The 72,089-nt window shown below is 36.0% G+C and overlaps 2 protein-coding genes and 5 pseudogenes across 2 annotated transcripts; 5 read left to right on the forward strand and 2 right to left on the reverse strand.

Annotated features, from left to right (window-relative positions):
- The first annotated feature begins 7,427 nt into the window (after window positions 1-7,427).
- Window positions 7,428-8,374, forward strand: LOC139040770 (olfactory receptor 5D13-like; annotated as a pseudogene).
- Window positions 8,375-9,489: 1,115 nt separating this feature from the next.
- Window positions 9,490-11,296, reverse strand: LOC139040451 (serine/arginine-rich splicing factor 10 pseudogene; annotated as a pseudogene).
- Window positions 11,297-19,101: 7,805 nt separating this feature from the next.
- LOC139040844 (olfactory receptor 5D14-like) lies at window positions 19,102-20,098 on the forward strand (annotated as a pseudogene).
- A 5,757-nt stretch (window positions 20,099-25,855) lies between these two features.
- On the forward strand, window positions 25,856-26,794 carry LOC139040845 (olfactory receptor 5D18-like). The gene has a single exon (XM_070488578.1). It carries the CDS (start codon window positions 25,856-25,858, stop codon window positions 26,792-26,794), a length of 939 nt encoding a protein of 312 aa, XP_070344679.1.
- Window positions 26,795-35,237: 8,443 nt separating this feature from the next.
- On the forward strand, window positions 35,238-36,173 carry LOC139040846 (olfactory receptor 5L1-like; annotated as a pseudogene).
- Window positions 36,174-44,141: 7,968 nt separating this feature from the next.
- Window positions 44,142-45,107, forward strand: LOC139040847 (olfactory receptor 5AP2-like; annotated as a pseudogene).
- A 7,566-nt stretch (window positions 45,108-52,673) lies between these two features.
- Window positions 52,674-54,090, reverse strand: LOC139040768 (olfactory receptor 5W2-like). The gene has a single exon (XM_070487758.1). It carries the CDS (start codon window positions 53,993-53,995, stop codon window positions 53,063-53,065), a length of 933 nt encoding a protein of 310 aa, XP_070343859.1. The 5' UTR covers window positions 53,996-54,090; the 3' UTR covers window positions 52,674-53,062.
- Between the last annotated feature and the right edge of the window lie 17,999 nt (window positions 54,091-72,089).

Consider the following 72,089-nt stretch of genomic DNA (forward strand, 5'->3'; position numbering starts at 1 on the left):
AAATAATACTGAATACTAAAGAAAAGTTCAATTTATTTCTAACAAAACTTATATCCATTACTTATTGATAAAAAGACTGAGAGTAATAAAGTATACTTTTGAATCATCCATTCTCAATGATAAACTTTTGCCCCCTATCAATTTTCTTTATATCAGTAAATGCCATCCATATCTACTCAGTTGCTTAAATAAGCAAAGGAGAAGGCATTATTTATTTTGATTTATTATTCTGCAGCCTCTCTCAAATATGTCAGTCAGTTATGTTATTTCTGGCTCTAAAATGAAACACCGTCTTCATGTCTCTGCTTCCTGTGTCCCCATTGTCATTAAGTGGGTTTTTAGCAGTTAGTATCAAATTAATATATTTCTCATATTTTTTTAACCTTATATAAGGCATGAATCTCAGATCATCCATAGTGATATTTTAAAACTATAGAATCAATGTATTTTACTCCCCAACCTAGTATTGTGCAATAGTTTTTATTACATTTATGATTATACTCTAACTCTTTGCAAAATCTAGCATCTGCTTAATTCTCTGACTTGTTCATTTTAAATTTAAAACATACCAAAACATATTTTTTAAACAAACATCCATGTAACTCTCAAGTAGATCAATACATAGGACAATCACTGGCCCTTTCCTCCTACTCTCAGCAAGAGTCAAAAGGATGATTTTTAACAAAATGATGCAATTACTTGTCTATATAGATTCAATATCTAACTATGCCTCTCAAAAAATATAAATTCGTATTCCTTTTTTGCAACTTTATTTAAAGGAAATCATGCATTATTTATCTCAAATATCTGACTTATATAGATGAATATTACATTTTACAAAGTATTCATGTTACATATATTTATACCTTATTCCATTTGTTTCTATTACATATTTTATATTATAAATATTTCAGAATTTTTCTTTATTCCAGTCTACTATGATGGACATTTGGGAAATTTCAATTTGGGGGCATGTGTACCATTACACTGCACATAAGTATTTATTTGATTGAGATTTATACCCAGAAGTATTATGCATTTATTTGGTTCTTAATTTTTCAAAGTGATTTTTATCAATTTAGACTCCTAAAAGCAATGTTTGAAAGCTCTAAAGTTATAATTCACCTCTTTGCCAGTGTTCAGTATTATTAGATGTTATGGTTTTTACCCATTTATTTGATTTAGAATATTTCATTTGTAGTTTTAATTTGGATATTTATGATTATTGAAGTTAGGCACATTTCAATATGTTCATGTATTTTTTTTTTTTTTTGAGGAGTACTAGTCTTGAGCTAACATCTGCCAATCCTCCTCTTTTCGCTGAGGAAGACTGGCCCTGAGCTAACATCCGTGCCCATCTTCCTCTACTTTATATATGGGACGCCTACTACAGCATGGCGTGCCAAGCAGTGCCATGTCTGTACCCGGGATTCAAACTGGCAAACCCGGGGCGCTGAAGCATGAATGTGCACACTTAACTGCTGCGCCACTGGGTCAGCCCTTTTCTTTTTCTTTTTAAAGTGGATTCTTAGGGCATTTACCAATCTTCATTTAAGTTATTATGTGATAGTTCTAATTTATTCAAAAATTTATTTTATATTATGAATATTATCTCCTTGGCCGTTACGTATCTTGAAAGCTTTTTTGCATTTTGGCTTTACTTTTCACTCAATGTCCTCAAATAAAGAGCAAGCTTGAATTTTAACTTAGTCAACTCTATTACTTTTGTAATGTTTTTGTAATTGTTGAAGATATTTATCTACCCTTGAGGTCAAGAAGACATTTGTCTATATAATATTCAAGAATGTTTGTTCTTCTTCATATTTTGCTGTATGAGTCACCTAAAATTCGTTTTTTGTGGATGATATGAGGTTTGGGTCTTTGACAGATTGTTTACTTTTTCAGCATTATTCGTTCTCTCTTTATCTTTGTCATGCTTCTCTGTAGGCAGAAGGAGAACAATTCCCATGTGGCTTGCTTGGGACAATGCAAAGTGAACGAGTGTGTCATAAGTTATCTCATAGAAAAAGCTTGACATGTCCCTACATGGTTTGAATCTTCCTTCCTTGAGCTTATGCATTAAACTTGGAAAACAGCCTACCACAAAGCGAGAGTGTTCCTTCAGCCTGGTCCTGGAATGAGAAAACAAGGGAATTGAGTCAAACTTAACCAAACACAGCATCTCAGAGCTGTAATCAATCACCAACATTCATGATACTACTTAATTTCTAACCAGATGAATATATCATTGTCACATGCTGTTTACTGAAAAAAAAAATCCCTTCCTGCCTTGTTGCCATTTAATACCAATCTTGTCATAAATGAAGTGTCCATATGTGTGCTTATCAGTATAATTATCAGCTGTTGTCACAATAACTCTTGAAAAACGCATCAAAAATCAATGGCTTAAAAGTACGATTATTTATTTTCAAAGATCAGGAGGTCATCTGAGGTGGTTCTGCCCTGGACTTTGAGGCTAGGAATGTTTTGCTTCACATCACAGTTCCGTGAGTGTGGATTGCTCTGCATGTCTTTTATCATCTTTAGACTATTTGGATATTTGCATTATGGAAATGTCAGAAAAGCAGTAGACCAGGTGAAAATATTCAAGGTTTCTTAAAGCCTAAGTTAAGCACTGCCAATTTTTTTTCTGCTAACAGACCATTAAACATGTCACAGGACTGGATTCATAATCCAAAGGTGAAGAAATACACCCCATCAATAACAAAGTATGTAGAATTTATGGATGCAAGGAGATGGTGAATAAGTGAACCCAATTATTCAATCTACTTCAGGCAGCTTCTTATCTCTCTATTGTATTCTATTGAAGCATTTTCCATTACTACATATTCTTAATTATTATAGTTTGCAATAAATCTTGATATCCATTAGAGAAATTGTTTCATCTTTTACTTCTTCATGAGTGGATATTGATCGTCCTTGGCCCTTTACGTTTTCATACAAACTTCAGGATTTATTTTGTTCATTTACTACATACTTTTGAAGCCTGAGCCCCTCATGGGCTGTAAAAATTATGTTTATTCTTTAGATCCACACTATAAAGCATTCTTACCTGTAGCTATGCCTTCTCTGCTACATTAGTCTATACTCCATCCACTTTATACATTTCCGAAATTATGGGAAAATCATATCAGTTGGTGTTTATTTTACCATTGTCTTTATTAGAGTGACTTTGTTATTTGATTTATTCCTTCATTATGATTACTCTTTTTGATCGAGTTTATGATGGAGGGGAGAGGTAACAAAGATATATAGATTTTAATATATTGAATAAAAAGTCCGCTCTTTCTTTACCACTTCATAGATGGATGGAGGATAGATAAATATACGTATATATCTATTTATTGATAAAAACATGTAAAATTTAAAAATGGACAAAATAAAAACAAAAATATTAACATTATTATCTTTGTTGTTGGCTTATCAATTATTTTTTATTTTTCACTGTAATATCTTCTCAGTATTGAAAAGGTAACATATAGAACGGGAGAAAACATTTGCAAACTATGTATCTGGTAAAAGATTAATATCCAATACATATGTAAGAAACTTATGCAACACAGTAGCAAAAAAAACCTAATAAGCCAATTAAAAAGTGGACTAAGGACTTCGTTTAGATATTTCTTTGGAGAAGATGTGCTAATGGCTAATAGGTATATGAAAAAATTGTGCGATGCCACACCAATCCTCAGGGGATTGCAAATCAAAATCACAACGAGATATCATCGCACAAGTGTCAGGATGGCTGCTATCAAAAAACAAAAGACCAGTGTTGTCTAGGATATGGAAAATTCAGAACCTTTGTGCGTTGTCGCTGGGAATGCTAAATGGTGCGGCTGCTATGGAAAACAGCATGGAGGTTCTTCACAAAATTAAAAATTGAACCAGTATATGATCCACTAATCCTGCTTTAGAATATTTATGCAAAAGAATTGAAATCAAGATTTCAAAAAGGTATTAGCATTCCAATGTTCCTTGCAGAACTATTCACAATAGTCAAGATGTGGAAACAACCTAAATGTCCATGGATATATAAATGGATAAAGAAAATGTGGTATACACATACAATAGAATAAAGTTTAGCTTTAAAAAAGAAGGAAATTCTACAACATGTGACCACATTGATGAACCTTAACGACCTTATCCTAAGTGAAATAGGCCAGTCACAGAAAGACAAACTTCATGACTCCACTTACATGAGGTATCTAAAATAATCAAATACACACAATCAAAGAGTGAAATGATAGTGGCCAGGGGCTCGGAGAGGGAGAAATGGAGAATTACAAATCAATGGGCATAAAATTTCAGTTAAGCAAGATGAATAAGTTGTAGAGATCTGCTGTAAAAATTGTGTCTGTAGTCAACAATACTGCATTGTACACTTAAAAATCTCTTAAGAGGCTAGGACTCATGTTAGTGTTCTTACCACAATAAAGTAAAATTTTAAAAAGAAACATTAGTACATTATGATCACTAAAATCCAAACTTTATTTGTATTCCATGAGTTTTTTCCATTGCCCTTATTCTTTCCTGGGACCCTATCCAGGCTACCACATTGTATTTAGTTGTCCTGTCTCCCCAGCCTCCTCCAGTATTTGACAATTTTTCACTCTTCTCTTGACTTTGACAGTCCTAAGGTGTGCTGGCTAGTAAGCCTGTAGAATACTTCCAAATATGGGTTTACCTGATGATTTTCTCACATTAAACTGAGATTATGGATTGTGTGGGAAGAATATCACACAGGTCAGATCTTTCTCATCACATCATACCACAGGAGGTAAATGATATCCACATTGTATCATTGGTGATGGTCATATTCGTCCTTTGCTTAAGGTAGCATTGGCCAAGCTTCTCCACTCTAAACTTCAATGTGGAATTTGAAAGGTAGTTGAGTTAATAACAGCTAATTCTGGATTGTCCCTTTTTTTCTCAGTTAAAACTCAAACCATTTACATTTTTTTAATCAATTTGTATTATTTCAATAATTTAATATCTACAAGCAATTAATGGGATAGATGTGAAGACGTAATTATCCCTAATGATTTAGAAGAAAATGCATCTACCATAATGACGCAAGAGACAGTGTTTCTACTAACTGTATGATTCATGGCCCACCGAGGATTACTTCAGTTATAATTTTCTATAGTTTATAACTCCACTGTCATAGAGACATACATAAGTGGCAGAGTTTGTACTATGATTTCAGCTTTTTCTGTGTATTCTCTGAGATTTCCTATGTCTTGAAAGTACAATGCCATTTTACTGGCATACTCATTAAAATATACTGCCACTTTTGTTACGAACTTCAAGCCTGTTGCTATCTTACAGAATATTTGATTACTGAGAAGAAAAATGCCTGAGGTTCATTAATGATCAAAAGATATCAAGATCTCTGGTTTCAGGTCAGTTCATTTCTCTTTTGGTATCTTTCCCTTTAGGTGGAAAATATGGAGCTACAGCTCATGTAGATTATTCCAAAAATTATAAATGACTCTTCTTATGCTCAGATACTCATTTTTTGGTGAGGAAGATTGGCCCTGAGCTAACATCTGTTGCCAATCTTCTTCTTTTTGCTTGAGGAAGTTTGTCGCTGACCTAACATGTGTGTCAATCTTCCTCTATTTAGTATGTGAGATGCTGCCGCAGCCTTGCTTAATAAGTGACATTTAGGTCTCCACCCAGGATCCAAACCCACAAACCTTGGGCTGCTGAAGCAGAGTGCACAAACTTAACCACTATGCCACTGGGCTGGCCCCATGGTCAGAGACATTTTAATTGTCACTAACAGGGCAATGAAGTGTTTCTGATAATTAAATTTTGTATCACAGAAACTGGCAGCAGTGAGCAATAGTGAAGTCACAGAAAATTTATGGGATATAGGTTGATTTTTGAAATGTTATAGGCCTAGTTTCAATTTGAGCACAAACCTAATCCTAATCTATTGATTTTCACCAAAATTATTTGAAATTGCTAGAGTTCGAGGACCAAGTCTTTTCCTGAGTATCTTTTTGTTATTGACCTAGGAAGTTTGCCAATAAGCCAGAGCAGGAATAGTAATCTCTTTAATATGCAAGGATTTTCCTAATACATTCAAATGTTGAAGGAGACTTACTTATTAAAATAGACTGAACAATAATGGATATTTACAGTGTATCCGACAAGTCCCATTTGCTACTGGAAAAAAGATGCTGATGATAGATGCTTTATATCCGGGGTTGCTTGTAGCACATGTAAAAGTAGGTGATCATGGAGCTAAGTCTGGAGGCTGACACTTGCTCCAGACAAAGCTAAGAGGATGGGACAGATCATTCATCTAATTCCACTGCAGCCTCATGTCTATATCTTGGGGCCCTTCATTTTATGGTCTCACTGCTCTCACTTCCTTATCGTCTCCAAGTTTGCCTCCTCATAAGAGAGGGCTTACCTCTCAGAGGGGTTAAGAAAATGTGTTATTTTCATTGGATTGTAGAACATATTTTGTATCGAACTATTGTTGGTGAATATAAGACACTTCTCAAAAAATATATATACAGTTTATATATTTAAATATATGCGTATAATTTTTAAAACATATATCAAAATAGATGACCTAAAAGCACATTAATAAATAGTTAATGAAAATATAATTAAATAACTTTAATAAAATAATAAATGTTATGCAAAATGTCAATAAAAGAGCCACAAAATTACCCCAGGAGGCAGTGTACCATTGATGGAGGTTTTGATGGAGGCCACATAATCATTTCATGGATGAAATTATCTTCAATTCTCAAGCATCATGTGGAAGGCACAAACAGGATGCATTTTAAGATTTATTCCAACTCCTAAATTCTATGGGTATTTCATTCTGTATTATGTCTAGAAAATGTCAAACACATAAAAATAATTAATACTAAGATTTATGTGGCACCACTTGCAATACCAAGTGATCTCCTTGATCCTTAGTGTGATTCTTAGAACCATAACAAGGTGCTCTGTGCTTCTGTTCTGCCTCTCTAAGTTTTGGGTTTTTTAATAATTTCTTTCATGCTCTAAATTTATATTTCAATTCTATATTAATAATACTAACAAGAGCTGAATTTTAAACAATAGGATTATTACTATGCATTTTCTATAACAATGATTCTCATAATTTAGCATGCATCAAAATCCAAAATCACCTCGAGGGGTGGTTAAATCACAAACTGTGGTCCCCCCCTCAGGAAGTTGGTGATGCGGCTAGAGAATTTGCACCCCTAACAAATTGTCAGGTGTTCTTGCTGCTGGTTGGGAACTATACTTTGAGAATCACTGTTCTGTACAAACTTCACAGACAAATAGGAAGCCTCTTTCTTCTCTCTGTTTCTTCCTGTATTCAGTTGTATTTTTAGGAATGACTTTTGATTCTTTACTCAACAGGAATCGTGATGTTATCCAAAGGAAATCAAAGTATCATACCTACTTTTATTCTCCTGGGCTTTTCAGAATATCCAGAACTCCAGATTCCACTCTTCCTGGTTTTCTTGTCTACCTACACAGTCACTGTTGTGGGGAATTTAGGCATGATAATAATCATCAAGATCAATCCAAAACTCCACACGATCATGTACTTTTTTCTTAGTCACTGTCCTTTGTAGATTTCTGTTATTCTACCATAGTTACACCTAAACTGTTGGAGAACTTGATTGCAGAAGACAGAACCATCCCTTTCTCTGGTTGCATTCTACAATTTTGTTTTGCTTGCATATTTGCTGTAACAGAAACTTTCATGTTAGCAGCGATGGCCTATGATCCTTTTGTGGCAGTTTGTAACCCCTTACTCTATACCACTATTATGTCCCAGAAGCTTTGTGTGCTTCTGGTGGCTGGGTCTTACTCATGGGGTATAGTGTGTGCCCTGACACTCACATATTTTCTTCTTGCATTATCCTATTGTGAGTCTAGCATCATAAATAATTTTATCTGTGACTACTCAGTAATTGTTTCTGTCTCCTGCTCAGATCCCCATATCAGCCAGATGCTGTGTTTTATTATTGCCATATTTAATGAGGGGAGCAGCCTGATGATTATTCTGCTGTCCTATATACTCATTTTTATCACTGTTATGAGGATGCCTTCTGCAAGTGGGCGCCAGAAAACTTTCTCCACCTGTGCCTCCCATCTGACAGCCATCACCATCTTCCATGGAACCATTCTTTTCCTTTACTGTATCCCTAATCCTAAAACTTCTTGGCTCATAGTTAAAGTGGCTTCTGTGTTTTACACAGTGGTGATTCCTATGCTGAATCCTTTGATCTACAGCCTTAGGAACAAAGATGTGAAAGACACATTCAGAAAATTAGTGGTCACAAAATTGCTTTGTCATTCAATATAATATTGTTAGATTCATTATTTTATTTCTGAAAAATTTGATTTGCTATGCTACAGATTGTTCAACTCTTATACTGCAATTGATAATTCCAACTATTTATTCAACAAGCTATTAGTTAATATATCTGTGGCAGCACATTTTATGAGTATGAATTTTTGCATTCATTAATTATTAGTGAAATAGCTCTAAACCATGTGCAAACCAAAATTTTAGAAAATAAAATTTGTGGACTATATTTTGTAATATTTATAAAATATTTTTCAATGCTTTATCATATAGTGTAATTATATATGTGTGTTTCCTAAGTACAACTAATTCTCAGTTCATCAAGTATGTGCAGATCTAGAATAGTTCCTTTGAATTGTAATCAGGAAGCTCATACTTCAGAGATGGCTTTAATAAATGCTTAAGCTCACTGTATCTTGTACAGTAACCAATCGCTTGTTTTTTATCGTATGGAATGGCAGAAGCTCACTTTTATTCATGAAAATTATAGCTTGCTGAATAGTAAGTAAAATTAAATATTGCTCTATGTTCCCTAAATTCATACTTTATTCCAAAAAAAAAAGTAATAAAGGCAGTAGGATATTAGAGTAATAGAGTCCCAAAAAGGGCTCAAGCATATGTGGTCATCTAAATTTCCATTATAATCAGTGCCAATATAGTTCAATGGAGAGATGATTTTCAGCAAATAGTGCTGAGATAATTGGATATCCATATGGATAAATGAGCCTTAACTTTTACCGCACATCATACACAACTATTAACTTGAATTAGAGGAACTGGATCATAGTCCTAAACATAAAAATCAAACTACAAAATTTTAGTACAAAACAGAACAATATTCTGGAGTTTGTGGCAGGAATTTTTTTAGATGAAACACAGAAAGGATGGACCATCCAAAAATTGATAAGGGCCTGCCCCTGTGGCCGAGTGGTTACAGTTCCATGTACGCCGCTTAGGCAGCCTGGGTTTGCTGGTTCAGATCCCAGTCATGGACCTACTCCACTTACCAGTCACGCTGTGGAGCTGTCCCACATACAGAAAAAGAGGAAGATTGGCACAGATGCCAGCTCAGGGCTAATCTTCTTCAAGAAAATTATTATTTTTTTTTGTGATGCTATAAAAGTTATTTATTCACTATACACAGAACATGTCCCTATAAAATGTACATGTAAATCACTAAAAAGTATAACTTGGTGAACATTTTCTCAATTACAGAACACACTAAATCAACTGGGATAACAGCTATCTGCCTCAAAATAGTCTAATTATAGCACCCAGAGTCTCCTTTATATCTAACGCAAAGTTAAATACTTATTTTGGGGATTATTTCCTAATATGTGTTTGAGGAGGCAGAGTTAACAATTTAATATAACTCTAGTATATTACAGCCACTGCACAATAAATCAGTTTATTACAGATTAAAACAAATCATTTTTTCATTATTTGTATTAATGGGATGCAAACAGAAATACTGGATACTTTTAAATGGCAGATAACCACAAAATTACTTATCTTTGATAGTATATTGGGTTTTATAATTACATTAGGATATGAATGGTGTAAAATATTGTTACGAATAATACACCTCAAACAAAACAATGAGGCCATACTGTAATGATTCACTGGATTGTGCTCAGTAGACGTTTATTGAATAAGTGAATTTTATCTATTTTTCTCCCCAATCACCCAGTACATTTTTTTGCCCACACTAAGGGCTCAGTAAATGTTTGCTGAATATACTGACTAGGAAAGAGGTGAGACGAAATGGACCCTCTTAGCTGGCTGTCAAATATTGTAATTGGAATTTACCTGGGAAAGAGTGTTTAAGGAAGATGTAAACTGCACATGGCACACAAGTAAATAAACTCAGATGCCAACAAAGCAAACCGTTAAGCAGAAAACACTGGCACTGGAATAAACAAAGGCAAGATTTGCCAATAGCGAAAATGCAACTGACTTTAAGAGAGAACCAAGAAAAAGTTTATAGTGGACCATACCTTTTCTCACTCAATTCCATTTGAGACAGACCAATACAGGCACTGTAAGAGACTATGGCTCTCTTCCTTGATATTCAGACATCCTAGTTTTCAATAATTTATTATGGACCTGTTACCCAAGAATCAATATAAACCTATTCAGATTTAGGGATTAGTTTCCACAAGTACAAAGTTGAATTTCCTTTGATTTGTCCTAAAATGCTTACTTTCAAACTTGAAGGGACTTCAATTATTCCATGTAGTTTCGATAACATTCTTTTATCTTTTCAGACCAGAGTCAAAATATTCGTACAGTATTCATACTGCAGCACCTTCCACCCACCCTTTGGTCGCTTGAACTGCCCTTCTTTGGTTCTTTATCTGCTTTCTCAGATCTTTCTTGAAGTGTAGTAAGCAGAACTGTACTGGGTATTCCAGCTGCAGTTTGGTCTATCATTGTCGGAATGGCTTCTGCTACGCCGTGGTCTTCCAGTCGGTCTACTGTTTCTCGGACTATAAGATCTTCTGTAGTTGTAATCAAAGGACCGACTTCTTGATCTCCTTCTTTCATAACTTCGGCTTCTAGAACGTCTGTATCTGTCATAATCATCATAGCGTGAAGAACTGTACACATTCCTTCCTTCCTTGGCTTTCATCTGATTTGGAGTCTTCCGATCACCCTGTACAAACTGTATTTCAATCTGGCGTCCGCAAATCCATTTTCTGTCCAAATTATGTAAAGCATCTTCAGCATCACGAACATCCTCAAATTTAACATAAGCAAATCCTCTTGGACGGCGAGTGTAGAAATCAAGTGGCACATACACATCAACTATAGGACTATAACGACCAAATTCGCGCCGTAAATCTTCGGACCTCGTGTCGTCGGCCACGTTCCTTACGAACAGAGATGTGTTGGGGGGGGGCGCAGGTAGCGGGACATGACGGCGGCGGGGGTCTCGACCGGGGCGCTAACGGGCTCCGTAAACTGTCTGCGGCTCGGGCGGCGGATCCTCAGACAGACAGCCTGAGAGCTCCGCTACGGCAACCGCCTCTTCTCGCGAGCAAGAAAATTTTTTTTTAAATGATAAAAGAAACTTCATTAATGTTAAAAACTCATGGTAAAAGTTTCCTAATGGTGAAAGACACCATTAAGAAAATGAAAATGTAAGCCACAGACTGTTGGTAAATATTTGCAGTATATGTGTTTGACAGAAAATTTGTCTGTAGAACACATGAAAAACTGTTTATACTCAAAACAAGAAGACAAACAATCTCCTTAAAGAATCAGTGAAATATTTTAGCACTTGACAAAACGAGATATACAAATCATCTATAAACACATAAAAAGATACTAAACATCATTAGTCATCAATGAAGTTCTTTTTAAAACCACAGTAAGACACCATTGCATACTAGCTAAATCGCTAAAATGAATACGACTGAAATACCAAATACTGGTGAAAATGTGGAGCAAGCAGAATGCTCATACATTTCAGATGGTAGTAAAAGGTAAAATGACTTTGAAAACAGTTTAGCTATATTTTATGAAGTTGTACAAACATTTCCTATACAACTCAACAATTCCTTTCCTAGATGTTCACCCATGAGAAATGAAATCCAATATTTTAACTTAGGAGAAAATTGTTCTTCTGGCATATGCAGTAATATAGGAAAGAGAAAAGTGTAAGGAGAGTGATGCGTGTGGGTATTTTTGTCCTTGTATGAGCTTTTTGGACTTTGTTCCTTTAAAAAGTGATTGTCCTAAGGGCTGGCCTGGTGGAGCAGTGGTTAAGTTCACACATTCTGCTTTGGCAGCCCGGGGTTCGCTGGTTTGGATCTTGGGTGCGGACACGGCACCACTTGGCACGCCATACTGTGGGAGGTGTCCCACATATAAAGTGGAGGAAGATGGGCATGGATGTTAGCTCAGGGCCAGTCTTCCTCAAAAAAAACTGAAACAAACCAACAAACAAAAAAAAACAAAAAGTGATTTTCCTAGAAGAGGTGGATTCTCATCCATGAAGAGCTGTTTCCATAGACCTATCAAGGATAAATAGGAAATGACAGAAGTGATATGGAAAGATCTTGTCTCTTAACATAGAGAAGTATTTATATATACACACAAGCTTATATAAACTTACACATAGCTAAATAAATTATAGTACAATATACATATACTTGTTAATGCATGCAGATATTCTCCTGCATTGTGACTGATGACATTCTCATAATATTTATGTTACTAAGCCTTTGAGAATTGTAGTAATGAGGTATAATTGTCCTCTTATGTAATTGTCCCTTTGAGATTCAAGGTGAGAATTCAGTTTGTCCATAAAAAAATGGATTTCAAATTGCTGTTAATTCTGAGAAAAACAGACCCTGTATATGTGAGTCATTGTCTGGTCAGGAAAAGAAAACAGCTATTCTTGGTTTTTAAAAGAGAGAAATTAGAACAGTGACTTGTCTTAAATGTACTGGAAGGATTGCTGGGATAAAAAGGAGGAAATAGGTCTTCCAGAGATTAGTAAAGAAGCCATTAAAATCAGCAGGCTAGAGGAAAACGTTTTCTCATGACTCAGCCATCCTATGGTCTTCTGTGGTCCTTGACTTGGCTGGGGTTTTGATTGAGACCTGACAGATGTGTGTCTCCCTCAGATCTGAAAGGTTGTTAATGATTGAGCTCTACCCTCTGAAGTTTGAGTTTAACGCGCTCTCCTGCTACCCCATGCAGCTTAATAGCTAGACGAATATCGTGAGGGAGAGATGGTCAAGCTTTTTCGGAAGGTCTTGATTCTCTATTTAGATTTTTTTTTTCCTAAGCACCATGACATTTCTGTAGGACATTTGATTCTGCCTTTCTGGTTCAGATTCCCAACCCCCCATGCTTCCTAGAATAAAGCAAATGCCCTGGTGGAAAAACTGGTCATGTCTTTTTGGTTTCTTTAGTTTTCAATTTATCAATAAATTCTTGTGTGTCCACAAAGCACTGCTGGATTCTTTGTTTTCTCAGTAATGTCCCTCTTCAAGTGCCAAACCTGAAACTCAGCCTGTTCCCAGAATCAGACAATGTGTACAGTGAAGGAAACAGCTGGTGACTGCCAGCTCACCAAGGAAGGCCTCTTTCCACTCTGAAATTTTAATAATCTAGTCCTAATTGCTTCTATTTTTCTCTGTAAAAAATAATTTTTGCAATTAATTTTTTAAACAAAGTTATTTCATGGAATTGTTGGTCTGCAGTGATCTTCCCTAACCTACCTGAAGCAGAAGACCATGACAGACTCTCCAATGAACAATGGAAGGCAGAAGACAACGAGTGAAGGAAATAACTGTAGAACTATGATCCTGTGCCTAAGAATTATTCTTTAAAGATATAGAGGGAACAAAGTATTTTCAGACAAAACAAAGTTAAAGGAATATCTTCAGTACATTTACAATAAAAAAAAAAATCTTAAGAAGACTTCTTCATGCAGAAGGAAACCAGATGGATCTTGGAGAATGACTGTAGACTACGGAAAACTCAACCAAATAGTAGCCCTTGAAGAGATGCATGTGGCTTATGGAATATAGTATTCTATCATTTATTTGGAAAGTGTATTATTTTAGTTTACTTTTTAATTAAAAAAAATAAACAATTCACATTTCCATGGGATGGATAAAAGTATTTCTTTAAAGTTTTTCTTAGGGCCATGTTAACTCTACAGCTGTCTGTCATGGTATAGTTTGAAGAAATCTCTACCACCGGAACAAGCCACAGAACAGCACACCAGTATATTACATTGATAGCATCATACTAACCAACAAGATAAACAAGAGGGGGCTAACATGCTGAAGGCTTTAGTAAGAAACAAAGGAAAGTTGAGATTCAGGGAACTGCCACTTGGATGATGTGTTTAGTCTTACAGTAATCAGAAACATTCCAGGGTACCCTCTCCAAAATAAAAGACAAGTTATTGCATCTTCTGTCCCCTACCAGAAGTGAGAAAGCACAGCTCTTAGAAGACGTCTTTGAAGATTTTAGAGGCAACACATTCCTCTAAATACTGCTCTGACTCTTATACTGAGCTTGATAAACAACCCTGAAGGTAATTGATTACCACTTCCTGGTGTATATAATGTTGTATAATCTCCTCCCTTTGTGTGCAGGTGAGGCCTGTGACTTGCTTCTAAGTAATACAATACGTCAAAGGTAATGGGATGTCACTCCCTTGGTTAAGTGATGTTATATAGCAAGATGAAGAATTGTGCACTTGTAATTAAATTCCAAAATCTGTTCATTTTTAGGTAATCAAATGGCAGTTTATCCTGGGTGGGCTTGGTTTAACTAGTGAAAGCCACTAAAAGAAAGACAGGGCCCTCCCTGAAGTTTTTTCCCTGTTGAGCTTCTTATCAAAGCACAACTCTGACTGACACCTGAATTGCAACCTGATGACACACTGGAGAGTCCAGAAACCTAGTTAAGTGGTGCCTGGACTGCTGCCTTGTAGAAACTGTGATATAAAAATGTGCATTCGTTTAAGGCACTCGGTAGGTGGTAATTTATTATGGAGCATAGAAAACTCATATAGCAGGTGACACAGAAGGTTGCTAGCTTTGAGTGACTCTGGGTCAGAAATTGGCTCTAGACCTGGTCCAGGGTGCAGAGGTCAGTGATAGGAAGCAGATGCAGCGTGAAACTCATGCCACTCACAGTGTAGTAATACAGATCCATCAGTTTCTGGAGCAAAGCCATGTTATCTACAAAAAATAATTTTGTGCCTTGTGATAATTAGCCACTGTTGTGTTAAGGGTTTCTGCTAGAGTCTGGAAAGGGTTAATCATGTTGTCTGGGACCAGGGAATGCATAAGTGGATCTAATTGGGTGATATCTGGGCATGGTGGGACGAATAGGTTGTTTGACACCCAGTGATTTTAGAGAGTTAAATGTGCTTCTAAAATACATTTGTCATTTTTAAGATGGTATAGATTAATTCTGTTAATATAAGCTTGGAAAAGTCGACTACCCATATTTGGAATAAATGCAAATTAGTTCCAAGGAAGCGAATCAATGTTTCCAAGGAAAATAGTGATCATTTTATGTTAAATGAAAAAGACAGAATCCAAGTTATGTTGTTTATACATTTCAGGACACATATATTATGCAAAGAAAAAGACAGACAAATGAAACAGCAAATATTAACAGTGGTTCTCTCTGAATGGTTGTATTTTAGCTGATTCATCTTTACCTTTGCTGTTTACTGTAATCACCATGCTTTCTAAGTCAATTTGTATATTGCCTACAATTAATATTTTAGAAGAAATTCTTGAGGTGGCCTTGATGAAGTATTGTCTCCAGCAATTTAGAAGAAATTACCTTCTTGTAAAATCCAAGATAGGAGCACATTCAATCTAATTTCTAAGTTTGTGATATAAAAAGAAATAGTTCAGCAAAGATTCTCCAGGGTCTAAATCCCTGAGGTCATGGAGGCATACATAAACCCAACAGTTTGCTCCTAGGAGTCAGATTTAGCTTCCAAATCTCTCTCTCTCTCTCTCTCTCTCTCTCTCTCTACCTCTCTGCCTTTTTCTGAGTTTTTCTGGATTTTAAGAAATATATTCACATCACATTAAATACAATTTATTGTAGACTCCTGCTATATTTACAAACTTCTTAATATTTTCAATAACGTTTGAATTCTGAGTGGGAACCTTCTCGGTGACTATTAACACTAGGAACAGGATCTTCAGGTGAGTTGGTTTCAGGTTGGGTGACCCGTCTTGTGTTATCTTGCACTTACATGGGGGACATTGAAGTCCTGCAACTTTTGAGGCAGGGAAGACTGTTAGTCTAAATGCCATAACGTCTCCTGAGTCCATCTTCCTAAAGTCTCATATCAATGAGTTTTGATCTCTTCCCCCTTCCCTGTGGTATCATCCTGATTTTTGCTTTGAGGATATTCACCACGTGCCTAGCATAGCACAGTCACACTGAAAGTTTTTAAAGGAACAGTGTTAAATCTGAGAATGTCCTTAACATCTCAAAATCTTGTAGAAAGGAGATAAAATAATATGTGTAAAGTAATGGTGAACATAATAGATCATGAAATTTTGATTTCCTGAGTAATGTCTGTAGGTATACCAAGAAAGTGGAAAATATTGCTGGAGTGAAGAGAAAGTTTCTTCACAATAGTGATTTTCATTTAAAGCTTTAGATATTGTAACTGCTGCATCAGTATACTAGAAAAGGAGGATGCTCCTGATAAAAGAAGAGAAAAATCAAATAAGCCAAGGAATAAATGAGCAAGTGTTGCTCATTATAAGCTGAGAATACGGGCATGGTTGAAGAAGCTTGAGCACTAGGGAACAGCTAGTGTGAGGGTTTAGGTGAAACTTAGCAGAGACATTTAGAATTAGCTGATATGCAGAAGCCAAAGTTTTCAGAACCAATGACTGTCATAATAACCACAGAAATCAAGAGAAGAAGCTGATGTTCTCACAGGGCAAGCTAGCAGCACTGCAGGGAAGGTGGCTGTTCCTCAGCTACCGTAATCCACCGGAGTGTGATTGCAGCTTGCTAAATATCCCACAGGCACCAGCCTGAGATGAGAAAAGGAGGACAAGAGAGTCATATAATAATGAGAAAGCAATGGAAAAAAGACAATTTATTGAAGGACAGTAAGGGGTGAATTAAGACAAACAGGGCCAAGAGGAGATCCAGGAAAGAGCTGAGATACCCTTTAATGTCCCAGACTGTACCCACTTCTTCATTACTGCCCACTTTGGCCTTTGATCTATTTCTTAGATTTTTTTTTCAGATTTTTAAAATTTTTTTCCTTTTTCTCCCAAAGCCCCCCAGTACATAGTTAGATATTCTTAGTTGTGGGTCCTTCTAGTTGTGGCATGTGGGACGCTGCCTCAGCGTGGCTTGATGAGCAGTGCCATGTCTGCGCCCAGGATTCGAACTGACGAAACACTGGGCCGCCTGCAGTGGAGTGTGCGAATTTAACCACTCGGCCACGGGGTCGGCCCCTATTTCTTAGATATTTAAAATAATATAAGGGTTTAAAAATAATACCAATTATTCATAGCACTAAGAATTAAAAAGGGTGAGGGTGGAGAAAACTACATCTCCCAGACTCTACAATTGTCAGACTCTATGCTAAGTATATTAACATCGTTTCCTATTTTAAAACTTACACACCAATGAAATATGTATTATCATGTCATTATTGCTGATAAAAATGTTGAGACTCAGAAAATACAATTAATTCACCAAAGATAACACAGTAAATGACAAAGCCTGGAATTGAATTTAAATCTATGGTTCCAAGCCATGCTTCTTTCATTATCCTGGTCTGTCATTAGCTCTTTGTCACTTTCCTGCCCGTTCTCTTTTCTACATGTAGGAAATACATTTTCGTGTGTGTCAAAAATAGCATTTAGCTGTGAAGGAGATAATAGTTTCTTTGTACATTGACTTGATCAGACAAAACTAAAATGGTGTCTTCATCTATGGGAGTAGTTCTTACAGCATCTTATTAACCTGAACATTTCAGAAAGGTGCTTGTTATTGATACGTTATTATTATAAACTTATCTTTTAAAACATTATTAAATGATTAAAGATACATCTGTGGTTATGAACTACTGTAGAATACAGATGCTTTTGTTTTCTCAAAGTAACATCTATAAATATAACAAAGATTTCATGACTCAAAATAAGATAATCACATACGTAGCTTTAATCAAAACCAATGTTTATATCACCAGAAATTTGGAGGGTGACTATGTAACCATTGACGTTTAGCACATTATCTAGCAAGAATATAGAAAACATGTTAGAGAATATGGAAGGCTGTAGAAAATATAGAAGGATTGAGCAAACCACATTATAAGTTGCTCTCCATATCAGATATTTTAAGTATTTAGTGTTATAATATGCCTAGTAAAGCTAACAGATTAAAATGTAATAATAGAAAATTAAAAGATAATAATCAAGGAATCTAGATGAGTATATTGAGAGCATCAGTGACACTAAGTGAGATAACACTTTAGTAGGAAAGAAAACACAGGAGAGAGGGAATAGCATGTCATAAATGCAACTTGCTCATTTCACCAGGTCACTACAGAGTTTTTAGAACCTTAGGGCAATTACTGTAGCATCAGCGTAAATCAATGGAAAGCCTGAAGATATACAGGGCTATATTTCCTTCAATGTCCATATATTTTTTCAAAACTTGAAAATTCTTTTGGTGACTCATAAATGCTGCCTTTCCTATGATCCTCAATTTGAATATCGTAACTCTAGAAGTATGATCACTTCTAATGCTTTACTACTCCTGATCCTTCCTTTATAAATTTTAGTGCTTAAATTATATTCATTGTTATATTAGCGCTATTTCAAAAAAAACACAGGTCCTCAGAACGATGGAACTGTGAAAGACAGATGTTTTTCTACAACAATGTAGAATACTTTTCTGTCTAATCATAAACTTAATTCAAATTCTGGCACTTAGATTGACTTCAAAACCCAACTCATCACTAACAAGCTGTGTAACCTCTAACAAGTTCCTTAACTTACATATGCCTCAGTTTCCTAATGTAAAATATGGGGCTACCTGTTTTACAATTCATAGTGGTATTTGAAGATTGAAATTAATATATTTGAATCTTTTAGCACAATGCCTGCCACATGGTAAATGTTATAAAAATTTACTATCATCATTAATATTTTTATTATCATTATTTCAGATATTCTTCAACAACAATCATGTTGTTAGCTGAAGGAAATCAGAGTACTGGAGCCACGTTAACCCTCTTGGGCTTCTCAGAATATCCAGACGTTCAGGTGCCCTGTTCCTGGCATTCTTGACCACCTACACAGTCACTTTGGTGGGGAACCTCAGCATGATCATGATCATCAGGATCAGTCCTAAACTCAACATCCCCATATATTTTTTTCTCAGCCACTTGTCCTTTGTTGATTTCTGTTATTCCATTATAGTTACACTCAAACTGTTAGAGAAGTTGGTTGTGGAAGACAGAACCATTTCTTTCATAGGATGCATCATGCAATTCTTCTTGGCTTGTATATCTGCAGTGGCAGAAACATTCATCTTGGCAGTGATGGCCTGTGACCACTTTGTGGCCATCTGTAATCCTCTGCTTTATACAGTGGCCATGTCACAGAGGCTCTGTGCCCTCCTGGTGGCTGGGTCATACCTCTGGGGTATGGCTGGCCCCTTGGTACTCCTTTGCTATGCTCTTCGGTTAAACTTTTCTGGACATAACATAATCAACCACTTTTTCTGTGAATATACTGCTCTCATTGCTGTCTCAATCTCCAATATACAAATTCCCCACCTACTGCTCTTTGGTTTTGCCACCTTCAATGAGGTGAGTATACTATGCGTCATCCTTGCTAGATACGTATTTATTTTTAAGACTGTACTTAACATCTGTTCTGCTAGCGGGCATTGTGAGCCTTCTCCACCTGTGCCTCCTACCTTATCGCCATCACCATCTTTCACGGGACCATCGTTTCCTTCTACTCTGTGCCCAACTCCAAAAACTCTTGGCAAATTGTCAAAGTGGCCTCTGGATTTTACACAATGGTCAACCTCATGTTGAACGCTCCGATCTATAGCTTGAGGAATAAAGATGAGAAGGATGCCTTCCAGAAATTAATTGACACAAAAGTCCTGTTTTCTGAACCAATCTCAAAAGATGTTTTTAATCTTAAAAGCAGTGGAAACAGAGTCTTCTAAAACCTACAGCACATATTCGCATGAGGTTTTTTTGGTGACTGATGTCACCATATTTTGAATCGGTAAACTGAATTCCCTTGAAGTTATTTGTGTTGTATGTCACTGAAGCATTGTGTATTTTTTGGGAGATACAGATGGATACGCTATGTGATAAAAGGGGGGATGATACTCTTCTGATACTTTCATTCCTTGGGTTCTGCAAATTCTATGAATCCACAATCTTGGGCTTTCTAACAATCAGCTTATGCTGAGAAGTAGATTGGGCAAGGACAGTTACATCTATTGTGTAGATGATGACACAGAGATTCAAGAAACTAGCCTAGAATTGACTGAAATGATTAATTTAAGACAGGAACTCAACTCTGTTAACTCTAAATCTAGTGTCCTTTCACTCTAGTACCTTGGAGACTATTAAAGTCATCAAGTGAAAAGTTGGTGGGAAATGCTTAAAGGAAGTAATCAACCTGACACTGCCTGAATCCACAGATCAGACTTAGCAGCACTGAAAGTGGACAACTAGTTAACACGTATGTCACAATTTGATGCAACTGGCAATAGTCACAACCACCTATGAAGAATTCTTGCCTAAAGGAAACTAAAAGAGTGAATCTAAACTAATAAAGCTTCTTGATGTACCAGTTTAAAGGAATTGGTGCAGGAACAAGTCAAATGATGACAAATAAAGCAATAAGAAAAATACAGATGGTCCAATTTTTCCAAAAAATTACCTGAACGCACATACATGTACATGAACACACACTCAAAACTGTTACACACTACACAGAACATAATGCTACAGAATACATGGAACCGTCACATAATAAAAAAATTTAGTTATAACAACCAAATTTGTTTGATTCTTGATTCAAACTAACTGTACAAATATATCTTTGAGACAACTGGGGAAATTTAAAGTGAGTTTGGTATTAAATTATATAACAATATGTTATTTTGTTAGATGCAATTTTGGCATGAGTGTTTATTCTAATGCTTATTTTATCGATGGTTACATTTTTTATAAACTCCTGTTAATGACTTAGTACTGTTAGCAAGTGGATGGGAAGTCAGGGACTCACTGTCCCTAAAATGTCTTTACTTTTCAGGACAAAGAACACTACACATAGTCTTGCTTTCCAGGCTGCACACAGGACTTTTGGCCAAAAATGCATTTGGAACAGGAAAGAGAAGCAGTGTAGCAATGTAGTTCTTATAGTTGATTGTTTTGACGCTTGTACCATTGGTGGAAGTACTTTTTATTTCCTTGAATGTCTTTAAAAGACTTAAAGTTTTAAAACTACATTGATAAACCTCTTTTGGTTTTATCATCCCAGATTATTTCAGTAGAGCTGAAATTATTTAAGGGCAATTTCTTAAAGAAAATGTACTACAAAAGTACTCAACTAGTGCCATCTCATATTTTGTTGTTGTTCTAAAAAGTACCAACACAGTGGCACAAATACAGCTTTAAAGGACCACCAATTGATATACCCAGATAAGCTTCCTTTTTTCTTTCTGCCATAAATAATATCATGCTGAAATATCCAAGTTACATTTGTTGCAAAAGGGGTTTAGAAAACATAGGACACTACTGCAAACTGCAGAATTATTGAGATGCATGAAAAAAGCTGACTGTCGATTTGAAAATCAATTGTATTTGCTATTCCCTTTGTCTCAAATTCAACGCTCTTCCCTCAGTTATTTGCATAATTTGCTTTCTCACTTGGAAATGGTCCACACTCAAATACCACCTCACTATAGTCTTGTCTGACCTCCCTATTTAAAATGAAACCTTCAATTATATATTTTTTTGCATTTATAATTACTGGAAAATCATTGCATATTTATTTTTTATTCCCCATTAAATTAAATTTGTTGAAAAATGGACATTCTTGCTCTTCTTCTCCAATACCTAAGATAGCACCTAGCTTAGGGTAAACCTCTAATAAACATTTATTGAAAGAATGAATGAATGAGTAATTACATATCCTCATTATGTACTCAACCTTATTTCCCTGGTTTCTGACTAGAGATAGAAAATTCAGCAGAGTGGACACTTGTTTTGGTTTGTCTTATTTTGTTTTATTTTGACCGCCAAGTTTCAATAATCACTTCTAAAACATCCTTATTGTTCTTTGTGAACTATCTCCTGTCTGATCTTAAATTCCTCATAGTTCTGGAAAGTTTGGCTCTATTCCAAGTTCCTTGGAAGTTCATGTTTATTATTCAGTAAGATTCTTGGTACACTTACTTTATGTTAATCAATTGATGTAGGAGTTTAGAATATATGAGTGAACACATTCTCTGCTTTTCTTTTTCTCTGGAACTTTTATTCTAGCAGGGAGAAACAAACAATATATAATAACTGCAATAAATAAAGATTAAAAATATATTTGAAGCTTGTTAAGTACTTTAAACATTAAATTGGATAGTGGAGTAGCCCCTGCAGTACAATAGTATGTTCACGGAAGTTTCCACTGAAAGGTCCATTTGAACAAAAACTTAAGGGAAAGCATTCCAAGGAAGGGGGAAAAAAACTGGCAGAAAAGACCATAAGTAAGGAATGTACAATATTTTCTAGAAACAGAAGGCAAGGAACAGAAGGAAAGAGGTCAGACTAGCTGGGGCAAGAGTAATAGAACAGAACAAAGATTTAAAAGGGACTGGATAATTTTCCCAACTTAATATTAAATTTGTAAATATTTCTGTTTTAACTCTGAAGGCATCAAGATGACCTAGAAGATCTCCAATATGGTGAGAGTGGATGATATGGAAGCAGACAGTTATGCTTGCCATATAGTAGTCACTCAGTTAATACTTGATAATGATGACTTTTATAATTACATAATTTTGGTAGTTGTATGAGGTATGGGACTAATTAGGGGCCTGGGGGAAGTGACCTTATAAATTTTCATGTGAAATACCCCTTATGCTGCTCCAGGTTTTCTAGCATACAAGAATTATGTTAGAGAAAGGTGATTAATTTTAATTGTTTATTTAATGACCTCAAGAGAATGGGGCAATGGGTGGTCTCTAGGGTTCATGTCCCAAAGGTAGTGACTGTAGCTATAAGAACACATGCATCACTCCCAATCTGCAGAGGTCCTCCCTTTGCCTCCAGCAGGTTTGTTTTAAGATTCTAGAGACAGATTGATGCTAATTTCAATGTAGGGTATGTAGAAAACAACATGATGGGGGAACTTATCCTTTAGATCTAGACAGCTCTTGAAAAATATTTAGCCCCTGCAAAAGTTACACATGTGAACATGCAAAGAAGAAGATACATTTATTTATTTATTCTCAAGAGCTTTGTGTCAGAGGGCCTGGCTTGGCTGAACTCCTCGCTAACAGCCCATGAAGAACTGGTACTGGGGCTGGGAGGAGCCGAGGTACAGGAGTTGTGGGGAGAGAAGAACTCTGAGAATTTGAGGGAATGTGCATTATCTTGATTCTACAAATTTTTGGAAAGGGATCCAGGTAGAACAGACAAATATTTAAATAAATTGAAACAAGCAGAGATTGAATAGACCCTCTATTGAAAAACAATTAAAAGTGATCAGCTTTAATTAAGATTATAAAGCAGGATACACATGTCCCTTGTGGGCAAAAAGTTACAAAAAAATTGGGAAAAGAGGGGCTGGCCCCGTGGCCGAGTGGTTAAGTTCGTGCGCTCCGCTGCAGGCGGCCCAGTGTTTCGTTGGTTTGAATCCTGGGCGCGGACATGGCACTGCTCATCAGACCACGCTGAGGCAGCGTCCCACATGCCACAACTAGAAGGACCCACAACGAAATATACAACTATGTACCGGGGGGCTTTGGGGAGAAAAAGGAGAAAAATAAAATCTTTAAAAAAAAAAAATTGGGAAAAGAATTACACGGAAGAAGATTTCAGCTGTTATATTTCCTATATAGTTTTCAGGACACAGGAGCCATTATATTAAATATAATATTAGTTTAAAATGAATTTTTAAATGCTTTAGCTAAATTAAATATTGTATTATGAAAAAAGTTTGATAATTAGAACATCTGACTTTGTGATGGATTGTCTTTTGAGGTTGTCGTTAATACTCAAATTTATGAATATAGGGACAGAGGGCTCTTGAGTGTCTCAGTTTTGCATATGATCTGACATTTTTATTGATGAGCCATCTGAAATCCATTTCTTGGGTTGTGGGACCAGAGGTAATCTTACCAGAAATGATAGAGAAAGAGTTTTCCAGAATGGTAAGATCTTAAAAGTGTTGGCAACCATTTAGAGAAATATAATTCTTTTGTATTACTATTTTCTCATGAAAAGTCTTTATAATGCAGTACTACCTCCAATTTAGAATCTCTCTCCCTCACAGGTAATATAGGACAGAAGGAATATCCTATATGTCTTGAAGGGAGAGTAGAAAGAGAGAAAGAGAGAGAGAGAGAGACCTTTGAAAGAGAAGTTTCTAAGTCAGAGTCTTTACTATACTTAGTTATTCCTGGGAGAGAAAATGTCCCTAAATCCCCTTCTCATTTCATCTCGATGTTCCTTTCTAGTATAACTCTGTGGCGTGTATGCTGTCATTGGGCTATTTCTCATAGGTTTAGAGTCTCTAGTTTGTCAATTAAAAGTATGATGATTAGGGGTCAGCCTGGTTGCATAGTGGTTAAGTTCATGCACTCCACTTCGGCAGCCTGGGGTTCACAGGTTCGGATCCCCAGAGAAAACCCAGCACAGCTCATCAAGCTATGCTGTGGTAACATCCCACATAAAAATAGAGGAAGACCGGCACAGACATTAGCTCAGTGATAGTCTTCCTCAAGCAAAAAGAGGAAGATTGGCAACAGATCTTAGCCCAGAGCCAATCTTCCTCACATACACAGAAAAGGTATGATAATTCATAAAGGAAATATGTTAGTAGCTAGACAAGAATACAGATCAGGGTCTGGTGTAATAAAATGGATCTGGGGCTGGGAGTCTGGAGATGTAGGATCTGGTCACAGACATGTAGATTGGTACTTACTTGCATTTCGTTGGGAAAGCCAAGATTCTCCAGTTTCCCTTATGTCACCTCCAGAACAAGGAGGTAGACTAGATTACCTTTATCATCTGTTCCAATTCTATTATTCCTCAAGCAATGAGGAATGATTGACATTTGGGATTCCCCAAGCTGAGGAGCACACTCTTTGAGAAAAATCAATTAAGCTTAACTTTGATAACAGATTTACTGAGTCAGAGTGAAAAGCAAAGATTAAAGTGTTATAAGGAATTAACAATAAAGGCACAAATGTAAAGTATTAGAGGTTTTCATTCTTAATGTCAAAGTATGAATATATGATGCAAAAATTAATTTGTTTAGAAATTTCTCATTTTTGTTACTGATTATAGTACTGACATAATCAGTCATTGCAGTATGCTAGGTTTATCTTTTATGAACTTATAATTTTCAAGGAGAGCTGAAAGTGTTATGGGAGGATTTGCTTTAAAATAACCATAAATCTCTTGATTTCATACTTTTTTGTAAATATTAAAAATTATAATTGAGTACAAACATAATGCAATAACTGTATTGTTTTTACATAAGGAAACATTTTAAATGGTCGTTATGTTTTACAATTTTATACATTTAGTGTATCTTGCATAGAAAATACAAAAAGAAATCCTGAAAGGCATATTTTGCTTCATTTTGCAGTCTTGGGAAGGGCAGTTAACCAAGCTTCTTATATCCTCACTCTCCTTAATATTTTTATTTTCAGGACTGATTCAGATTCTAACAAACAGAAACCATGTTACTGTCAGAGAGAAATAAAACTGGGGCCACGTTCACTCTCTTGGGCTTCTCAGATTTCCCAGAACTGCAAATCCCTCTCTTCTTGATTTTTCTGGCTATTTACACTGTCACTGTTGTAGGGAATATTGGGATGATTGTAATAATCAAAATTAACCCCAAGCTACACACCCCTATGTACTTTTTCCTCAGCCACCTCTCATTTGTGGATTTCTGCTATTCCTCCGTCATTACTCCCAAGACCCTGGTGAACCTAGTTGTGGAAGACAGAACCATTTCATTTATAGGATGTGTAGTACAATTCTTTTTCTCTTGTACCTTTGCGGTAACTGAATTCTTTTTATTAGCTGTGATGGCCTATGACCGTTTTGTGGCCATTTGTAACCCTCTGCTCTACACATTTGCCATGTCCCAGAAACTCTGTGCCGTGCTAGTGGTCGGATCATATGCATGGGGAGTAGCTTGTTCCTTGATATTCACATGTTCTGTTATCAAATTATCATTTCGAGGTTTCAACACAATTAATCATTTCTTCTGTGAATTCTCCTCGTTGCTGTCCCTCTCTTGCTCTGATACTTATGTCAACCAGTTGCTACTTTTCATTTTTGCCACCTTTAATGCGGTTAGCACACTACTCATCATTCTCATGTCTTATGGATTTATCATTGTCACTATCCTCAAGATGCATTCAGCCAGTGGGCGCTGCAAAGCCTTCTCCACCTGTGCCTCACACCTGACCACCGTTACTATCTTCTATGGCACCATCCTCTTCCTCTACTGTGTGCCCAACTCCAAAAACTCCAGGCACACAGTCAAAGTGGCCTCTGTGTTTTACACAGTGGTGATCCCCATGTTGAATCCTCTGATCTACAGTTTGAGAAATAAGGATGTCAAGGATATTGTCAGCAAAATAATTCTTCTTAAGCATTCTTATTAACCATATTATTATTATTAAGCATATTCTTATTAAGCATATTATTTTAACAGAGTTTGTCCCTGATATGTAAATAAAGTGTGTCCATAAATGTTGATTTTAAATTAATTAATTTAAAATTATGAAGAGTTAATGTTGTACGATAGAAAAGTCATGGATTTTAGTTCAAAGAGACTAAACTTGGCTCTATCTCTTACTGAAAAATAAAATAGCCATCTCTCTCATCTTTAATTTTTAATCTATAAAATTGAGATAATGTAAACTAGCTCTTAATCTGATTGTGAAGAATAAAAAGACTATATTTTAAAAAGACTGTATAAATATCATATGTAAAACCTTGTGTAATCTCAATAAGCAGTTTTATCCCCTTCTTATAACATACCTGAAGTGCACTAGGCTCTCAATAAACATGTGAATTTCTCTTGTAAAAGTACAAATAGCAGTTAAAGTAAGACTAGTCTTCATCCTTCAAGGAATGTAAAATCTAGTGTTGACAGTAGGGCAGTGAAAAAAGTAGTCACTGTATAAGGTAGAAAATAATAAGTTATCATTGAGAATTTGAGAGAAAGGAAAGTTCAAATCCATTTAGGGACATTAGAGAGATGTCTTCATAAAACAGGTATTGTTTGAATTTGTCCTTGAATAACAGAATGGTCAGAATTTTAGGAGACACATTTCAACAAGGAGTTTTCTTTGGAAGATGGAAGCATGGCAAAGTCAAAATGCAATACTGAGTCAATGATGAACCGAATTTTTTATTGAGTGAATACTTTATGACATGCACGTGTGTGTGTATATTATTGTGTATACAGGTTACTTGACATGAATGGAAAGTTGATAAGACACGGCCTTTATTCTGAATGTGTTTCAAAGGAGCTCAAGTATGGTAGGATGATAAGCTGTGATAGACTCCACCAGAGGCATAGAAATAGTAGATTGGCTCTCAAGAAATCTTATAGGCAAAAAGTAAGCAGGGTATCAACCCAATCTGTACTTCATACTTTCATTCTGCCTATAAACACATCAAAACCATGATCAATTCCTTGATTCTTTTTCCTGAACATGAGGGTAATTTCTGAATCCTTCTCAACTGAACTCCCATCTTAAAAAAAAAAAAAAGTGTCTGGAGTCACCTCAAGTGTTGGAAACAAATCACCTATATAACTTTATTCAAAATAAAATGAAAAGCAGGCATTCATTACTATTAAGACCTATTTGATCTGGTAAATTAAAAATTCTAGATTTCTTTAACATTAATAACTCACTTTTGCTTGAATAAATTATACGTCCTTCTCCTTCTCTTTAATCAATATGTCTAGATAAAATTCCAAACTAATCATCAATATAATGGAAGAAATAAATTTCCAGGTATTTTAGTAAGGAAGAAAATCTAACGTGGGTAACAATTTTATATGGATTCAATAAAGTTATTTGGAATGTTCATGTTATTTTAACCTTATGTTCATTATTGAAATGTTCCATTCATATACATTATATAATAAGGAATCAATTAAATAACCATTCTATATGGAAAAATAAAATAGCGTTTTAGATATTGGATGTCTGATGAGGGAATGCTTTTCTCTTCTATTGACTTCTGTTTCTCTAGCTATTTACTAATTTATCTTTGTTATACATTTAGCAATTATGCAATTTCTAATTTTCTTTGAAATTAAGAAATTATTTATATTAATCTTAAACTGAATCCGTAATGGTTAATGCCTTTTTTTAGAGAAGTTTATTTTACTTCTGTCCTGCATGCACCAAGGATGACCACATTTTTTGATAGAATTACCACAAACCGTTTGCCTTTACTTTGAAGAAACCAAGGCCTATGATGCTTAAGTGACCTCGCCAACATTGTAAAAGCAATTGTTGATAGAATTCATGAAATCATTCAAGACTCCAGACATATCAGAAGCACACTTTCCATTAAACACTGGCATACAATATGTTTTCCATTATCAGGTTGTGACAGTTCAGATTCTTTATAGTAGATTCTGTTGCTTCTATATACAACATGACTCAGTAGTCTTCACATCTTTTGGTCATATGCTTCTCAATTAGTTTTGAAAAGGTATATATTTGAAGAATTTAATTTTACATATACAATATTTCATCATAAACTTAAATAACAAAAACTGTAATTTCCATTGCATATCCATTTAGAATACATAAATAAATGACATCCAAAACAGTCATATTTGTGCCTTTCCTTCTCCTGAACTTACATTCAATCCTACTCCTCCCATTGATCACTACAATGTTATTAATCAGATTCATACTTTTTATTTCATGATGCTTTTAGCAAAATCAAAAGTTTTTCTTTCTGTATTAAGTTAACCTTGTAATGATTCAATAATAATTATACCACTAATTAAAATATAATTGCATTGCAAATTTGGATAAAATATAATCAATCAAAATTGAAAAAATATTTTTGGAAATATTTTATTTTGCTGAGGAAGAATAAGCCTGAGCTAACATCTGTGCCAATCTTCCTCTATTTTTTTTGTATGTGGGTTACCTCCACTGTGTGGTTGGGGACTGGAGTACATTTGCGCCCAGGATTTGGGCTGTGAACCTGGGCCGCTGAAGTGGAGTGCACAGGACTTTAACCACTCAGCCATGGGGCTGAGCCCTGGAAATATTCTTTGTGTGAGAAATATTATGAATATATGTTTGGATTATTTATTCCAATTAATTAATGTATCCTTGGAAAGATATCACAATGTTAGAAAGCAAGAGGGTTCAGCATCATTTCTATTTCCACTTTTTAATAGATGAAAATACGGAGACTGCTTGGTCATATTAAATGGAAATGGGACTAGAAACTGTCAGAGATTGTGCTAAAATAGGAATATCACTCAACTCTTTCAACTCCATCCAAGTTACATGCCAATTTCTCACAATAATCTTTAGTTGTTGATTTTAATTAATATGTTTTGGAGTGGTTTGTTCTGCAATCATTAGAAACACTCACTTTCTTAATTTCTGAAAAGGTTACCAAAAGACCTTCCACATCTTATCATATAACAATTAAGTATATCTGTTATTCCACTTGGAGACACCCTGATTAAAACAATGGAATTAGGGGCAAGCTCAGCGGTGCAGCAGTTAAGTTCCCACATTCTGCTTTGCCAGCCATGGGTTCGACAGTTCGGATCCCGGGTGTGGACATGGCACCACTTGGCAAGCCACGCTGTGGTAGGCGTCCCACATATAAAGTAAAGGAAGATGGGCGCGGATGTTGGTTCAGGGCCGGTCTTCCTCAGCAAATAAAGGAGGATTGGCAGCAGTTAGCTCAGGATTAATCTTCCAAAAAAAAGATGGAATTAAAAAGTTTAGAAAATTTAACATACTGCTGATTGCATTGAACCTTGCCAATACAATATTTTACTAAAACAGCACTATCGTATGTGTTTTGAATACATTTCATCAAAACTCAGAGCTTCATATTGATGTTATTCAATTTAGGGATAATGACCATGAAATCAAATTCAATAAAATATTTATTTTTAAATTAGTTTTTAAAAAAACCTGCCATGTTTTTAAATCTAAGACAAATAGGTAAGCAAAGCAGCTCTCCTGTGAGTGGGTGGCCCAGATGACATGAAACTTCACTGACAATGGTACTCTTTATAGATAGTTTTTTAGTTTTTCTGTCATGAGACTCTCTCCTTCAGGAAGATAGGTTTTGTGACAGTAGTTTCAGGATGCACTAAGAACAAAAAGAAGAGATGTTAAAAAATATTGTCATCAATCTACTAAATATCTGATTTCAAAACATCACTGTGTTGGCTAAAACACATGCCTAATGCCATCATTTTCTGTGGAAAGAAATATGTACTATATGCCAGAATTATGACAAGAAGTCATACCATGGGATTGAAGTGTCTTGATTAAAGAAAACTTCAAGATTCATGAAAAACAGTATTTCAAATTGTTCTTATGTTTTAGAAGTTTGCTTTTGTTTTCCTCATTGGGGTAATTCACATAGTAAATGAGAACGAATAAGAGGAATCATCACTTTTGAAAAATGAGAGAAATAGAAACATGAGAGTGCTAGGTGGAAAGAAGACCCAGAAACATTCTTCAAATTCAGAAAATTAACAGATGGATCAATTTTAGGAAAACATATATAGGTTGCTGAGAATTTGGAAACTGATTACCTGTAACTAAATACATCCATGGAATTATTGAAATGTTTGGTATATCAAAGAGCACAAATCACAGACAGTGATTTGAACACTGTTGGTTTAGGGAGACAATACATGGTCAGAAAAGGGGCAGACCTGGGAGAGATCCCTGAGGCAATCCCTTTTAATAGTCTCTGGCATTGAGTAAGGACTATGCCATCCCAGCATCATTCAGTAGCTCTGCTCTTCTTCACAGGGTCATATGTGTGTCAGAACCCAAGAAGCAGCATGTAGTCTGATTCTGTCAGTGATTCTGTGTGTGACTTTTAGGAAGTTGGACCTGACTGTGCTTCAGTCACCTCATTCATAAAGTTATATAATTGTATCAATCTCACATATTTTTATAAAGATGAAATGTGTTTAATAGTTGTATTCATAACAGTAGCTAGCATATCAGAAGTGGCCAATAAATGTGAGGAATTATTATTATTTTCAGTTACAAAGTTCATTATCCCCACCTCTTTCAGATATTTGGTAGAACTCTGGTGTGGCTTCAGACCTTATGCCCTCCAGGAAGGAGCTTTTGAGTATAAGACAGGCAAAGTTTATAAGACCTATTTATATATTTCACAGTGGTGATAGGGGGGCGGGGGTGGACTGTCATGTGCATCATAGTGTTGAGCAGCATCCCTAGTCTCTACCCACTAGATGTCAGTAGCACTCCTCCGTATTGCGACAATGAAAAATGACTCCAGGCATTGCCAAATGTCTCATGAGGATCAAAACAACTCCTGGTTAAGAACCACTGCTCTATAAGTAATCAACAGCCTGATTTTTCATCCTTAGACTTGAAAACAGGAAAAGGTTTGAATTCAGAATAAGGCAACTCAGTTTTACTGGCTGTTGAAGAGAGAAACCATATCATCAGAATAATTATTTGTTTTCAAACTGAGATTTCTTAATTTCTTTTCTTTTGGTGAGGATAATTAGCCCTGAGCTAACATCTTTTACCAATCTTCCTCTTTTTGCTTGAGGAAGATTGTCCTTGAGCTAACATCTGTGCCAATATTCCTCTATTTTGTATGTGGGACACAACTGCAGCATGGCTTGATAAGCAGTGCCTAGGCCCCTGTCCAGGATCTGAACCTGAGAATCCCAGGTCGCTGAAGCAAAGCACATGAACTAAATTACTACACCACTGGGCTGGCCCCCAAACTGGCATTTCTTTATGCACATATCCTTCACCTCTTTGAAATAATTTGAAGAATGAGGAAAATACCTGGCTCTGTTGAGTTCTAGTCCAGATTCTCTTTCCTCCAGGAATAACCAACTAGTGCAACTACAGTCACGTATATGTCTACCAAGGGTCAGAGAATAAGTGAGAGTGGTCTCACCCTCTATTGGTATTTTCTATTTGTCAAAGGCCTTGAATGTATCTTTCTCTCATTAAAAAATAACAACCTTCCCTTTTTAAAACACATTGGAACAAATTAACACTTGTGGGTTAACAATTTTAAATAAACATATTTCTCCTCATTTCAGTGGAAAACAGAAAAGGGTACTATGTATTATAAAAAATTATTTCTTGGGATCCCAGTATCTCCAGTATTGATTAAAGAGAAAAAGAAATTTGAACTTCGTAAAATAATATGGCTAATTAAAGAATATGTGCTGTCCTTCTAACGATTCACTTTCAAGCTCTAAATTGTATAGGACTACTTTAAGGAATCATATAAACTCTTATGGATGGGAATGCTTTTGTGTGATCTGTGAGTGTGAGCTCTATGCCTTTGTAGGCCACAATGTCTGGACTTTTCCTAAACTTCCCAAAAGCAATGTCCTAAAACTGTTGGTGAAATTAGAACAATTTCCTCTGTAACAAACATTGATATGCATGAAATACAGAATAAACAAAATGATACTGTATGTGTCTCTCTCTCCTTCTCTTTCTGCCATTTTCCACACTGATTTTTGTCAAGGAATATAGAATTTATGACTGTAGAGGAGCTCCCTAATTGTCACCCTAATTCTGAGAGTTGAATTAATACGCCTCTGAGCTGGTTATGGGGAATCAGGCCACGTGGACCATCTCTGCTCAGTAGAGGAGGTGAATTCTTTGGGATTTGTTTTGGGTTTACCATCAATTAGTTTCTTATTGTCAGCCTGGAATATTAAGAAGAAAATTTTCCAAGTTGACTTTTCTGTTTTAACTTTGAAGTAGGCAAATGACAAATAACTCAGTTTTTTTTTTTTTGGGGGGGGGTAATGAAAAAACCATGACTTTGGGAAAGTGATGTTTCCACTTTAAAATTAGCTCAAGATGTGGAGAAAATATCAGATTATGTTTTCAGTCTGAAATCTCTTCTCTCAGTTTCATCATATATGTGTATTTGAAGGCATGGGTGTATTCCTCCTGCTGTCTATGAAGGAGGGAAGAGAATAAAATTCCTCAACTTCCGTTTGCGTTTTCTTTCTTTTTTTGTTAATGTAAGCCAGCTACTTGACTTTTCTTTTCTTTTTCTTTTAAAGATCGGCACGTGAGCTAAGAACTGTTGCCAATCTGTTTTTTTTTCCTTCTTCTTCTCCCCAAAGTCCCCCAGTACATAGATGCATATTTTAGTTGTAGATCCTTCTGGTTGTGCTATGTGGGACAGCACCTCGACATGGCCTAATGAGTAGAGCTGGGCTGGCCCCTTTCCTTTTCTTTAGACAGACGTAAATGGTAGTTTCCACCTATGTGGAATGTACAGCATAACTACTTCCCCAACCAGCAATGTGAGAGAACTTGGGAAAGTTTTCACTTCCTTCCTTTTTAATGTGGATACAGGATTTATCTTTCTAGGATTGTAGCCAAATAAAAGTGATAATACATAATATATCCATCATACTTATTCATACCTCTCCATATGCATCTTCATTTACATCCACATGTATATACCAAGGGTACTATTCAATATCCTTTAAAAAAATTAGCCATCTCAAAAATGTAATTTCAGATAGCATAATAATTTGCTACTCTAGATATAATCCACTATGTTTTAAAAATTGCTCTAATTTAACAATTTTTCCCATTGTTAATATTACAAACAATGCTGAAATGTAGCTCTGGATACAGTTTTTCACAATTTTATCAATGTAATTAAATATTTATTGTAATCGCTTACCAAGAAGAAAATCTCAGGGCCAGCCCCGTGGCACAGTGTTTAAGCTCACTCACTCCATTTCAGTGGCCCAGGGTTTCGCTGATTCTGATGCTGGGCATGGATGTGGCACAGCTCATCAAGCCATGCTGATGTGGCGTCCCACAGAGCACAGCCAGAGCGACTTACAACTAGAATATACAACTATGTGCTGAGGGGCTATGGGGAGAAGAAGAAGGAGGAGGAGAAGAAGAAGAAGGAGGAGAAGAAGAAGAAGAAAGAGAAGAAGAAGAGGAGGAGGAAAAGGGGGGGAGAAAAGAGATATTGGCAACAGATGTTATCTCAGGTGCCAATCTTTAAAAAAATAAAAAATAATAAAAAAAACTTAAGCTTAAATTCTGATTTAAAAAAAAGAAGAAAACCTCTCATAAAAAATATCATATAGCTTTTACTGTCGTCAGGGTTAAGATTTTGGACATACGTTGCCTAATGGCTTTCCAGAAAAGTGTATACAACAGTTACATCTTTCTGAGTCATTATTGACATAGATTATTATCATTATAATCAACTAAATTACTTTGCTAATTTGATAAGTAAAAATGATGGCTTTTAGAATATATTTTAATTCTCTATTTTTCATTCTGCATAATTCTAGAGTTAAAGAATCATTGTGAGCCACTAAGCTCAAAAAAATTGGTCACAGTCCCTGCATGGAAATTGTACAGGACCTCCTCACCCCCTGCAAAATTTATGCTACTGATAAACTAATCTAAAAAAATAGTGTACACTATATAGGATCACAATAGCTGTCACCCTACATGGACAGAAATTGCTACATTTTTCAAAGAACAGTAGTTTATCTCCATGAGGCTGTAAAATCATTGAATCTGTTTCAGATTCCAACAAAACACCTAATTTAATTCATCAACCCAATTTATCATAGCAGATGACAGTTGGGAATTAAGTTCTGCTGATACTTAAAGTTATTTTGATCAGTGAGATCCACTGAGACATTGAAAATTTTGAATTATTTGACAATTGTATCTTAAATCACTGTCAATGTTATATTTTTCCAAAGTTAATATAAATGTGTTGTTTTCTCTCTTGTTCTCGTTTTAGAAGAAACGCAAAACATCGTTTGGTTTCCCATCCTGACATATGGTGGAAATGAGTGAGGAGAACGGTACCACCGTGACAGAGTTCGTTCTTCCTGGAGTATCAGATGCCCCTGAGCTGAGAGTCTCTCTCTCCCTCTGTTCCTTCTCGTATATGGAGTCACAGTTTGGGCCAACCTGGGCATGATTGCACTGAATCAGGTCAGCTCTGGACTTCACACTTACAAGTACTTTTTCTTCACCCACTTGTCCTTTGTGGATTTTTGCAGTTCCATGATCATCGTGCCAAAGATGCTGTCCAATATCTTAAACAAGGAAAAATCAGTTTCCTTCCTGGGATGCATGGTGCAATGCTACTTGCTTTGCATGTGTGCAGTCACTGAGGTCTTCCTGCTGACTGTGATGGCTTGTGACTGCTTTTTGCCCATCTGTAGTTCCCTGCTGTACATGTTCTCCATGTCCCAGAAATTTTGTATGGTCCTGGTCTCTAGCTTCTACATCTGTGGAACTGTGTGTTCTTTGGTTTACTTGTGTTTAGCCTTTGAAATCCCATCCTGTAGGTCAAATGTAGTCAACCACTTCTTTTGTGATTTACCCCCTCTCTTTACTCTTGCTTGCTATGTCATGTCCATTATTAATTGGGGCCACTTTCAGTGAAATTGTCACCATCGTGATCATCCTCACTTCCTACTGGTTTATTCTCATCGCCATCCTGAGTGTACGCTCTGCAGAGGGAAGGTGCGAAGGCTTTTCTACCTGTGCCTCCCACCACACAGTGATTGCTGTCTTGCAGGGAATCATACTTTTCATTTATTGCAGGCCCAGTTTTTGCAACAGTGTGGATACTGACAAAGCAGCCATGGTGTTTTACACTGCAGTGATTCCCAGGCTGAATCCCTTGATCTATGGCCTGAAGGACAAGGATGTGAAAGAAGCTCTCAAGAAAGTGTTGGGATCCAAATTGCCTTTTGAAAAGCTATTTTCTTAGCTAGACTCAGGGTTTCATTAGAGATCTTTAGTGAGGGGCTTGTTTTGGGTGGCTGTGAATGAAAAGTAAAATAAGGAAGTATTATTTGAGCTAAAGGACAATGCATGCTTTTTTGTTTTCCAGTTGCCTATCTTATTTAGACAAATCTTATCCCTTTTATTGGAGAGTTCAAGGGCATCTGCTACCTTTGCTGCTCTTCTCCAATCTTTAATTGCCTTGAATGGGTTTTTAGAGTGATATTGTTAGACTCAATTTCCTGGTCTGAGATAACATCAATAGATTTCTAACAAAGTGCACATGAAAAGATATGTCTTCTCATCATCCTTAAAGTGTGCAACCATTCTTATTAAATTGACTTCATTTTTTTTACGTGGTATGAGTATACTTTTCTCTCATATTCTGTTTTTTTCATGAAAATTTGAACTAAATTTCCTATTTGTATTTCTGAGCATTTTTTAGTTTTTTTGTTTTTCTCTTTCTTATTAATTTTTTGATTGCAAGGTAATAATTTTAGAACTTTTAAAATCTTCTATTCCTCAAAATAGTGATGATAATACTCTACTTTTCTAACATTTTCATGAACATTAAATACTATATCTTAAGTTCTTTGCACTACATATGGTATATTATAACTGATCAATAAGTTATCTGCTGTTGTTGCTATTGTTTGTAATTTTACCTTTTGTTCTCTGTTTTGCCTTGTCTTGGTTAAATAAGTGGATCATATATTTGATGCTTTACCTTTTTAAGCTTTCGTGCTCTTGTTAACATTTTTTTCCTCTGCCTGGTATTATTCTAAGCATTCACTATATTTTCTAAATCTATTATATTCTAAACCTATTATAAATTAGATTCCCACAGCTTCTGAAAAATAATTAGTACACATCCTGTGGCTTAAAACAATAGACGTTTATTCTCTTACAATTCTGGAGATCATAAATTTGAAATCCACGTAACTGGGCCAAATTCAAGGTGTCAACAGGACCATACTCCCTCAAGAGGTTGTAGGGGACAATCTTTTCCTTATCTCTTCCAGCTTCTGGTGGCTGAAGGTATTCCTTGTCTTGTGGTTATATCACTTCTGTCTTCAAGGCTAGCATCTTCAAACCTCTCTCCTCTCCGTCTTTTCTACATTTTCGTGTGTGTGTGTGTGTGTGTGTGTGTGTGTGTTTAAAATAATCTTCTGTCTCTCTCTTATAAGGACACTTAATGTGGTTTAGAGTACACCCTGATCATCCAGGATAATCTGCTCATCTGAAAATCATTAACCTAATCACAACTTCAAGCGATACTTTTCCAAATAAGATGACATTTATAGGTTCCACGGATTAGAGCCTGATACACATAAGGTCCATTTTCAAGCATAACACACCCATCTTTTAAAAGCCAAATCATAATTTAGCTTTCCCATGTTCTTACAATGCTGACACTTCATTTTTTTCTTTCTTTCTTAAGATTTAATTTCATATTTGTTATTTTCTATTTTTTTTGTTTAAAGATTTTATTTTTATTTTTTCTCCCCAAAGCCCCCGGTACATAGTTGTATATTCTTAGTTGTGGGTCCTTCCAGTTGTGGCATGTGGGACACCGCCTCAGAGTGGCTCTATGAACAGTGCCATGTTCGTGCCCAGAATTTGAACCGACGAAACACTGGGCCGCCTGCAGTGGAGCGCGCGAACTTAACCACTCGGCCACGGGGCCGGCCCCTATTTTCTATATTTTTGCTGAATTCACTAATGCAACTTAGGTCCTTGTTGCTTTAATGAAGTAGAAAGAACTCTGGACTCGAGATTACACACCTCACCCCAGGTTCATATCCAGATGAGTTATTTTGAGGAAGACACAAACTTGCTTAATCTCAAGTTTCTGAAATATAAACTGGGGATAAGCTGCTAGTCTTAGAGAGTTATCATTGGACTTAAACATAATGACAAAACTTCAAGGACCAGTCCCATAAAAAGTACCATTATTAATGTTTTTTAAAAAGGAATCTTTGAGGGTAAGGATAATTTGGAAATATTCCAGTATCCCTTGGTGAAGACAGCTACTCATTATTTCTTTAAATAGATAAATAAGCAATGACTAAATGAATGGAATTATATTGTGCTTATGATGAAACTATGGCTCTATATTGGTTTTCCAATGTTTAAGTGGAGTGAGATTTACCATACCACCCATGATACTTTGTATTTTAGGGTGAAGTTAAGAGAAACATCTTTCACCTTTGGTCCTTCAACTAGAACAGGACCACCCATGATACTTTGTATTTTAGGGTGAAGTTAAGAGAAACGTCTTTCACCTTTGGTCCTTCAACTAGAACAGGATTTCTCAACCTTAGCACTGTGGACATTTTGAGCCAGACAATTTAGTGCTGTGGATGTCTTTCCTGTGTACTATGGGATGTTTAGTAGCATTCCTGACCTTTACCCATTAGATATCAGGACCACCCCTCCCCACATTTGTGAGAAGCAAAAACGTCTCCAGACACTGTCAAAATTCTTATAGAAAGCAAACTCACCTGAGTGTGGAGTCACTGGACTAGAAAGCATCAATATACTGGAGCTCTAGTCTCCTCAGAGGAGCCTTCAGTATTAAATTTTCCTGTGTTTAAGAAGCATTTTCAGCTATCCAGGTGCTCACATTTTAGTCAGTTATCAGTTTGATCTCTCTCTAGAATCTACAATGTCCCTTTCACAGACCTTGGGTCTGAGGGCTTCAGCGACACAAAATTCCCCCCACTTTAGCATGGATAACTAGGAGTACCCATGTTCTGCTGAGAGATAGACACACTTTTCATATCTAAAGACTGATTGTTTTGTTTTATTAGCACAAAGGATGGATGCTTTCCATTCAGCTTCACAAAAAACTTGACATAGCAGATCTGTCTTTCCCGCCAAATGTCACTTCATAGGTAATACCTCTAGTTGTCTGGGAGGAATCAAGGTGCACTGGGTGCTCCTCAAAGCAGGTCTGAAATCAGCCGCATAAAAGTTTCTTTGTGTTTCTTTAAGTGGTTTTGTTTTACGCATATAATCTGGTCACTCCCTTACTTTTAAAATATAGGGGTTGATATGTTTATCTCATTCTCTTACTATTAGCATCTCAATTTTCGGGTGAGGACCATGCCTTTCCTATGCTTGATGGGTCTCTTTCTTTGCACTTAATGGGATTTGGGGAAGTGTTCATGGCCAGTCATCAAAAGACCCACTGATTGGTTTCTGGATGGACAGTAGTGAGCTAGTGACTTAACTAGGGGATTTTGCTGGAATTATTGGAAAAGAAGTTTCTTTCTGCTGAGATTTATCCTATGGACAGATGGAATCTCAAAACTCCTCATATCTCTCTTTGCCAAGATAAATATATGTAAATATAAACACACACTCATATATATACATAACTGGAAATGCATATTTTTGTATAATATGTTTATATTTCCAGTATTACCTTTCTTCATTAGTCAACACATTCTCTATAAATCTCATTTCTGAGTCTCCAATCATACCAGGGACTTTCCAGTCTCCATGTAATTGCTTATTTTTTTTCCTCTACCATCTTTCGTTTACTGTTCTATACTTGATAAAATTCCTAATGTCGAGTTCAACTTATCTTCCTTTTCTCTGTTTTGTACTTAGAACACTGCCTAGCACAACATATTTACAGAGTAAATGCATTTAGTGAATGAAGATTCTCTGATCCATTTATGAACAGAATTCCATTTGAACATAAATGCACATGTAACACATACCAGAGTCATTAACTTCACTCATAATTGGTTTTCCATTTACATGTTGACTTTCAAGATCTTCTAATCCTCAATACCTAGATAAATACATTTTTTCTTCTTTCCAGTTTATTCCACCATTCTATCACATAGAATATCCTGATAGTTTGATAAATTGCTTTGAGTTGGTTAAATCTAACTAGATAGCAAATATCATAATCCAATTTTATATGCAATAATCTAGTATGTTGAAAGCCCAAACATATTTTTCTTTGAGACATCCTGAGGAGGTAGAAAAATACATTATGTCATTTCATTTTTTGTTTAACTAACTCCTCAGTAGAACTGTTTAATTGCTCACATACATTTTCCCCCGGGATTTGGACGTTAGTGTGTGTGTTCCTGGGATCTGATGTGAGATTGGAGAGCTAATCTCAAAAGACTCAAAGCAAAATATAAAAGATCTTGCATTATTCTAAGGAATGACGGCCTTTCTAAGGGAGGCACAAATTTATTCTATGAACACAAAAGGGCTGCCCAAATGGATTATAGAAAAGGTAGCAATGGGTCAATTTTTTAATCTTTAACTGTCAAAATAGATTTTTGCAGTGAACAATGAACCGATGCTGAGAACAGTGTAGTAAGAAGGTGAATGAAAGAAAGTGATCTGGTAAGTGTTCTTAACATAATCCTAGTATATTAGAGCTGGATAGGATTTTAAGTGTTCATCGTCTTATAGTCAATTATTTTACACATAAGAAACTGATGTTTTGAGAATAAACATGCCTAGAATGACACTTTTTGTCCTCAAGGTATTTTCAACAAAAACAAGAGCAACAAGATGGGCCTGGGCCCGTGGCACAGTGGTTAAGTGTGCATGTTCCACTTTGGCAGCCCAGGGTTAGCCAGTTCGGATCCCGGGTGCGGACATGGCACCCCTTTGGCAAGCCATGCTGTGGTAGGCATCCCACATATAAACTAGAGGAAGATGGGCATGGATGTTAGCTGAGGGCCAGTCTTCCTCAGCAAAAAGAGGAGGATTGGCAGCAGATGTTAGCTCAGGGCTAATCTTCCTCAAAAAACAAAAACAAAAACAAGAGCAACAACAAAAAAAAGCACATTTAACACATGATCTTCTTAAGACAATCCTCAGTATTATTGGATTCTGATTTGGAATCTAAACACAAACACAATTCTCATTATCTACTATTTCTTTTTAAAAGTTGGGTAGGTTTAAATATAAATTAAAGCTGACCCAATTTGTATATCATAATATTTATTTTATCTTATGGTAATGTATTGGAGTGAACAGTTATCAACACAAATAGAAAGACTAGGGTGCGACTAGGGGGTTGGCTTTAAGGGAATAGAAAACAAGTTTCAAAAGCAGTGACTAGGGCTCAATATAGAGAACTTACTGCAGAAATATGTAAATTTGCTGAACTCTTTCAGAAATTTTCATTCTCACCTGAAAATTACATAGAAGAACAGATTCTTTGGCTCCTCTTTGGACTCCACTTAATTTTTTGTTTCTTCTATTCTTTTCCCCTTCCATTGTTCCATTTGGCTTTCATATTTCATTTTTGAATCCTGAAGGTTTCTTTCAGTCTTGAAGTGTGTAACATCCTTGAAAGATTCTTACAGGTAAATATTCTTCATATAATTTGATTTCTTTATTACCTTTAATTCTGTGATTGGAAATAAGGGGTTTAGCAGAAAACAGCTTGCACAAAGAAGTGATTGTTCCCTAGGACTCAGATCCCAAGCTTATTTAAGCATAGTCCCTAAGATAAGATTTTCTTTGATGCCTACTTTTTAATAGTTATCTTCATAATTATCAAAAGAGATGATGGCACAGTAATCACTGGATATAATTTTATCTTTCCCTCACCTTCGCAGCAGTGGCCATTGCTCCACTCCCAGATCAACTGACAATCTTATGTCTCATATTTGTAGACATGTATAGGTGAATGGTCACTCAATGACAATTGATAGTTTCGAAGGAGGAAGCCACATATATTTCAGCAAAAGAGAACTCCAAAAGAGTTGGAGTAGCTCAATGATGCTTTCTTTTTTTAATTAACCCTTTTTTAGAGCAAAAAGGAAAACCTGGTTGATAATAAAATAATAAATACTAATGTCTAAGGAAGCTCAAACTTTTCTCAATGGTTGAATAATAATACTTAATATTTATTGAATGTTTGCTATGTGAAGAGCACTCTTCAAAATATTTTATGTGTAATTGCTCATTTAATCCTCATAATTACCTGCAGGCAATGTTCCTATAAAATGTAATTTACATATCAGAAAATGAAACCATAGAACTACTGAAATTTTGCTACAGTGCTACAAATATTAAGTGATAGATCCAAATTTAAACTCAGGCAGTCTGACTCTAGGGTCCATGCTTTTAATCATCACAACATACTGTCTCTATTACTGTGTCGAAAGAAGTAAACCTGCCTGTTCTAACTCATGCACTAAATGAAAATTGAAGTTAGTTTTAAACTGATATCCTTATATCAAATCTGGCACGTTGAGATTTTGGAAAATAATGATATTATTTACTCCAATCTTCTTCCTAAGTTTCACCATCTCTGACACATTTCCATCTCTTAGAAGGAATTGTTTATTGAAGAGTGCTCTAGTCCAGTGATGCAGAATTTCCAATCTCTGGCCCTCGCTCTTTGATTGCCGAGCTATGCAACCCTGGACTGGCTAAATGGCCTGAAATAATCAAGTTCTTTTCAATATAATTGAGAGATAGTGAATTATTAACATATTTGAAAAGGCTATGAGAATTAAATTAGATATGAAAGTCCATTGAAAATTACAAGATGAAAATATGTTAATGCCAGATATTCACATTTACCCAGAATTCAATTAATTTACCTAGAAACAGAAGAAAGGTAGAAAATAAACTTTGAGTAATAATGCAGAATCCACAATTTCTATGGTATTTATATTTCATTCTCTGTGTCTCTAAATGTATGCAAAGTTTTAGTAAAGACATTTCGTTTTATTGAAAACCTGGAACAAATTGAGGAAAGAGCAGGAGGGTAAGACTCTTGTAATGTTGTTAGATCAGGTTCTGAGATGGAGGATATGGATAGAAAATGGAAATACATGTCAAATCTGAAGGTATTTAAAAGCTGAGCTTGTACAGGACATGGAATCATTTAAGAGTTTAAGCAAGAAGGAAACATAATACAAAATCTATTTTATATATATAACTCTTGCAGTGGTTTATGGATAGATTTTTTAGCATGTTTGAAAGTAGAGTGAGGATTGACTGGAGGGAAGGAGGCCAATTATGAGGTTCAACTGAGGAAAAAGAGGGATGAAATTAAGTAACAGAATGGCAGTGATGAAAAAGAGTAAACCTTGGATATCAGCCACATTTCCATATAGAATAAAATAGGTGACTGCATTGACTCACAACTGTTATATTTCCAACATCAGAACAGTGAAATAACAAGATGGCGATGATATTGAGGCTGTAAGAAAAAAGTCATTTAACAATTATAATTTGATGAGTAAGGTACTACATTATCCTATCATAGATGGTGAAAGTGAAACTCAGTGATTAATTAGCCTGCCCAAGGTTTCACAACTACTGAGTGACAGAGTTATGATTCAGTCACTTACATAACTAAATCAGAATCGTTCTTCTTTCTATTTTATTAGTGGATTTCAAAAAACTCTAAGGACTTCCTTTGTTCCTCAGAGGCAAAGCCACATTTCAAGATAAGAAATTCAGAACTTCTGCTCCTCTGTCTATACAAGGCTTCACTTGGAAGAGCAATGGTTTTATTTGTTTTGGAAATAGACGAAAACAACACAAATGGGGAAAAAGGCCATTTATTAAGACTTTGCTCTGTAGTAGTATGGTTGACCACCATCACTTGACATTGGTGGAAGATGAGAGAGTTGAAGAAAGTAAGAGTGAAACCCAGGCCTAGAATTCAGCAACTGGTTTGATGGTGGTACCATTTGATGTGAAAACAATAGCTTTAAGGCACAGACATAGCAAATTATCAAATTAACAAAATAAAAGTGAAACCTACGCATTATATTACTCTAACTCTGGATATGTCTAGGTGCTATCAGGATGCCCAAGTGGGTTTAGAATTACTGTTCTATTTATTTCGATCATTTTATTTTTATTTTTTGTTAATATTGAGATGATTATTAACATTGCCATGATTACTCTGCCACAATTTCAAAGTCTAGGAGTGCCACAGAGAATGGAGGTGGAGAACTGCACGGCAAAGACTGAGTTCTTTCTCTTGGGATTTAGTGACCATCCAGAACTTCAGAGTGTTCTTTTTGCTGTGTTTTTCTTCATCTACTCTGTTACCCTCATGTGGAACCTTGGGATGATTTTATTAATCACAATCAGTTCCTACTTGCACGTCCCTATGTACTTTTTCCTCTGCATATTGTCCTTCATAGATGCATGTTCCTCCTCCGTCATTGCTCCCAAATTACTTGTGGACTTGCTTTCTGATAAGAAGACCATTTCTTACAATGGCTGTGCCGCACAGTTTTATTTTTGCTGCTCTTTCATTGACATGGAGTCTTTCCTCTTGGCTGCCATGGCTTATGACCACTACATAACAATCTGCAACCCCCTGCTTTATACTGTTATTATGTCCAAGAGGATTTGCTGCCAGCTTGCAATTGGAGCATTTTTAGGGGGCACCATGAGCTCAATTATTCACACCACTAACACCTTCCATCTGTCTTTCTGCTCCAAAGAAATTAACCATTTCTTTTGTGATATCTCCCCACTCTTATCTCTGTCCTGCACTGACACTTACATACATGACATTGTTCTGGTGGTCTTTGCTAGTTTGGTGGAGACCATCTGCCTTCTAATGGTTCTTCTCTCTTATGTCTGCATCATAGCAGCTATTCTTAAAACAGGTTCTGCTGAGGGAAGAAGAAAGGGGTTCTCCACTTGTGCTTCCCACCTGACTGTGGTCACTATTTACCATGGTACCCTGATCTTCATTCATTTATTTGCGGCCTAGCACTGGTCATTCACTGGAAATGGACAAAGTGACCTCTGTGTTCTATATATTGATTATACCTATGCTGAACCCCCTAATTTACAGTCTAAGGAACAAAGATGTCAAAAATGCCTTTAGGAAATTGATTAGCCAACAGTTGCTTTCTTAAAGTATGAAACGAAGCTTGACAACTTTACAACCTTTCTGTTCCTTGGCCTTTGGTTCTAACTGATGAAAAAAACAAGTTTAATGTGAATGCTCCCCAATTCTGTGGGTAATGAGGTCTCAACCACAGATTAGGGTCAGAATCTAATGTTTGGACCAGGCCTGCTCACATCATCTGTATTATGTTTAATTCTTCATCATTTTAAAGTTGAAATTTTTATAACACACCTTCATTGTTGGTAGAAGTGTAAATTATTGTTGTCTATAGAGATTAACTTCTAACATTTTCTATGAGGATAATTTTTCTAACACATGAAAATTAAATATCTGTGCGCCATTTAAACTAGAGATTCTCTTCTAGGAATTTAATCTATAAAAATTCACTACTTTCAAAAGTATTTGTTACATCACAGTTTGTAGCAGCAAATTATTTCAAACAATCTAAATGTTTATTAATAGGGAACTGATTAAAAAATAAAGTTGATTTTTTAAATATTTATTCCATAAGTAGATTTACCGTGCACATAATGTTCTATATTTCAGATTCTTACTCCTTCTCTCTCCCTAGCCTAAATTTTACCACAATTACTCCCAATATTGACTAGACCATTGATATATCACAACTGCCTTTTTGTGAAAGGAAATAAATACAATTCACTGAGACTCATTTTCCATTAATTGTTTCCATGTGAACACATGCACACTGTACCTTAGCTGTTCAAACTCTACTCACTCTAAAAACCCTTCCTTAAATATCAACTCCTATGTGATTTTTTCCTGACAGCTGATTCAATTATAGACAACATCTCAAATTATAAACCTCACTAGAATCTCTTGTGCTTCTTTTAAGACTCTCAGCATTTTCTGTCTAATTATGCAGTTAGTTGTGTCTGTTCTATTCCTTTACTATGCTTGCTATTTAACTATTATTCTTGATTTGATTCCTTGCCTCTTTATCATACTATCTTCCCCAGTGTAGATACTGAGTAAATTTTTATGAAATAAACATGAGTATGTTTACTATGGTTTGTGTATAATTTAGATTATATGCCAGTAATAGACAGGAACTATATTTTTCTCTTTTAGTATTTTTGGATCATCTCCAAAGGGGTACTATATATATACATGAGTATTACAAGATATCTTCAAGTATAGTGACTTTTTCAAAAACAATTTTCAGGGGCCAGCCTCATTGCATAGTAGTTAAGTTTGGCATGCTGTGCTTCCGTGGCCTGAGTTCATGGATTTGGATGCCGGGCACAAACCTACACCACTCATCAGCCAAGCTGTGTTGGCGACCCACACACAAAATAGAGGAAGATTGGCACAGATGTTAGCCTAGGGCCTTCCTCAAACAAAAAGAGGAAGATTGGCAATGGATGTTAGCCCAGAGTGAATCTTCCTCAACAACAACAACAAAAAACAATTTGCAAATATCAACTATATAAAAGTATAGCTCTTAGGATATTTTCTCAAGAATATATTCAGTCTGAAATCTCTTTATTTAGGCAAACAACTAAAATTTCAGAGGGAGGCTATCCTCTGAGAGGCAGAGATGGGAACTGAAACCAACAAATGGTGAAATGATACTTTGGTCAGCTTCTAGGACATGACCCATAGAGAAGGTATGGTTGGAAAGTCTAAAGTTAAAGTCCTAACACAAAAAAGTGAGTTTGAGTAGTGAGAAAAAGAATGAACTAGAGATTAAAACCCTCTGGCAATAATAAGATATGCTGGGTTCTAACTCTAGGCCACAGTTCCATTTACCACAGTGGAACCAACTTGACCAGAAGAGTTTTGTCCATCCAGATCAGTGGTGAACTAAGGCTCTGGTGAGTGTGAGTTTTCAATAGGGAAGAACAGAATGGCAGCTTGAGGGTGATGAGAAACAAATACTTCTTCCTAAGTACTGAGCAGAAAATATTCTCTGAAGTGCACGGGATCATCACAATAGGAGGACGTTTGTTCCTTTGCAGCTAAGTGTACCATTTCAGCCATGGCCCTTGAGATAGGACCATACAGAATAACATAAAATGAATAACTCTGGGGTTGACTTTATAAGCTCATTTCATGGCAATGTGGGGTCCTAACCTTAGATCAGAACAGCATCTGGTCTGAAAGTTGGAATGGTGTGGCCAACATGGGTAACTGTGAAGAAACATGCTCAATTGTAACCAAGAGTGAAGGCATGGTCAGGAAAAAGAAATCCTAAAGTAAGTTGGCTGAGAGCTCCAAACATGACTAGAGGCTAGGATCTGCACCTGGACTCTGACAGATCAGGTGAGCAGGCTCTAAAGTGGACAAAGATGGATCCTGGAGACTTCAGTTCATGACATGATGCCATGAATGATTCCTTCTTTTCTTTTAGCATCAGAGATTTTGTCCCTGATAGGGAATTAGTTGGCTATGGTCCCAGAGCTAACAGGTAAATGATATTATATAGATTTGAACTCAGGACTGTCTCACTTCAAAGTCTGGCTCCTACTGTAGACTCTTTCCCATCTTTATCATTTTCCTAAAATGAATAAAAAACAAAAACAAAACACTCTGCTTTCCTAACCATCTGTAAAGGCTATTAAGTCAAAGTTTTCAAGGGAAAAGGTAAAGGAAAAGGAGAATATATTTTCCTTACACATTTATGTGAAAGATGGCCAATGAGGTTAATTTTACATAAAATATGCTTAATTTTTATAGATATGAATATATTTAATGTATTTTTAATAAAGTACATTGAGTTGGAAAGAGGTTTGGACAGTGAATGATAGGTCCTGGTGTGTGACATATTCTATGAAAAACAAATAAATCATTTAAGGTTATAAAAGAAAATGTTTATGAGAAAACGAAATATTTTTGTCTAAAACTGTTCAATTTGTAATATAAGACAAATTACTTGCTAAAACTTGCATGTTCTAACATGTGTTTTTATTCCTATTATGTTTTGACTGCATAACACTCAGCACATTTTATACTCTAAAGAGATATATAAATTAGGGAAGATGACCTGAATGAAAAACCTGTATAACCCATTGATCTTTCCTCCCAGGAACCGGAAAGAGTGTTCCCATGTTCCTTTCATGACGACAACCTAAAATAAGGTGAATACTCTTGAGAAGCTAAAATTGTGTTATGTTTTTCACAACTGGATTAATTACCACTTGATTACAGCGTGAACAACATATTCAATTAACTTAATGAAGATTTTGGAATAGATTGCAGGATTACCAAGCATCCAACCACTCAGCAACGACCACTATTAAAATTTTGTTTGCAATATGATTTCAGTTTATTTCACAGATACACAGAAAGCCAATATAAATTATTACAAATGGAACTCTAAAAAAATACTTTTCATTCTTTTTCCTGGGAACATATATTTATGTCAATAACTCTTCCTTAACAACTTAAATATAATCAATTGGGCACTTTAAGTTTTCTTTTTTTATTTTAACTAGTATAATGCTATGAACACATAGGAGAAATGGACTCCTTTTCTCCAGTTCCCTTTGAGAAAGAAGGTCCAGATACATTACCACTAACTTCCATTCAAGCAGTTTCTGTAAAGTTGTCAATGGCACCAAATCTGTTCTCCTGAGTGAGGGCAAGAAGGGAAATCCACAGGCTGAAGTGAAGACTGTGGGGTGCAATACAAATCCAGAGCTGCTGATCCTGGGGATGTCTGTTGATGTAATTGAGGAAGAATGTTGCAGAGTACTCTGAGAAGATTTTTAAATTGAAGAATCTCTGTCCCAGATTCTTATTTCAGCCAAGGGCAAAAGATAACAAGTGCAGACGGATATAATCTAAAATGAACGTACTTGAATAAAATTAAAGAAAGTAGTTCTTTTCTTGGTAAATTTTAAAAAGTTCATTTTTCCATCAGTTTTTCAGGCTACTCCCATTCATTCATTCAATAAATATTTTTAAATGGCATCTTAGAGCTGAGCATCGTAAATAGCAAAGCAGAAAAATGGTTAACAAGACAGCCAAGGGCCATGCCGTTATGGAACTTTTAGTCGAGGGAAGGAGATTTCTTTTTTATTCTTATTTATTCATTTACTAATTATAGATTTCTGAGTGTTATGATGATACACTTACAGAGCGACACTAGTACATCGGAAGGAGGCACCCAAACCTAATTTAACCCACTAACGTTCCCTTCTGTCTCAACAAGTTTATTAAACTCATTGTTTAAAGACAAATTGGAATGTTGATGAGGGTAAGTTGACTAGAAATGGGGACATAGTTTCTACGCCCATTTTATATCACAGAGGCATACCCATGAACAAAGAAGAGAGGTATAAAACTATGCTTTTTGCAAAATCAAAGTGAACCTATTAGTACTCATCCTTGGTTTGGAGAGAAGAGTAAGATAAGTCATGACTTCTTTCTACATTCAATTTAAGCACAAAGGTAAGTAACAGGAAATATCCAGAAGATTGTACTGGTGAGACTACAGAAATCCATGTCAAAGTCCTTGGACTTTAGGTCTCAAAACCTTTAAATAAATACTTTTATGTGAACACCTGAAATCGCCCAGAACATAATTTAGTGTTAATTACTTTTTCAGAGCACCATTCACATCCTTATTCCTTAAGCTATAGATCAGTGGGTTTAACAGAGACAAAAACTGTGTAGAAAACGGAGGCCATTTTGTCTGTGCCCATGGAGTAACTTGAGCTAGGTCTCAAATACATCAACAGAAGTGTGCCATAAAATATAGCCACAGTGGCTAAGCGGGAGGTGTGTGTAGTGAAGGCTTTCCTTGGCTGAGTTGATTCTAAGATGGTAGTTATGATGTAGCTGTAGAATTATGCTCTACCTATTTGTGAATTTTCCTATTTTCTTCTTCTATGTGTTTTCTAGTTTCCTATCATTGTGTGCTTGGTATGATTTTAAACTTCTGTGGCATTTCTGAATGGAAGCTCTGTTGGCTATCAGAGCTGGGATTTTTGGGGGCATGTTCCTCAAGTAGCAGCCACAAAAGCTGAGGTGCAGATGCACGTACAAGCTCCTTCCAGGGATATACTTGCGACTTGGAGGGGGCAAGAGTGAGAAAGTGGCAGAGGTGTCCACATGTTTTTCTGGGCTCCAGGGAGGATCTCAGTCAGCCACAAGACGCATGCTAAATTAGCAGCCTGTCCCTCAGGCAGCAGCTTTTAATGTATGCATATAGAATCCATTCAGGGAAAGACTTAGAGATAGGCTTTTCTGCCCTCTATTCTGAACTCTGGTGTGATAGCTGCAACTATTTATGGCTTCTCTTAATAACTACTTTTTTATTTGCTACACTCTTGTGGGCCTTGTGGAAACAAGCCCCATTGGCTCTCAGGGCTAGAGGATTTGGAGATCTGCCCCTCTGTTGAGAGTCTTAGATGTTGGGACTCTAGTTGTGGGGTCCAAACCCTTTACTTCTGAGGGAGAAACTGAGAGTCAGAGGTTTCCTTCCAATTGTATGCCCCTGTGCTGCAGGTTGGATTTATTACAACAATTTATCTTAGTTTCGCCTAGCCAATTCAGTATGGATATTTTTTCATTCTTCTGATGTGTAGGAGTCACTTGCTAGTTTCTCGATTTCCTTCAGAGGAAATTGTACCATGTGTAGCTGTTCATTTGGTGTGTCCACAGGGAAAGGGCAGTTCAGGAGCTTCCTATTTCACCATCATTAAAGACTTCCCTTTAATCCCCCAAATGCTTTATTTGGACAATAATATTTTCCATCAGTCACTGGGGACATGTGAGAAGGATGTGATGTAGAGAGACTAAGAAGGGGGAGAGGATGATGAAAATTGAAGTAGACAGGCTAGAAAACATCAAAAGCTTTGGATGTGGTATTCCCTATTTATGTAGAACATCAGGATAAAAGAGTCATTATAGGATATCTGCCCAAGCATCTATTTCAGTCATGTATCTCCTAAAAATAGTCCCTATAATGTATTATTCAACCTAACAAATTCAGGGAGAGGAAGCCCACACTTAATTCAGTCAATTCTAAGTTTGGAATTTCAGTTTTGAGCTTAAAATTCTCTTGTCTTTAATTCAAACCCTCTCATTCTGATAAAACTGTTAATATGCAGATAAAATCAGTCTTCAGATTCTACAATATATATTTGCCATAAGGAAGGGAGGTAAGTTAATTAGATGACATATTTACATCCTCTAAATTAGCGGCCATCAACGGAAATCCCATTTTTCTTAGACAATAAATTTCAAACAATGTTTTCTACCATGCTGCTACTCATAAGTAACAATTCCAGAAGAGTATGTATTAATTGAGGAAATATAGTTCAGCTGAAAATCCTTAAAGCCTTTTGTCAAAAAAAAAAAAAAAAAAAAGAAAGAAACAGTGTCCATAGGATGTTTTCCATCATAAAACTATGTGATAGGTCACAATGTCCCTTAGAAAATCAGAGAATCTTTTTGGGCTTTACTTCCATTTTGAAATGTTTTCCCACAAAGGCATTTTACAATGGCAGCTAAAAAAATCCAAGACATTCAGTGGCCGTTGATTTCTATAGTTGTAATGGATAATAAAGACTGACCTTGAGTCTTCCAAGGTCTGTCAAATATATGACCATATCCGTGTTGTCTCAACATGCGGATTCAGTGCTTTAACCATCAGAAGCCATAACAGAGACAGATGAAATAGATAAATATCAAAAACACACATAGACAAATGCTCTTTACTTCAAGTGTAATTAACATATATGTCTTTACAGATCTATTACTTTAGTATCCACAATCACTTTATGTACTTTCCTAAAAGTTATAAAATATATATATATATATATTCAAGCTGCATACCACAACTTAGTTAATTTTATGTTACTGACAACTAATAAAAGCAGTCAAAAATGTTATGCACAGTTTTACTTTATTGGATACATGTTTGTTTTGCCTTTTGATGTCCCAAACACTATGCAGGAGCTTTAGATAACAGGGATGGAATCCTCAGTCCTTGAGCAAAGATTGTTCACAATTTCATATTAGAGGCATTAATCTAATAAACAGGGTGATATTAAAAGAATGCTTAAAGGAGATAGTTGTCTGTGAACTGAAAAAAGGCATTTAACTAGAGCTGAGAAAGGTGAGGAATGGAAGAGAAGCTTCCTGGAGGAAGTGATGGAGGAGCTGATAGTAAATAATTACAGCACAAGTGCTGGCCCCATGGCCGAGTGGTTAAGTCCGCACACTCTGCTTCGGTGGCCCAGAGTTCAGATCCTGGGCACGGACATGGCACTGTTCAGTAGGCCATGTTGAGGCAGTGTCCCACATGCCACAACTAGAAGGAACCATAACTAAAATACACAACTATGTACTGAGGGGATATGGGGAGAAAATAAAAGCAGGGGGAAAAAAAGAAGATTGGCAACAGATTTTAGTTCAGGTGCCAATCTTTACAAAAATAAAATAAATAAAATAATTACAGCACAATGATGTAATTTACCAAGGCACTTTACATGGCTCTTTATAACCTATCCTTGGGATTCTTTAATGCTAAAATGTTACCAAACTGGCCACCTCAAGACTTCTGTAACTGTCAGACCCTCTTCCTAGAATCCTTTCTGTTCCCCAAACTGCACTTTTTTTTTTTTTGAGATCTAAGACTATTCAAATATTCATCTCCATCCAGGGAAGCTTTTCTTCTACTGACTAGATTTTGATATTTTTTCTAGATTTTTAACCTCCAGTTTTTTACTTTATGAAAGTTTTGAGCCTTAATATGAATTATTTGAGTCTTTAGTTAATTAAAGTTTATTTATTTTTCTAGACTATAGGATTCATTTGTATAGAAACTACTGGATTCATCATGAACTCCAAAGCATCTAGATGCGCAAAGAGAACATAGTGATATTTAACACATAAATACAGATACTCATTTATTTAAATGTGAGAAAATTATGTCTCTCTTGCATCATATTATATAATTTTATGAAAACAACAATCATTAAATGCATGTGAGTGTGTGTGTGTACACATAATATACGTACTTAAAACAATCTTTTATTTTTCAATTTTTCTAGGGCCTCTTTCACATCCTTGTTCCGTAGGCTATAAATCAGAGGATTTAACATGGGAATCACAAGGGTGTAAAACAATGAGGTTATTTTGTCTTGATCTAAGGAGTATAAAGAACTCGGTCTAAAATATGTAAAGAGCATAGTTCCCTGGAAAATTGCTACAGCAGTTAAGTGGGAGGAGCAGGTGGAGAAAGCTTTGAACCTCCCTTCAGCTGAGTGGATCTTCAAGACTGATATGATAATATAACAATAAGAGACAAGAACCCCTGAAATGGTGCTCAGTTCAATGAAGCCAAAAACAGTGAATAATACCAACAAATTGACTTGTGTATCAGTGCAGGAAAGGAGGAAAAGTGGTGGTAAATCACAGAAGAAATGATTAATCTCATTTGACCCACAGAAACATAAGCGGAAAGTTAATGTGGTGTGTATCAAAGCATCTGCCATTCCCACGAGATAAACCCCGGCCATGAGCAGAGAGCACACTCTATTGGACATGTTGACTGCATAGAGCAATGGGTTTCTAATGGCCTTGTATCTATCAAAGGCCATCACGGCCAATAATAGACACTCAGAATCTACAAAGGTACACGAGATGAAGAATTGCAGAGCACAGCCAAGGAAGGGGATTGATTTGTTCTTGGCAAATATGTCCACCAACATCTTGGGACCAATTGCTGTGGAATAGCAGAGGTCACAGAATGAGAGGTGGCTGAGGAAAAAGTACATCGGTGTGTGCAGTTGGGAATCCATTCTAATTAAAATGATCATTCCAAGATTTCCCAAAAGATTAATGAGATAAACAACTAGAAACATAGTAAACAGGATCACTTTCATCCCAGCGTTATTGGAAATTCCCAAGAAAATGAATCCATTCAAGGAGGAGCAATTTTCGCCAACCATTCCTCTTTGTTCTTACCTAAATTTATGAAGAAATAATCCAAAAAATGATAGATACATTTTAACTTTTCTGGACATCCACATATATCTGAAAGGCAGAATACAGTTTCTTTCTATAATTGTTTTCTAATACTCAAAAAATTATCCAGTCATGTACCCAGTCTTTAAAGAAGGATTGCTATATATTTGATAATGGTAAAAAATAAATAGAGACAGATATTGGAAAATTTTTATCTGAGTTACATATCATTCATGATCTATGTGATTTTGTATAAGATTTATTTCTCCAGGCTTTAACTTTCTTATCTATGGCAGTAGATTTAGATGAATTAATATCACAATTCTGCATTCAATATAATATGGAAGAGACAACAATGTTAGTGGGACCAGGTTATGAGATGTAGGACTGAGCATTTTCTAAGCCTGAAAATAGTCAAATGGAAGCAAAAAATGATTACCATTGTTATGTTCCTCAAAAAATATGATTGGCTTAAAAGACTTGATGTTAATTCTAGAAACAATGAATACCATTACCTAATAATAATGAAATGATTACTTTACTGTTCCTGCTCTGTTACCTTTAGTTTTTGGTGAGACATGAAATAAGCATTAAACCTCTCCTCTAGAAATCTGTTATTACTCTGTCGCAATACTCATTCCCTGTTTGTGGGAGTTGTCTGGTGCCAAGAGATGACCCTCTTGACCAAAGAAAAGTGCTAAAAAGAAGTGAGAATGATAGAATGTAACACATGCATTTGCATCTCTTTGGTTTTTCTATAGATGCTTAAATTTTAAAAATGTAAACAGGATGAGGGACAATAAACGTTCCTGAGACATATAGGCTTCTCTTCTTTATGGATGTGTATATTTATGTGTATGTCATGTGTTTGCATGTATATATGTCTTTGTTGATATATGAGAATAGGAATGTTGCTGATTTATTTTTTCTTAGAGTTAAGTAAATATAGCATGTGGTTCACATGGAGGTGAGTATGCATGTTGCTATTTGTAAGGTGCTATCTAAATTATTTCTGAAATAAAAAAACTTAAATTCATGTACATACTTCCCCAGTGATAAACAGTTCTCCTGTGACCCTGGATTAAAATAAAATCATTAAAATGTTATTTTGTGGGTCCTAATAATTTCAGTCAGTTCAGTTCTGAGAAAAAATATAATTTTTTGATGATAGGCTGCTCAGTTTATTAAACTGTGTAAGCAGATGTAAAGTCAATCATTTACAAATTTCTCTTTTTTCAAAAATATCCCCACTATTTCTTAAATTTGGAGACTCAGGAACCTACCTGAGAGGAGCAGTGCTTTCTGTACTCGCTACATGTAGCTGAAAAGTAGGCAGATGGCATTTTATTTTACCAGGTAGCATTTGGGACTTAAATCTCTGAAGCTTCCACCCTCAGGCTTCAGTGTATGCTAACATGGGATTAATTATATTCCTTGTTCTGTATTTTCCCCTGTGAGTACAGCAACAACTTTAGCACAAACGAAGCTTATTTCTTCACTATTGTCAACACGTTCATCTGACAGTAATAGAAGTGAAAATTACTTTTTTGTTGAGCTTGACATTGACACTGAATCTATACTCTCTGTCTCCAGTCAAAGCAGCAATTCAATAAAATACAAAATGATCCTCTACTTAGTAATTTCCATCGCCTTTCTATTTTTCATTTTGTTTCTCTCATTTTTGAAGCATTATCTTTCACCACCTCATTTAGGAATATTGCTATTCTTTGATGCTACTATTTTTATTGAGACATAATTTTATATACTATAAAATTTACCCTTTCTATGTATGCACTCCTTTAGTTTTTGTATTTTCACAAAATTGTGCAGCCATCACCACTATCTAATTCCAAAACATTTTTCCTCATCTTAGTAAGTAACTCATACTCATTACCATGCAACTCCCCTTCTTGCCTCCCCACTACTCCTGGCAACCACCAATCTGCTTCCTGACTATAGGAGATTGTCTATACTGGGTAACTCATATCTTGGCATTATATATTATATGGGGTGTTTTATTCTCATTAGTGGTCTTCTTTTACTTAGCATAGTGTTTTTAAGGTTCATCCATGTTTTAGCAGTTTCTGAATTTCTTTTTATATGGCTGAATTATATTTCAATTTTTGAATGTGGCACATTATCTATTCATCAGTTAATGGCCATTTAGGTCTTCTCTACTTTTTAGTTGGTATTAATAATGATGATTAAACATTCCTGTCAATGGAAACTATAAAGGTCACTTTCTTCAACAAGCATTGTCTCATTCCAATCCCCAAAATGCATCTCATCCATCCACACTTTGTTGATTTTATGACTCTATCACATTCTCTACATTTAGTAGACTATTTTTTTAATTATGTTTATTTTATTCATATAAAAATCTCTATTACATTTAAGAGTTTATAAATCCATTCAATTTTTAATTTTATATTCCCCAAAGTCCCTAGAACAAGGATTTGCAAAGGTAATTGTACCCTAAATATTTAATGTTAAATATTTTAAGTTTCTTGAAGTGGAGGCTGGAGTATGAATAGCAATACACTAGCTTTGGGAATTTTTATCTGCTAATATAGTTCCTATGTGTAGGGATGATTCAGTCAAAAATTTTTCCATGGATAATCATTTTTCTGGGATACATTTAGTTTGCTACTATCCATACTAGTTCTTTAAGTAATTGAGAATAGCAGTAAGTTTGAATTTCATATCCTCCCCAAATACTTCCCAAGAGATGACAATGGAATTCTCCATACTTCTTAAACCTTGATTATCCATCTTGGAATCTGTTGTGACTGGGCTACTTCCCAAGGTCCCAGAGCTAACTCTGCTTTCACAAACACAATAACGATTGAAACGCCTGTCACTCTTCCTTCTATGTGGTTGCTGTTCCAGTGCTGCTTCATTCAGTGGCTTTGTAAGTATGTGCAAAACAAAGAATAAAAAGGTTGCACATTTTCTCATGTATTTACTTAAAGTGTTAAAAACTCTTAATAAAAGAATCTGGAAGGGGAAACCTCAAAGTTCTGCAATGGACTATGATAGTTTGGGCAATTAAAGACGACTGCACACATCATTACACCGTTTTCCTTAGAGGCATAGTTCCTATATATCCTCCTGTTGAACTTGTGCTTTCCTTCAACCACTTTGACTAACAGAAGTAAGCAGAAATGCTATATGTCTCTGTTGAGAGCTTCCACATAGGAAGTCCAACTATCCTTCTGGATAAACCATATGACCGACTCTGAGCCTACATGGAAGGGTACCAGCTGAGTCGATCTTTCTAGGCATTCTCATCCTGGTGCCAGTTATGAAAGACCTTATAGCCTGTCTCAACTTTCAGTTGAATACTTCATTGTGACCTCAGTCAACATAAGGAAGATAGAATAATTGACCAATGATCACTGTTTTAAGCCATGCAATGTTCATACAGTAAAACGCAACCAGAATAGTATAGAGAGAATATAACCAGAGAGAAACTTTATTTCAGAAAGCATTTATTTTTACCATCATGTAGTTTTTCATGCACACACAGATATATATATTCTACAAAAAAAGGAAGCTTGTTTCTAGACTCAATTCTTTAACTATCTTTTTGTCTTTGATTCATCAGAATACCATCCAAATTTTTTATTTCTAAGTTTCCTTAGCAGAACTAATGAGTCTAGAAAGTTCAAACTAAAATTTCCAGTACTAAATGGCTATGAAGAAATCCCAAAAGCAACGAATGAAAGCCTAACACATTCTGAGATGAGTACCTAAAATCAACCCTAAATTGCATTAATAGTGAGAATAGGTGTGGTTTGCAAGAATATCTGGATTCTATTAACAATTTTGGAAATGGGCAATAGGAAAAATGTACTGACTTTACACCTGCGGTATACACTCACTTTTACAATGATGGCTGATTCACAAATATTAAAGTTATCACTATTCATCATATAGTTTCCTCTCTGTTTAGTGAGTCAAAACAAGAATTTCTATAAATAAGAATGTATGATGCACTTAAGTTTCCTTAACAATTATTTTATTAACTCCTTACAAGAAATGAGTGATACTGCAATAGCAGTTCAGATACGTGTTATATTCAATGGTAAACCAGTAACATGAGGAACGTTGGCGATAGAGAAGTGTCCCCAGAACACTGATGTGTATATAGTATGGCAATTTTATCATGTGGCCTAAAAAGAAAAAATAATGTCAGTAAGCCACATTGTTTGCCCTCCAGGAACACGATGCAGTATGTGTATGTATGTATGCAGTCTTTGTAAGTGTGTGTGTGTTTCTATATGCATGGACACACATATTGAATTGAGGTGAAAGGAGATTGGTTGCATTAGATTTGGTATCCTGTTTCTGTAGCAACTGTTACAGTATTCGTTCAATTTTGCTTAATAATTGGTAGGGATAATATTTATAGTCAATTTTATAGCATGTACACACACACGTGCACAAACATACACAAACACACACACACCTATGGAACATTTTCTATATAGTGCTCCATGTATGTGTGCATGCTTGTGCAAACTAAAAATAAACTTTTTGCTAAAATATGGCAGAAAAAAACAGTAAGAAGATATATTAAGATTTCCTACGCAAATCAGACAGGTGCATCCTGAATTCAAATCAAGCATCATTTATGGACATAATTTAACACCTAGCAATTGCTTTTAAAGTTTGTAAATATTCATAAGACATAATATCATCATCAAACTCCTATTCTGAGTTCAGATCTTTTTTATGAAATGTGTTACATACCTCCAGAGAAAAGTCTACTTGAATGGAAAATGACTAATACTGTATTATATTTATTACTACTGAACACTTGAACATTACTAACATTTGTGTGGAAAAAAAAATGAGGTGGAGATGGCTGAATTGCCCAATTCCGGGGAGTAAATAGAAAATAAAAAAATGTAGTGGCTCCTGAAATTGTGCAACATGGCAACTCTCCAGGATACCCTCCATATTGGTCACATTCTGAGTGAATCAAGACAGACTACTTCAAAGAATAGATTGCCATGCTTCACATTATGTTCCCAATATTAAGATACCAAATGTACTCCTGTGAGAGATATTTTATTAAGAGCTCAAACAATATAACTAATTGCTAATAATTATATACCATTTAAACTTAAGATACTGATGCATTTGTGTATTCAAGATGCTTGCTATCACTGTTTAGTTCTCTGGTACACATTTTGAGGATGTAGAATTTTCCTTGGTCTTTTCAAATTAGTTTTACCCTCAGCTGCTTTCATGTCTTCAGGAATGTGAAAATCCCTCAGATTACATTTTGTTCAAACAGGATGTAACTGTAGCTTCTTATACAGGGCTGCTTTTCCAGACCCTGTAGACTAACTTCCCTTCAATCTACCCCCTCCCAATGATGTAAACTTGAGTCTGTGGAGCTACAATATTATTATAAACTGCATAACTTAATTTAACTCTCAAATGGATCTGTTTCACTAAGAATAGAATTCTTAAATAATTGAAAAAAGACAATCTGTAGGAGAAATTTTATACATCAGATACAAGCAAGTGAGAAAAATTCACATGTAAGGGTTTTCAGATGACACTAAAGCAATGCTATGTAGGCATATGACTACCTAGAAGATCACATTCTTCAGAAAATAGTTGTCTGTCCCTGAAACATTAAGCATTATGACACAGATTTTATTTCCTGATAGTGGCCCCAAAACACAGTTTCCCTGCCGCTGGAGGAAAGATTAGAAATGCCTGTGGGTGGATAAAAACATTGTTGTTCTGCAAGCAAGACAGCACTTTGAGTAAGATGAAGATTAATTATATACTGAGCTATTCAAGGAAATTAGGCACTATATTAATTTTACAAATATATTATGAACACATTGTGTACAAGGAACTGATAAATTAAAAAAAATATATATCTTATCATTGCCTACAATCTGATAGTGAATAGACTTTGTTTTGTGGAAATTTGTTTATAGTGTAATATGCATATGGAAAACTTTCACTGAAGAAAGTATACTGCAACTAAATTTTCAGAGCTGAAAAGATCCCCCCACCCAACCAGGCCAAAAACACATTAGTAGCATCTTAGAAATCATCCCCACACCCATCACAAATTGATGTACAGCATGATAGGTTAGTTTTCATGTTTTTGAGGTATATAGTAGTACAATCATACAGTTTTATGCTTTTTTTGTCTTGCTCGTTTTACTCAACTCGTTTACTATGTTTGTGAGATTTTTCCATGTTGTTACATGTGGAAATAGTTAACTCATCCTCATTGCTGTGTAGTTTCCAATGTACAAACTTACCAAAGGTATTTATCTAATTTGGAACAGGAGTCAGCAAACTATGGTTCATAAAGTTTTATTGGCATTCAGACGCATCATTTTATTTATATATGGTTGAGGTTTTTTTGTGTGTCTGTGTGATACAAGAAAAATCCTGAGTGATTATGACAAAGAGTTTATGGCCTGCACACTCTAAAATATTTATGACTTAAAACTTTTAGGAGAAATTTGTCAATTCTTCATCTATTGTGTTGGTAAAAATTTGAGTTGCTTTCAGTTTTGTGTTATTGTCAATAAGGCAATGGTGAATATAACTGTACACGTCTTTGGGTGGACAGATTAACTCATTTCCCTTGGGTATAAATCTAGGAAAAGAATTTTGACATCAAGCACATTTATATGTCTAGATTTAGTAGATACTTTTGTACAGTTTTACAAAGTAAAGTGCTAATCCTCATTTTCTATTCTAAATGTGTAAGAGCAACAGTTACTCCACATCCTCACCAATATGCGATATTTCCATTCTCATTTTAACCAACCTGTAGTTGAGTCATAATACTACATTTAGGTATTTATTTTTGTTTCCTTGAATACAAATAAAGTTGGATATTTGCTTCTATGAAATGTCTATGAGTTTCTGAATTTGAATAACACGCCACTGAAAAGGGTCATTTTTAAGTGTTTGATCTTCTGAAATTCATACTATCTGGCTGGCTTTATTGTCACCACTATTTGAGGTTGAAACAGCCAAGAGATGCAGTACAATTCTTTGGTGTTAAAAAGAAGAGACATCTATTTTTCTTTTTCAAAACCTTTCCAGTACTGGGATGGGTTTACACAGTAGTAGATTCATATTTCATTGAGACAAATTGCATCAGATGGAAAGGATCTTAGAGCTAATCTAGATGAATTCCCTATTTTACATAAGGGTAACATGGGTATAGAAAAAAAGAGTGACATGTTAAATACCATAGTGATTTAGAGTTGCATTATTACCTGGTTCATAGTGTGTTTCTGGAAAGAGAGATGTCCAGGGAGGTTAAAAATTACCACCTCTGACTTTAAAACTGGACCACTTACTTATTGGGTTATTGAACATTCTTACTGCTCTATTTCTAAAAAATATAGTTACATACCCTATCCCCATAATGTATCTGTCTGTTCTCTGTATTAGACTTATACCCAATCCTACTTTTGATATGTCATACTTACATTTAAAGATTCAATGGCCAGGATGAAAGAAGGAGTCAAGATATAAAACTTGACTATAATATTAACCAACTACACACAGTCATTGATAACATTGTATTTGGACAAAGATATTTGCCATCAGTCATTGGTGGATGTGTGAGAAGGATGTGATGTGGAAAAACTAACAATGGAAGGGGATGATGATCATTGCATTTTGCAGGGAACACTCATTCATTTATTCAATAAATGAATAAATTTATTTTGAATGTCATCCTGTAGTTGAGTATCGTAAACTGCAAAGTAGAAATATTGGAGGACAAGACAGACAAGGGACTTACATTTATGGAACTTTGAGGGAGGGCAGGACTTTTTAATTTATTCTTAGTTATTAATTTATTACTTATAAACTTCTAAGTGCTACAATAGAACATTTATAGGGTGATAATAGAACAAAGGAAAGACACAAATAAATGTAATGTAACCCACTCACACTTACTCAGACTAAGCAACTTTATTAAACCATTGGTTTAAAAAAATATTGGAACCTTGGAAACTTAGAAGAGAAAGTTGAGTTGACATGAGGGGAGGGATTGCTCTGCCCATATTTCCCTGGATAACAACCATGAACACAGAAGGGAATTATAAACAGACCTTCTTTGCAAAACAGGAAAATTATTCTATTACAACTCTTCCTTAGCTTGGAGACAAGGATAAGATCAATACTGAAGGCTCTCTACACTCAATGTAGGCACAATGATAACCAATAACAAATATCTAGAAGGTGTATTGGTGAGACTACAGGAAGCTATGTCAAAGTACCTGAACTTTAGCTCTCAGAATCTTTACATAAATATTTTTTGGTGAAAAAGCAATTTTACCCAGAAGATAATTTAGTGATGATTGATTTTTTTCAGGGCACTTTTCACATCATTATTCCTTAAGCTGTAGATGAGTAGGTTTGATATAGGAATGGCAAGTTTATACAAAACAGAGGCCATTTTGTCTGTGTCCATGGAGTAAGATAACCTGAATCACAAATACATGAACCAGCGTGTAACATGAAATATAGGCACAGTGGTTACGTGGGAGGTGCATGTAGAGAAGCATTTTCATCTTCCTTCCGCTGAGTTCATTCTAAGGATGGTAGTTATGATGTAGCTGTGGGAGAGGAGGACAGTGATGATGCTGTATCCCAGAACACAACTACCAAAAGTGAACACCACAATCTCATTGACAGTTATGGCTGAAGTAGACAGAGCTAGTGAGGGTAGGATGTCCCAGAAAAAGTGATTGATGACATTAGAATTACAAAATGGCAAATGAAATGTGCAACACGTGGATTACTGAATCAACCAAACCTTCCATATACACGATGGCCACTAGCTGGGTACCGACTCTCCTGGACATGGCTATTGTATAAAGAAGAGGATGGCAAATGGCTACATAAAGGTCATATTCCATGATGGCCAATATGAGACATCCCGCATTTGCAAAGGCCCCTCAAAAATACATCTGAATGGCATGTAAATTATATGGAATCATTTTTTGCTCAGATAAGAAATCAGCCAGCATTTGGGGAGTGAAAGTAGAGGAGTAGCCAACATCACAGAATGACAGATTGCTCAGGAAATAATACATGCGCATGTGGAGTCTGGCACCCTTCTGGAGCACAGTATCATCCCTAGATTGGCAATCACAATTATGTCACAAGCCAGCAGAAATAGAACAAAGAGCCCCTGCTGCACATCCTGTCTGTCAGAAAGTCCTAGGAATAGGAAGTCAGTAAACACAGTGCAGTTCTCAACAGCCATCACTCAGGTCTGGAAATCCCTGGTTAAGAAAGAAATGGAAGTGGAGGGTAATATCATAATATTATCTTAACGGTTAAACTGCCATTCCTTTCTATTTTTCAGCAATTAGAAAAAAAGAGATTGCTAAATCCGTTGTTGGTAAACTTATCTCCCTGAAATGTACAATTGCATATAAATTGATAAAACAATAATAATAATACTGCTTCCATTTGTATAGCACTGTAAAGAGTTTGTAGGACACTTTCATCCAAATTAAACACGTTATTTCTACACCAACCTATGTAATATTTATGATAATTTTTGCTATTTCTATCTTACAGATTAAGAACTTGAAGTCCTGGGGCTGGCCCTGTGGCCTAGTGGTTAAGTTCACGCGCTCTGCTTCTGCGGCCCAGGGTTTCGCTGGTTCAAATCCTGGGCGTGGACATGGCACCATTTGTCAGGCCATGTTGAGGCGGTGTCCCACATGCCACAACTAGACGGACCCACAACCAAAAATAAATACATAACTATGTACTGGGGGCTTTGGGAGAAAAATAAAATCTTAAAAAAAAAAATGAACTTGAAGTCCTCAGAATCACGGCAATAGTTCTTACAATTACTTGGTCTAGACAATCTACATATGACGACATGATGGTTTTTGTTTTCAAATTTCTAGAAATGTTGTTGTATCCTGTAATAGAAAAGCATAGTTAAGTGACAGATGCAGGTAATGAGATATTTCTTTGTTTTTCCTACAAAATTGTGCAGCAGCAGAGCTATGGCAGGTTCCTCCATATAACACACTCCCACTTCCCCGTTAGGCCCTCAGGTCCTATCCCGCCTACTGAGTCGTATCCCGTCATTAACAAGGGATAGAGATCATCTGTGGTCCAGGACCCCCTGGAGCAGGGAGGGTGGTGTCTGCTAGAGAAGAGCGTGGATGAGTCTCCATGAGTGATGCACTAGAGTGCGCAGCCAAGAAACGCCAGGGGTAATCAGGCTCCCTCTGACAGCTGCTGTGGCTCAGGGGAGATTATGAAGAATTTTTGGGAGCTAATTGTAGAGATGCAAGTAGCACAAATGACAGAGAGGCAAGAAAGGGAGTTTGGTTACTGTGTGAGTCCCGCTGCCCTAATTGACCAGAATTTGCATGATCTATTCACCAGCAGGTCAGATGTGTAAGACACATGATAAAAGTGTTTCTGTGACCACTGTCCCATGATCTCAGAGAGAGTCTGAACTGTCCCCCATCCCAAGCCTAAAAATTGTAACAATGTTTTATTCCTTTCTTTGATCCCTGTTTCTCTTGAATATCTCTGAAATCTGTCTCCTTTGGTTTAAATGAGTTGGTTGTCCTTGGGAGGCTAATTGAATTCTATGCCCCACTGTTATATTTTATCCAAACCAATTATGTTATATATAATGTCATTTGTGACCTCCTCTGTTCTGTGAGAATATAAGGAAGGTGGATTTGAAGGGAGATGAAGGAGAGAAAAAGGACATCTGAATATTGATCTAGTGATCAATGTGCAGGTTTCTAAAAACTTGACCTGAACTCGCTAAAATATCTGTCCCTATAGACACATCTTTAAACAAATATTTTCCTTAAAAATAAAAAGATTTTATAGCAATAAAAGTGGAGGTAAGAAATACAAAACGATAAAAAATTTCCAATCACCTTCACAATCCATGATCGCAAATTATTGTAAGCCCTGCAATCTATGTACATAAGTTTTAAAAATAAATAGATCAATAGAAGTAGTTTAAATAAATGTTTGTGTTATATTTCATACCTTCCTTTGGTTTTATAACATGCTTTCAGTTGAAATAGGATAAAAGGACTAAAGAAATTTAAAACATGAATCAAAGAAACCACAAAAAATATTAGTGCCTGGCCCCGAACTACTGACTTCTTTGTTGCGCACAGGTCTATCTACAGCAGGGTTCAGTGTTGTCTCCCGACTGACCTGGCTTACATAACTCTCTCTGTGTCTGGTCTCTTGGTGTTGAACACTTGTTGTCTGAGGAATAAGTGACAGATGTAATAATGTGATTTATCATCTGATATTTTTTACAAGCAGTGTGACTCAGAAAAACACAGACCTTTTATAAAAAATTCCTTTCATTAATATCTTTCTGCCCAATATTGTACTTATTCACCCGTGGTAAATGAACCCAGTCAAAGAACATCCTTATTTCCAGTTCACCAATTCCTATATGTGCGTTTGGTTTCATTTCCGTAATTTATAAAATAAATACATGCCCACTCACACTCACACACTTACACAGATAAACATATACAAACATTCTCCCCTTAAACACATTTACAAATAATTTTTGTAAAAACAGGAGAAACTACTGATAATCACATTGCCTAGGGATAATTGTTTAGTTTTTAAACAAAAAAGATGTCAGAGTACATATACTTTATAAATATAAAACAGTATCATGATTAGAGGTAAAGTCCCTTTCTATTAATGTATTCTAATTGATTCAATCTATAACTTGCTAAGGGCCACTTAGCTTATATACCATTCTTTGTATCATATAAACCCTGATGTTAGTAAAATTTTACATACATAATTTACCACAGCCAGAGTCTTCTTTAAAATAAATTCTAAGAAATAGCCTTTAAGAGCAAAGAGATTTGACTTAAATAAAAGCAATTTGGCATTATCATAGTCAGAGTTTATATTATCTAATTATTACCACATATTATCATATATTTCATATATTATCACATACGTCCTGACTTTTGTCTAATAAACCCATAATATCATACAGATATTGAAAACTAGTGGTGATAAGTAAGCTTCTACAGTCCCATAGACACTGTTTCATTGAATCCATACAAATTACTCACAATAGATTCCTGAATACAGTGCAATGAAACAAATTTGTCTGAAAAGATAATTCTCTCAAATACCCTTACGGAATGTTGTGGTGAGTTCGTGTTAAAGTGACATTTACAAATTCACAAAACTAATGACACATAGACTCCTATATTTGTGAGAGACCATTCAAGTCCCACTTCTAAACCAAGGCAGGAGCTCAACAGTGATTGAGGGCAGATGGGAGCAAATATGAAGAGTTGCTACATTAGGAGGTAATCTGTTTTATTTATATTGGCTGGGCACGTGAACGTTTTAAGTTGGTGTGAAGTGAAAGTGTTGTACCATTCCAGGGATAAAATAGCTAATAAAGAAATTGGTGTCCCTTGACATTGTGTGACCTGGCAGCTTAGGGGGATAGTCTCTGCATTGCCCATTTATTGAGTAATATTTTATGGTGTGTGTGAGTCATTGCTGCACAAGCATAGGTTACTATGTGTACTTTAAATGCCTACCATTGACTGATGTTCTGAAAAAATATACAATAATCATGCACATTAGATGTACCTCTTGAGTCTTACTGCAGTTAATTGTCACAAATATGTAAACGAAAATTTATGCAAACAAAAAAAAGTAAGACATGGAAGGGATGTAGCAGATTATGTATCCTAATATGTCAGGTAGTTTTGCATTCGTTCTGAAACATCACCTGGAGTAAAAGGAAACATAGATTTGCAGTTACTTTTGTCTACTTGTTTATCTTGTTTGTTGTTACAGAGTTTCCCCTGCTTTTGATAAAGCTAAAATATTAGGCAAATTTCGTTTAAGTTAATATGTTTTCAATTTTTGGTAAAGTAGTTTAGTGATAATTTTTAATGTCTTTCATCATGTATTGTTATTCTTTGTGTGATGATCCCACTGCTAAAACACCAAATGTGCTCCTGTAGGAGATATTGTTGGTGCAAATCTGAAACCTCCTAAGTAATTGCTAGTAATTTTCCACTTGGTAAACTCAAGAAAATGATAAATTTGTGATGCCTAAGAGCTTTACTACGATTCTCTGCTTCTCTGGTGCACATTTGGAGGAGGAGGAATCTTCCTTGGTCACCTTCTTTTGATTCTTTTCCACACTCATTTTCCCTGAAGTGCTTCCCTTTCTCCAGGGATGCCAATTTCCTCAGGCTACGCTCTTTAGGCAGGATCCAAACTTAATCTTCACCAACATGGCTTCCCCTCCAGACAATGTAGTCTTACTCCCACTCCCCATTAAAGCTGGTGCACAGGTAACAATATTTTGCTGAAAACTGGATAATCTAAATTATTTCCCAAAGCGTTGTGTTTTAACAGAATGGCTTTCTTTAACTAAGGGGAGAAAATACTTACGGTAGAGTTAAGACATCAGAGACAACAAGTGAGAAAAAAACCTGTGTGCACGTGGCTTTCCTGGTATCACTGGTGCACCTAACCATAATAGAACAGTGGCTGGCCTGGTGGTGCAGAGGTTAAGTGCGCACATTCTGCTTCTCCGCAGCCTGGGGTTCCCTGGTTTGGATCCTGGGTGAGGACATGGCACCGCTTGGCAAAAGCCAGGCCGTGGTAGGCATCCCATGTAGAAAGTAGAGGAAGATGAGCACAGATGTTAGCTCAGGGTCAGTCTTCCTCAGCAAAAAGAGGAGGATTGGAAGCAGTTAGCTCAGGGTTAATCTTCCTCAAAAAATAAAAAAATAGAAATAAACATAATACTACACAAGCAACTGTGTACTTATAAACTCCTTCTTCCAGAAGTTGATTGTCTGGCCCTGAGGCATGGGCCATATCAAATAAATTCAGAGCATGATAACGCTACCAAGAAAAACCAAGTTCACTAATCTCCTTCTTACAGATGTCAAAATTGACTTTAGTGAAGCTGTTTAAAAATGGAGTCAGAGCTGCCTTTCCAGAGACTTCATTGCTGTCTTCAACCTTGGACTCAGCCAAACCTTTGGACTGGGCCAAAACAGCAATTGTTTGAGAAGTCAGGAGGAGAACGAACATCCTGATCACAAAGATTGATGATTTTGGACTTTCTGAAGATAAAATCAGTAGTCAATCAATGTTTAGGCAATACTAGCTTCTTCCCCAAATTCCAATTAAAACTGAGTAATACAGCATCCCTTTTTTGTCTCTAAAAGCCGCTAACTTTTATTTCCTAGTGGGACACTATGTGAGTTTCCATCTGAATCTGTGCTCCCTGAACTGCAATTCTTTCATTGCAAATAAACGCTTTGCCTCTTAAACTGATTTCCATTTTGAAAGTTGACCAGGAAATGAGGAAAGCAGGGCTGGTGGATTTGTAACAACATCTCTTTTCTATAAGCAAGGTAGCGCTTTTTAGTAACATAAAGAATAATCATTTAATAAAATATTCTATAAAGTTGTATGTGTCATTAATTTTAAAAGAATATCTTGAAAACATAGCATATAAAAGAAGCTGATAGAAATTTAAAAAGTAGTAATGAAATCCTGCAATTGTTTACAATCTGAAAGTGAATAGTATCTGTTTTTAAAAAGCCTTTTTAAAGTCATATATATATATATAACAAAAAAGTAGGTGAAATTTTTTTTTAAAGGTTTTACTTTTTCCTTTTCTCCCCAAAGCCCCCGGTACATAGTTGTATATTCTTCATTGTGGGTCCTTCTAGTTGTGGTATGTGGGATGCTGCCTCAGCATGGCTTGAGGAGCAGTGCCATGTACGCGCTCAGGATTCGAACCACTGGGCCGCCTGCAGCGGAGCATGCGAACTTAACCACTTGGCCATGGGGCCAGTCCCCCAAAACAGGTGCATTTTTGAAAATTAAAATATCTCTGCATCCTATCTCTGACCAAAAGACAGAAGTCAATGAGCATTGCAGAGACTGTCTGTGGACCCCAACAAGAATTAATATCCAATATAGTAAGTGGTTCTGTATATTCTTTAAAAACTATATAGAAGCTAAATGATCCTTGTTCCTGATACCAATTCAGCCTGGCACATATGAATTTTGTCTAAGATGAACATACTAGAATTAAACAAAAGGAATTCTCTCTTTTTTTTTTTTGTAAATTTACAAAGGCACCTATTTGCATCAATTTTCCAAGGGACACACATTCATTTATTCAATAAATGCTTTTGAATGAAATCCTGGAGTCAAGCATTTGTAAATAGCAAAGTAGAAATATTGGTGAACAGGACAGCAAAGAGGTTTGAATTTACAAAACTTTGAGCTAGGGCAGGATTTTTTAAATTTCTTCTTATTTATTTATTAACTACTTCTAAGTGTTATAATGGAATATTTGTAGGGTGATACTAGTGCCTAGGAGAGACACAAACAAATCTATTCTAATGCAGTAACACTACCTTCTGGATGATCATCTTAATTAAACTCATTTAAAAACAAATTGAAACCTTCGCAGGGTGAGTTGAATTAACGTGGGAGAAGGGGTTACTCTGATATGATATCTCACTGGATCATATTCATGAACAGAGAAGAGAGATATAAAGAGACACTTGTTGAAAAATAGCAAAATAAAATGATTACTACTCTTCCTTGGCTTGGAGAAAAAAATAAGTTCAGAAATGGCTCCTCTCTACACTCAATTTAAGCATAAAGATAAGTAGTGGAAAATATCTACAAGGTGCTTCCGTGAGACTAAAAGAATCTATATCAAAGTACCTGAAATTTAGCTCTCAGAATCCTGAAAGAAACACTTTTGAGTGAAAACATGTTTTCACTCAGAACATAACTTAGTGTCAATTGCTTTTTTCAGGGAATCTTTCACATCCTTATTCTTTAAGCTATAGATCACTGGATTCAACACAGGGATGACAACAACTATGTAGAAAACAGAGGCCATTTTGTCCAGGTCCACGGCGTAACTGGAGCTGCATCAAAACTACATGAATAGGACTGTGCCATAAAATATAGCCACAACAGTTAGTGGGAGGCACATGTAGGGATGGCTTGGAGCCTCCCCTCACTGAGTTCATTCTGAAGATGGTAATTATGATGTAGCTGTAGGAGAGAAAGAGTGTAATGATGTTGCACCCAAGAACATGGCTACTATAAATAAACATCACTATCTCATTGATGATTGTATCTGAGTTTGGACAATGTTAGCAAGAGTGAGAAGTCACAGAAAAAGTGATTGGTACTAGAAATGCAGAAGAACAACTGAATTGTGTAAAAGGTGAAGATTGCCAAATATAGCAAACTTCAAATGTACACAATGGCAACTCACTAGGTACAGACTCTCCTGGGCATGACAGTTGTATACAGAAGTGGATTGGAAATAGCTGAATAATGGTCAGACTCCATGACAGCCAACAAGAGACATCCCACATTTGCAAAGGCCCTAAAAAATACATCTGAATGACATATAAACTATACAGAATTCTCTTTTGCTCAGAAAAGAAATCAGCCAGCATCTTGACAGAAACAATGATGGAGTACCAGGCATCACAGAAGGATTGCTCAGGAAATAACACATGGATGTGTGGAGCATGGCATCTATCTTGATCAGCGGGATCATCCCTAGATTGGCAATCACAGTTATGCCATAAACCAGCAGAAATAGCACAAAGAGCCCCTGCTGCACATCCTGTCTGTCAGAAAGTCCTAGCAAAATGAGGTCGGTAGACACGGTGCAGTTCCCAACAGCCGTCACTTAGATCGGGAAATCCCTGGTTGTGAAAGAAAGAAATGGAAGTGGAGGGTAACATCATCTTACTATCTTAATAGTTAAACTGCTGGTCTTTTCTATTTTTCAGTAAGATAGTGCTAGTATTGCATGAGGTAAACTGACTCCCTGGAAATCTATCCAGAAATCTACAAGTGATAATGATAATAATACCACTTACATTTGCATAGTACTCTATAGTGTTTGTAGCACACTTTCATCCAATTTAAACGAATGATATTTCCATACCAACCCATGTAGTATTTATGATCATTTTTACTACGACTAACTTACATTGAGAAATTGATGTTCTCAGAGTTAAGGCAACAGTTTTTAAGTTAATTGGTCCACATAACTCACATCTTCTGACATAACTGGGTTTCTTTCCAATATTGCAGAAAGGTTGTAATACCCTATAATAGAGAAGCGTAGTTAAGTAACAGGTGCAAGTAATGAATATATTCCTTTGTTTTTTTCTCATCATCCACAGTTGTTGAGCAGGCAGAGATACGGCAGATTCCTGGACATAACATGCCTCCCACTTCTTCATTAAGCCACTCAGGTCCTATCCAGTTTCAATTAACATGGGACAGAGATACTCTGTGATCCAGGACTCACTGGAGCAGGGAGAGTGTTTTTTGCTGGAGAAGAGAGTTGAAGGGTCTTCATGAAGAACACACTAGTGTGCACAGGCAGGAATAGGCCAGAGCTAACCAGGCTCCCTCTGACAGCTGCTGTCGTTTGGGGGAAATTATGGAGGATGTTCGGGACCTAATTGTAGGGATTCTTGTAGCACAGGCAGCAGAGAGGGAAGAAAAGGAGTATGACTACTGTGTGAGTCCCTCTGCTCTAATTGAATAGAATCCCCATGATCTATTCACCAGCAGATCAGACGTGTAAGTCACATGATAAAAGTCCTCATGCGTCCACAGTCCCGTGGCACCAGAGTCATGTCTGAGCGGTTTCTCCATCACAATCCTTAGATTTGTAATGTTGTCTTAGTGTTTATTTTGATGCCTATTTCTCTTGAATGTCTCTGAAATCTGCCTCCCTTTGGTTTAAATGAGTTGGTTGTCCTTGGAAAGCCAATTGGATCCTATGTCCCACTGTTATATTTTACCCAAGCCAATTATTTTATATATAATGTCATCCATGACCTCCTCTGTTCTGTGTAAATATAAGGAAAGTTGACTTGAAGGTAGATGAAGGACAGAAAAAGACCATCTGAATAATGATCTTGTGATCACTGTGCAGGTCCCCAAACCCTTCATCTGGACTCATCTAAATAT

Source organism: Equus asinus, chromosome 17 (genome assembly GCF_041296235.1).
Source record: "Equus asinus isolate D_3611 breed Donkey chromosome 17, EquAss-T2T_v2, whole genome shotgun sequence".
In the NCBI taxonomy this organism is placed as follows: domain Eukaryota; kingdom Metazoa; phylum Chordata; class Mammalia; order Perissodactyla; family Equidae; genus Equus; species Equus asinus.

Bases quoted from the DNA above. Each gene is read 5' to 3' on its own strand.
- LOC139040768 (XM_070487758.1), bottom strand. From the start codon at position 53,995: ATGGTTGGCGAAAATTGCTCCTCCTTGAATGGATTCATTTTCTTGGGA.
- LOC139040845 (XM_070488578.1), top strand. From the start codon at position 25,856: ATGTTACTGTCAGAGAGAAATAAAACTGGGGCCACGTTCACTCTCTTG.